This window comes from Cannabis sativa, chromosome 1, assembly GCF_029168945.1.
Source record: "Cannabis sativa cultivar Pink pepper isolate KNU-18-1 chromosome 1, ASM2916894v1, whole genome shotgun sequence".
Lineage (NCBI taxonomy): Eukaryota > Viridiplantae > Streptophyta > Magnoliopsida > Rosales > Cannabaceae > Cannabis > Cannabis sativa.
The window spans coordinates 12,051,367-12,123,455 of NC_083601.1; the positions used below are offsets into that span (position 1 = coordinate 12,051,367).

General features: G+C 34.5%; 5 protein-coding genes across 7 annotated transcripts; all 5 read right to left on the minus strand.

Annotated features, from left to right (window-relative positions):
* Positions 1-4,925: 4,925 nt before the first annotated feature.
* LOC133037167 (uncharacterized) lies at positions 4,926-5,920 on the minus strand. Its single transcript, XM_061114020.1, has 2 exons — positions 5,691-5,920; positions 4,926-5,602 (listed from the first exon to the last, which is right to left on the minus strand). The coding sequence occupies exons 1-2, from the start codon at positions 5,914-5,916 to the stop codon at positions 4,926-4,928; spliced, it is 903 nt and encodes a 300-aa protein (XP_060970003.1). The 5' UTR covers positions 5,917-5,920.
* Positions 5,921-20,691: 14,771 nt separating this feature from the next.
* Positions 20,692-21,888, minus strand: LOC115707415 (16 kDa phloem protein 1). The gene is made up of 5 exons (XM_030635372.2): positions 21,700-21,888; positions 21,507-21,572; positions 21,290-21,428; positions 21,061-21,196; positions 20,692-20,912 (listed from the first exon to the last, which is right to left on the minus strand). The coding sequence occupies exons 1-5, from the start codon at positions 21,764-21,766 to the stop codon at positions 20,862-20,864; spliced, it is 459 nt and encodes a 152-aa protein (XP_030491232.2). The 5' UTR covers positions 21,767-21,888; the 3' UTR covers positions 20,692-20,861.
* Positions 21,889-25,973: 4,085 nt separating this feature from the next.
* On the minus strand, positions 25,974-28,096 carry LOC115708048 (16 kDa phloem protein 1). The gene is made up of 5 exons (XM_030636219.2): positions 27,877-28,096; positions 27,676-27,741; positions 27,420-27,558; positions 27,132-27,267; positions 25,974-26,198 (listed from the first exon to the last, which is right to left on the minus strand). The coding sequence occupies exons 1-5, from the start codon at positions 27,941-27,943 to the stop codon at positions 26,145-26,147; spliced, it is 462 nt and encodes a 153-aa protein (XP_030492079.2). The 5' UTR covers positions 27,944-28,096; the 3' UTR covers positions 25,974-26,144.
* Positions 28,097-33,340: 5,244 nt separating this feature from the next.
* Positions 33,341-36,883, minus strand: LOC115706268 (serine/arginine-rich SC35-like splicing factor SCL30). 3 transcript variants are annotated; one of them, XM_061104077.1, is made up of 8 exons: positions 36,733-36,883; positions 36,047-36,266; positions 35,888-35,965; positions 34,689-34,853; positions 34,540-34,586; positions 34,166-34,247; positions 33,907-34,080; positions 33,341-33,721 (listed from the first exon to the last, which is right to left on the minus strand). In XM_061104077.1, exons 2-8 carry the CDS (start codon positions 36,256-36,258, stop codon positions 33,637-33,639), a joined length of 843 nt encoding a protein of 280 aa, XP_060960060.1. In that variant the 5' UTR covers positions 36,259-36,266; positions 36,733-36,883; the 3' UTR covers positions 33,341-33,636. The 3 variants fall into 3 exon arrangements, with proteins under 3 accessions (XP_060960060.1, XP_060960066.1, XP_060960068.1); XM_061104083.1 differs by having other exon boundaries at positions 36,047-36,259; positions 36,733-36,878; XM_061104085.1 differs by having other exon boundaries at positions 36,047-36,262; positions 36,733-36,815.
* A 22,403-nt stretch (positions 36,884-59,286) lies between these two features.
* Positions 59,287-63,434, minus strand: LOC115708179 (uncharacterized). Its single transcript, XM_030636388.2, has 10 exons — positions 63,000-63,434; positions 62,844-62,919; positions 62,661-62,758; positions 62,000-62,101; positions 61,746-61,832; positions 61,433-61,549; positions 60,855-60,958; positions 60,247-60,386; positions 60,010-60,146; positions 59,287-59,857 (listed from the first exon to the last, which is right to left on the minus strand). Exons 1-10 carry the CDS (start codon positions 63,270-63,272, stop codon positions 59,681-59,683), a joined length of 1,311 nt encoding a protein of 436 aa, XP_030492248.2. The 5' UTR covers positions 63,273-63,434; the 3' UTR covers positions 59,287-59,680.
* Between the last annotated feature and the right edge of the window lie 8,655 nt (positions 63,435-72,089).

The window sequence follows — 72,089 nt, forward strand, 5'->3', positions numbered from 1 at the left end:
TAGAATTCTTCGCCATGGCCGAACCTCATAAGAGAATCGAGAACTCCCCGCGGAATTGGAAAAGGGCAAGAACAAGAGGCGATCACCCATACCGCGGTCGCGATCCCGCAGTCCGCGAGGAAAGAATTCCAGGGGCCGAAGCCCCAGAAGACGCAGTCCACGCAAACCGCGGAGCCCGAAGTTGGCTAAGTCGCCACCTAAAAAGGAGTCCTCGCCCAAAAGAAAAGGAGGACCTCGCTTCGTCAACTATACTGAACTCGCCGTCCCTCGAGACCACATCTATGCGGTTGAGGAAAGGAACGGCGTCTTCAAGAAGCCGCCCCCATCGTGGAAATCGCGACCGAAGAGACCCCAAGAAGTTCGTAAGTACCACAAGGATATCGGTCACACTACCCTTGAATGTTGGGTCTTGCAGATGAGATTGAAGAATTAATCGGACGGGGAAAATTCGATAAGTATAGACGAAACGAGGAAAGTCATCCCCGAGCGGATGACAAAGGAGAAAATCGAATGCGAGTGGCTCTAGAGCACCTCGCAATATCTTGACTATAATTGGAGGACCACACCTCGCGGGCGACTCTCGCAAATCCCAAGAACGCGTATGCCGAGAAGCCAAGGAAAAGCCGCTTACCAATGTGAACAATCTTGGTGAACGGCCGAGAAGCTCTTCAAGAGAGACCGCGAGGACATTGTCTTCATGGAGAGCGATGCGAGATGGGTCCACCACCCGCATTCGACGCACTTGTAATAATTGCCAATATAGGTGGAGATAACGTCCATCGCATATTGGTCGACAATGGAAGCTCGCAAATTTACCGAATTTCCAAGCTTTCAAACAAATGGGGCTGCAAGAAAAAGATTTGCGGCCCATGACATCGAGCATCTATGGCTTCACGGGAGATGTCATAGCCATAAGGGGGATGATCAAACTCCCAATCACTTTGGGAATCGCCCGATAACTGCCAAGTCGATGGCCGACTTCGCAGTAATTGATCAATATTCGGCATACAACGCCGTGATTGGACGGCCGATTCTAAAGGAGATGAAGATCGTAACTTCGATCTATCATCTAACAATGAAGTTCCCCACTCCTTCCGAGTAGGATCGTTGAGGGGAGTCCAATCCGACTCTCGAGAATGTTACAACGCAGCCGTAAAGCTCGCAGAAAAGGACGCGTGAACGTTATCCACCTTTTGGACGCACCACCACCTCGCCAGAGATCCTTCGGATCGAAGAGGTACCGCATATAGACAAACCGTACTTGGATCCGAGAATCCTTGATCACACCGGCCGCAGCCCAAGCCGCGAAGATACAATCGAGGTACCTATAGATCCTATAGACAATAACAAGGTTTTGAAAATTGGTTCTAGATTAAATAAACAATTGCGAGAACAATTGACGACTTTTCTAAAACAAAATCTTGATATTTTTGCTCGGAAACATTCGGATATGGTCGGGATATCTCCACAGTCATGTGTCATCGCTTGAACATTGACCCCGAAGTGCGAGGTGTCCGACAAAAGCGCCGCAAAATGGACCCCGCGAGGTACCTAGCGCTGAAAGAAGAAGTTGACCGCCTCCTTGCCTGCGGCTTTATACGGAGTCATTTTACCCCCGACCGGTTAGCCAATCCGTACTTGTACCAAAGCCCAATGGCTCATGGCGTACCCGCGTTGACTTTACAGATTTGAACAAAGCCCGTCCCAAAGACAAGCTTTCCTCTTCCTAGCATTGACCGGCTTGTCGATGCCACCGCAGTCACGCACTTTTAAGCTTCATGGATGCATATTCGGGATATAATCAAATCCCGATGTACGAACTCTCGACCAAGAACATACCTCGTTCATTACTGATCGAGGACTATACTGTTATAAGGTAATGCCCTTTGGTTTAATAAACGCAGGTGCGACTTATCAAAGGCTAGTGAATATGATGTTCGCAGACCTCATTGGAAAGACAATGGAGGTATATGTTGACGATATGCTCGTAAAGTCGCAACATGCGAAGGACCATATCACGCACCTACAAGCCATGTGCGGCATATTGCGAAGATATAAGATGCGTCTGAACCCCTTAAAATGCGTCTTTGGGGTAGGTTCCGGAAAGTTTCTCGGTTTTATGGTAAATCAACGAGGAATAGAAGCCAATCCTGCGAAGATTAAAGCGTTGGTAGAAATGCCATCACCGACTAAGCCAAAGGAGGTTCAGAGCCTCACAGGCAAAGTTGCAGCTTTAAACCGCTTCATATCCGCATCCTCCGACAAGTGTAAAGAGTTTTTCGCATCTTGAAGGGTAACAAGAGGTTCCAATGGGATGAGAAGTGCGAGCAGGCTTTTCAGGCGTTAAAGACGCATCTGGGGCAACCTCCAATTCTATCAAAACCGTTGCCCGGCGAGGTTTTGTCAATTTATTTAGCCGTCTCCGAGTATGCGGTCAGTTCGGTACTTGTCCGCGAGGACCAAGGACATCAACACCCTGTATACTATGTCAGTAAGCGATTACTAGACGCCGAGACACGTTACCCTCAGATGGAGAAACTAGCCTTTGCCTTAATAATATCGTCAAGAAAATTGCGACCTTATTTCCAGGCTCACAGCATCGAAGTTCTGACAAACTTCCCCTTAAGGCAAGTTTTAGCGAAGCCAGAGGCATCGGGGAGAATATTGAAGTGGGCCATGGAATTGAGTCAGTTCGATATCGTATAAACCAAGAATCGCGATCAAGGGGCAAGCCCTCGCAGATTTTATACTTGAGCTACCAAGAACAGAGATAGCGGTTATAGACGGTGGAAATGACGTCGTCATGACAGGCAAAGACGTATGGACATTGTATGTCGATGGAGCCTCAAATAATGAAGGTTCTGGTAGTGGGATATTGTTAATCAGTCCCAACAATTTCAAGGTAAACGCTGCTCTGCGTTTCGAATTCTCTCGCATCTAACAATGAGGCCGAGTATGAGGCTTTAATCGCAGTTCGAAATTGGCCCTCGAGATGAAAGTCGAATACCTACAAGCATTTAGCCGACTCTCAAATCGTGGTATGTCAAGTAAGTGGAGACTACTTAGCGAGAGGCGGAAGATTGGTTAAATACTTAGCCCTCGTCCGTGAAATCATGCAAATTCAAACATGTAGTTATATCTCGAGTACCGCGTACTCAAAATGCCCATGCGTACGCCCGGCCCGACCGGCCTCCACCGCAGAAGCCGAGTTACTCGACGTAATTCCGGTAGACGTATTGTCACATCCAACCATAGATCGAGAAGCAATCATGGAGATCGATGACGCTCGAAATTACCCGGATGAGTCCTATTGTCGCATACCTCGACAAGGGGGTCTTACCTAATGATAAAATAGAAGCAAGGAAATTGCGACAACGAGCAGCCCGCTATGTGATATATGACCGCAGCTTGTATCGCGAAGTTTTAGTCAACCGCTTCTCAAGTGTATCAGGTGAAGAATGCGGTTATATACCGCGAGAAGTACATGAGGGAATTTGTGGCAATCATACCTGAGGTAATTCCCTTGCCTTAAAGATCATGCGGCAAGGATATTACTGGCCAACACTGCGACAAGATGCCCTCACATTTGCAAAAAGGTGTGATAGATGTCAGCGAATAGCCACCTACACGCACAAGCCTCCGAGTAACCTCCATTCTATCACGAGTCCCTGGCCCTTTGCGATATGGGGAATTGATTTAATTGGCGAGTTACCCAAGGGAAAAGGCGGAGTCAAATACGCTGTAGTCGCAGTTGACTACTTCACAAAGTGGGCTGAAGCAAAAGCACTCGCGACTATCACCGCAGTGAAGTTGCGCGAGTTCGTCTACACTTCCATCATCTGCCGTTTCGGCATCCCGCATACGCTCATTTCAGATAATGGAAAACAGTTCGACTGTAAAGAAATGCGGCAGCTATGCGATGATTTGGGGATTAAAAAAGCCTTTTCCGCAGTCGCTTACCCGCAGAGTAATGGACAGACTGAAGCAGTCAACAAAATAATTAAGCACACCCTAAAGGGAAAACTACAAGATCGCAAAGGGGCATGGCCGGATGAATTACCGCAAGTCTTATGGTCCTACAACACAACCCCTCGATCTACAACTGGCGAAACACCCTTCTCACTTTCTTATGGGTGCGAGGCCATGTTGCCAGTAGAGGTTGGGGCCGGATCCTTGCGCAGACGCTTTGGATATCTCGCAGAACAACGAGAATCAGCTTGCTTTACCTTGATTTTTTAGAAGAAAAGCGTGATAAAGCACAACTACAAAACGCGGCTTATCAACAACGAACTGCAAGGTACTTTAACTCGAAGGTTAAGATAAAACCTCTGCGAGTAGGGGACCTGGTCCTAAGAAAAGTAATGCCAAACACCAAAGTCCAATCCCACGGAGTCTTCGGAGACAATTGGGAAGGACCGTACATGATCGCAGATCAAATTGGTGATGCCACTTATCGACTCGCAACACTCGATGGGACCGCGATCCCACGAGCATGGAATAGCGAGAGCTTGAAATTCTATTATCAGTAATATTCGCGTCCTTTGATTCGAGTACTTATACTTAGACATTTATTATTCAATATAATTCCTAAGTATAGGGGCATGTATACCCGCATGTATTACTGATTGTTTGAATAAAAGTGCCTGTTAAGTTTTTTCTACTTTGTTACACCAATTTGTAATTAAAGTCGCATATATATATATATATAATCGCGGTCACACCAAGTTGTGATCAAAGTTGAAAATAAAATCGCAAGTACCCATGTACTGCGTAAATATTAAAATGCATACTATCCCCGCGTGGATAGAAATTTGTCCAAAAAGTAAGAGGAAATTCTTTAAGTACAAAGTGCGAGTACCCGCGTACCGCATATATAAAAAAAAAACAAAACAGCGAAACAAAAGTAAAACTAAGATAGAAAATAATCAAGCAGCGGGAGTAGTCTCATCAGGAGCAGTTTCCTTCGAAGGCGTGGCCACGGCTTTCATAAACAAAGCCACAGATTGTGCGGCCAGTTCAGTTGATCGAGAAACAAGTTCCTCATAAGGAATCTCGGCCAGTAATTTTTCCTGCATAGCCAGGAAGTCGCGAGGGCGAACCGGAGAATCAATGACAACCTTCTTCCCCTTATCCTGAGTGGTCTTGGCCAACTTCTTGGAGGAATCTGCAGCGAGCGAAGTCATCACATCGCTCTTCCTCTTCTGTGCGACGACTGGTGAAGAAGCCGGTGTCCCACCCTTTTGCTTGATCTTCGGGACATGTGCGTACTTCGTGAAAGTCATGTCTGCGAGCATAAAAGACAGATAAGTAAAAAAAAAAATCACGACGCTACTCATCACGTTATGGCGAAAGGACGAGTTACCTGAAGTTTCTCGAGGAGTTTGCTTGGAAAGCCGTTTATCTATCCGCTCCTGCTGTCTCTCAGATGGTTCTTTATATACTGGCTCCCGTTGAAGACTCGCGTTCTCAGGGATCAGTTTGTGTTCTCGCAATTTGGCAGTCGTACACAGCAATCGCCAGTCGCGATCTTGTACCGGAAGACTCCCAAGAATTTCAGCTACCCCCTTTTTATGAGCGTTAAGCGTTGGTCGAGCTGGTCTATCTGCGATGACAACAAAAGAACGAGTTAGCAAAAGATCTCGAAAAACAGAGTAACAAACCTTATCTAAGTCAACAAATATGCGACATACTGGGTCTGCGATTAAAGTCGGTTCTGATCCCAGGAACCTTAAAAACGTAGAACCATTTTGACTTCCAATCACCCATGTTCGAAACCATCCCCTCAACCCCGTTGATTTCAGAAGTCGCCCATTTACTAAAGCAAAAGAAGCCGTTATGAAGGCCCACGCTCTTTATGTCATAAAAATAACTAAATTCCTCTACTGACGGAGCTCTATGGGCGTACTCCATGTACATCGCATAGAAGGCTAGAACGGGCGATAACTGTTGGGTGTTAGCTGAAAAGGCGATACGTCATAGCGTCTAAGAATGGCTGCGACGAAAGGATGAAATGGGACTGTTACACCACATCGAAGAATGGGTATTGAGATGACCACGTCCTCCGTAGGGATGATCGCAGGGTTGGTGAACGGAAGATGCGCTCTCTGAGAGGGTTTGGGACTTTGAAACGCAAGCCGCAACAGCATTTAACCTCACGAAAGTGGTGAAGTCAGACTTGACGACTCGCGAGACTAGGTCTTCGCATGAGAAAGGCTCGTTCAGTTGGGAGTCGTCAACCGAGTCCGTCCCGCTCCCTTCCGCTTCCTCTTCTTCCCCACCTGACTCGCGGGCCGGAGTAGTCCATCCCTCCTCCACCTCCTCGACCTCGATGTCAGGAGCCTGCCTCGTACGGATGAGGTAGTCGCGAGCTGACACTGTGGATTCACTATCTCGGATATCGATTGCCCCAGGTTCGGTAAGCTCCCGTACCATCTTCTCGATCTCCACAGAAGACATAGGACCTAACTCTATCTCCGCGGCCTCCATTTCGGAGATGTCCGTAGGGAGAAAACTGTCCCTCTCCTGGTCCGATTCCCCGTCAAAGGCGCGACCTCCTGATCCGAGCTGCTGGCTATCCGATAGATCGCTCATCTGAAAGATACAAGATCTTTTCAGCGTGATGAATGTGTGAAAAGATAAAGATAAGTGATCTCACCCGCAAGAACTATAAAAGTCGCATTCAACAAGAAAGTCGACTCGTGCGAAACTGACCCTTCTATCGATATGCGAGAAGAAACGTAACTATCTTTGGGCGAGTAATTCACGCATCCTTGGTTGTGCGGTGTACCTCCAGAAACGGCTGGGAGTTTCCCAGTGACTCAAGAAGTATGCATTTTCGAGCATAACCCTGAAGTTACTGGGAGACACCCACCGTTTCGAGACAACCTACCAACCAAAAAGTACGATCATTCGAGTATTAACGCACGTCAACAAATGGCTGGGCGTATCACAGTATCTCAAGGGACATATAATCGCGTATATGGCCATTAGAATACTGTGACACACCCACCATTTGAAAAGGCAGTTAATACTCTTACCACTCAGCCCGCGACACGAAAAGATCCTAAAAAGTCTAATCAACAGTTAAACAGAAATAAGTTTGGAAACATGCGATTATTCAAGTTGTTCGACCGAGCCCTCGCGAGTATTCAAATTGTTCATCCGAATATCCGCGAGCATTCGAAGACGTGAATCAAGAAGTGATCGTTTTGCGATTATGTCAATTTACAGGCCCTACACTATGAGTATTACCCAGTATCATTTACCAAAACACATAAATACCCACTAGCATACCTTCCTAAAAAGAGTTTTCCATGAGCACCCAAAACCAGAAACACATTTTCTTCAAAATGCAGAAAACGAAAATGCAGGGTTTAGAAGCTAACCTTTAGTTTCGATTCCTGCGGTTGTTCTCGATCACTTCTGAGAATGAAAATGCGGTGGGAAATGACAGAAAAGTTGGAATGAATTTCTTTTTTCTGGGCTGTATATACTGGGGAGAAGTTAAGAGAAAGGAGGGAAAAACGGGATATTTGATTCGTATCAAAGCGTTTAAATACCCCTATCCCTTATTTATTGGGATTGTGACACGTGGCAACCAGAATGCCTAAGGTCGCCCAATCCAACGGCCAGCTATGGCCACGCCTACACGAAAACCGAAGAGTTTCGTGACGTGGCATCCTAGAGATAATGAAAATTAATCATTACAGCCGTCATTTTTCGAAACCCTCGATGGGACAACCAAAAGGTCACCTCCTCGTGACAACCTTTCACCTGTCTCTCGAGCAGTAGTTTCCCTCAGTGACCGCTCAAGTCACATCGCGAAACTAGGGGCATGTGTTATAGTGAGATTTCTCTCACTTAGAAACTCGAGACCAGACCCCTCTTTGAAGGACACGTGTATCCAGACTTCCAGTGAAGGCTGAAATGTCCAGGGGAGACTTCTCGAAGTTTAGACCTCGCCCAGGATAAAACCAGCGAGGTATCGTGGATGCGACTTAATTCATACCGCATAACCGTAATCCTCATCATACAGTAGACCTACCGCATATGTCAGAACATGTGCGAGTACCTCCCTCTATACCTCCGCGGCAAGTATAGAGGCCAATGCCCTATGATGCAGTTTTGGTCCCAATGACCCAATAGCCCTAACGGACCAGTGTAAGTTCGCATGTCCAGATGCTACCAACTTCAGCATGCGACGTCCGTATCGAGCGATCACCTAAGGACGCAGACGTTCCAAACGTACGTGCGACCCTACGAACTCAACAGACGGAACACGAACGGTCAACTCGCAGATGCGAAGGACGCATACGTTGATGAGTTCAGTAACTGTCATATATTTATTAATGTTAACGTTGTCTGAGTTTAATCATGGCAATTCAATGTGTAAATAATGGATTAACAATAAATGTGATCCTCATGTAACCGATTGGGCACCTGCTTTGTATATAAAGGGGTGATCCACCATGAAAATGCACCTACGAATCCCTTGCTACAGTGGACTAAGCAGAACAAAATCTGACTGAACCACTATATTTCATTGTCTTCTGTATTTTTTCCAGCTTTATTGTCTGTTATCGCATTCCTATTGGAGTACTCGCCGTTTTAGGTTGAATACTCGCATTTATCATCTCCCAAACAATTCTATCTTTTACCAGCTAAATTACACTTCTTGGTGTTGTGAAATTCTAGTAACAACAATAATTAAATAAATATAATATAATAATATATATATATGTATATTAAAAAAAAAAGAATTTATTTTATATACAGTAGTTGCAGCCCCCTTCGTCCTCTCTCTCTCTTTACCTATCTCTCTTTCTCTCTCTTCAATACACAAGAAATAAAACCCATAAACCTCCATAACCACCACACTCCGGCGACCTATCTCCGGCCACCGCCCGACCTCATGCGTCGGACCACTCAAACCTCCTAGTGCCGGCTACCTCACCCGCCAAGCGGCGCCGCTTCTCTCGCCGCCGTTAGCTTAGGATCGCAAGCCAAAGTTTGGGGTTTCGAACTTTGAACGAATTTTCCGGTCACCTCCGGCGTCCGTTTGACGAATCGTCTTCACCACTAAACTCAGCTCTTCGAGGAGAACAACCTACACTAAACCATTTTTCCCGGTTCGCTACTTTTTCCGGTGACATTTTTGTAGGTCCGCCCCTTTTCCGGCGACTTTTCGGTGACATCGTGTACCGTTTTGACAAACAGTTGGCATGGGTGTGATCTACTCGTCGAGGTGGTCGTTTTGATATATGCTACTCCTATTTTCGGCGACATTTCCGGTACACTAACTTTTACCGCCACTGATTGTTAATGTGCGCACCGCTTAGGTGAGGCTTCGAAACTCCAAATTTTAAATATAGTCATATTATATGTCGTTGGACTCGGTTTTGAATGTAGAATGCGATAATGATAATTATTTAACCATTTGGTGGTATAGGTGAGAGTAATATGTAAGTTTGGACTAAACAATTGGAGCTCGGGACTTTAGAGCTTACGATCGTCTTTTGGAAAAAAATTAACGACTCGGGAGAGGTAGAGACTCAACTTGATTATTGGACTTGATTTTTAAATGCGTTGTATAACATTAGACATATTCCAATTTTTATGATTTACAAAATTGTTTGAAAAATTGAAAACTTAATCTGCATATTTTCTGGACTGTTCTGGGGCACTGAGTGCCAAATATATTTTTGTGTGCAAATATTTATGCAGGTTATGATTTTTGGGTTTATTCAAAATACAGCTGTTATGCTGCCGAATTTTTTAGAAAATAAAAAGGAATATGTTCTTTTGTTATGCTTATTATTTGCCTGCTTTGGTTATACTGATGAGAGCCATGTTGATCATGTTCGGTGCATATTGTTGTTTCACGACCTAGTCTCTGTGTCATCATAGGTAGATCAGGTGTGCACTCACCTGTAGGTGAAAGACCTAGAATCTGTACAGGGAGTGAATTAAATCTGAGCCCCGGTATTATGGTGGATATCAGATGCGACTACCCAGTTTTGGATGTCGTTTTCTATGATTGGTATTGAGAGCTAGGGGTCTAGTGGACGGTGTGATACGCATTTGATGGTTGATTTGTGATTATTTGTGGTCTCTCTACTTTATATGTACATATTGATACTGTTGATGAGATATTTTATTTTTACAAAGCTAATAATGCAGGAATTTTATTAAACCAAGGGTCCTTTGATATTAGTTGTTTTCTTACTGGACTTTATAAGCTCACCCCCTATTTTTTCCCATTTCAGGAACTCAGTTTGATGCTAGTGGATGAGGATGGTACCGTTTGGGAAAGGAATGTCGTTATTAGTTTAGTCATATTTTACTTTTTCACCTTCTAATGAGACTGATTTTGTATTTAAGCTGAATTGGATGGTCTGGATGACTTAAATTAGCTATGTACTAGTTAGAAATGAAAAATGATGGATGCTAGGTATTATTTTGGTATTTTATTGACTTATTAAATCTATCTATTTGGTGATTACATAACTGTGGGGATATTTTTGTTCTTTTATACTGATGAGTGGTCCTGATTTTGTTACTAATATTTTTTTTATTAATATAGAAGTTAAACCATTACTTTTAAATCAGTATTTTGTAATATAAATAAAAGGATCATTTATAAGCTTTATCTTCCTACGAGGGTCAAAGTGTAACCTTTGACCACCCAAGTTATGGATATTACATATCTGCCACAGCCTAGGGCTCGGGCCGTGACAGAAGAATGGTATCAGAGCACCGGGTTTAATTACCTCGGAGTGTGTCACCAAATAGTTTAGATTAATTTTAAATAACAAAATAAGTATCTTGGTATTTATATGTATAAGACATATTTATATTATTAGCATCCAATACTCACTAACTGATTAGCTTTTGGTTCTCAAACCTAAGAAAATGCCTCCAAAAGGAAAGAAGACAAGGAGAACGGTTGGAGAAAACGCCCCTCAAGCTAATGTCCAACCTCCACAAGCTGAATTCCCTATGAATGCCCTTCTCGAAGCCTTAAGAGCTATTCTCGCTCAACAGATGGATCCTGCCGCTCGACAGAATCATCATTTTCAAGTCTTTCATCGGATCCAAGTGCCTGAGTTTGAGGGTGGACAAGATCCCATTGTAACTGGAAGGTGGTTGAGGCAGATAAAAAAAAATTCAACACAATAGGAACACCTGAGGAATATCAAGTTACTTTTGTTGTGTCCAAGTTAGAGGGTGGTGCAGCAGATTGGTGGGAGACCTTGTCCAGGACAATGTAAATTGATGGGATGACTTGGCGAGATTTTGAGGAAGTTTTCAGGGAACAATATTTTAGTCCATCTCACAGGAGGGCTCTGATTGGAGTATTTGATGGTCTAAGACAAGGGGATATGACTATGAATGAATTTTACATGAAGTTTGTAGAGCTATCCTCTTATGCATATCCTGGTGTTGTTGACCAACCCTTGGTGATTGAACAGTTCATGCGTCATTTGAGGCCTGCGATACGTGGTCCTATAGCCCCTTTGACCTTTAACAACCTGACTGAGTGTGTGACACCCGCCTTGCGAACTGAGGCTCATGTAGAAGGGAATGAGAAGAAGAACACAAGCAGAGGAAGAGGAAATGACCAAAAGAGGACCAAGAAGAATCAAGGTCAGTGGTCCCAAGGACAACAATTTAGTGGGGGTAGCACTAGTAGTGGTTCATCTGGAAAGACTCGTAGTGGACCATACGGGTGTTTTAGTTGTGGTCAACAAGGTCATAAGAAGAAAAATTGCCCGCAACGACAACAAAGATTTCAAGCATCTCATGGAGGACCCATAGGGAGCTATGTAGAGTCTACTCCTTTTCATGGACAGCCCAGGACCAACCAGTCCCAGTCTTCATCCTATGGTTTCACACCCCAATCAAAGCAAGAAGCCTCGCATCAACATCAGCCTGTGCCACAAGGTTCAGGGTTCAACATGGGGTACTCACAAGGTTTCCAAACTCCTGCTCCTAGTGGGAGTCAAAGAGGGTACAATCAAGGTGGAGGGTCTGGTACAAGTACAAGCTATCCTAGTCAGGGAAGGAGAAAGGCAAAAGCAAAGTCACCCGCTCAAGCCTACGCTCTTGGGGTTGATGATGTACATGGCGGTGCTGACCAAAGAGTTGTTGATGGTATGGCTCTTATCTCACACTCTTGGGCTCATGTGTTATTTGATACTGGTGCATCGCATTCCTTTATATCTTTGATGTTTGCTAGTATGTTGGGTTTGAATTGGGAAACTTTTAGTCCTGCATTGCATTTGAGTGTACCTATGGGGGGACACGGTGAGGTATCCACCATATGTAGGTCAGTTTGTATTGTGTTCGAGGGACACAAGTTATCTGGAAACTTATTAGTGTTGCCTATGGGGCGATTTGATGTAATTCTTGGTATGGATTGGTTGTCTACATACCAAGCTATTGTGGATTTTTCACGTAAAAGAGTGACTCTTTTAACCCCTAGTGGTGATTTCATTGTTTATCGAGCCAACATGAGTGCAGTGAGAAAAAATCCTATCTTTAGGGCATGCTTAGGTGGAAAGAGAAACTTGGAGTGTTATGGGAATCTGTTTGCGATTGATGATGAGTCTAGGGATTTAGACCAGTTCCCTTGGATATCAGTGGTTAGTGGTTTTCCGGATGTGTTTCCAGAGGATTTACCAAGGTTACCACCTGATAGGGAGATCGAGTTTTGCATTGATTTGATTCCCGGAGCTCAACCAATTTCTATTGCGCCTTATCGCATGGCACCTGCAGAGTTGGCTGAATTGAAAAAACAATTAGGGGAGTTAATGGATAAGGGTTACATCAGACATAGTACTTCTCCATGGGGAGCTCCAGTCTTGTTTGCCAAGAAAGCTGATGGGACTTTGCGACTTTGTGTCGACTATAGAAAGCTGAATCAAATGACAATTAAAAACAAATATCCTCTACCGAGGATTGATGAACTATTTGATCAATTTGGTGGTTCAAAGTTCTTTTCAAAGATTGATTTGAGGTCAGGCTACCATCAATTGAGGATTAGGGAAGAGGATATCCCTAAGACTGCTTTTAGGACACGGTATGGACACTTTGAGTTTTTGGTAATGCCATTTGGGCTAACGAATGCACCTGCTGCATTTATGGATCTTATGAATAGAGTCTTTAGACCTTTCTTGGATAAGTTTGTGATGATATCTTGGTGTATTGTAAGACACGTGAGGATCATGCTGAACACTTGACAATAGTATTACAGACATTGAGAGATCATCAATTATACGCTAAGAAAGAGAAGTGTGAATTTTGGATGACTGAAGTCAAATTCTTGGGCCATGTAATTTCTCAAGATGGTATCACCGTTGATCCTGCAAAGATGGACTCTATTCTACAGTGGGAAAGACCAAAGAATGTCACTGAAGTTCGAAGTTTTCTTGGGTTAGCAGGCTACTACCGTCGCTTTGTAGAGAATTTCTCACGAATTGCTATGCCTTTGACAAAGTTAACAAGAAAATAAGTAAAGTTTATGTGGGATGATAGTTGCGAAGAAGCTTTTAGAGAATTGAAGGAAAGATTAACTTCGGCGCCTGTTCTCACTGTTCCTAATAGTGAGGAACCATATGTGGTATTCACTGATGCTTCAGGTACTGGATTAGGAGGTGTCCTCATGCAAAATGGCAAGGTGGTTGTCTATGCTTCTCGACAATTGAAACCACATGAGAAGAATTACCCTACACATGACCTAGAACTTGCTGCGGCAATCTTTGTCTTGAAAATTTGGAGATGTTATTTATATGGCGTAAAGTTTGAGTTATACTCAGATGATATGAGCTTGAAGTATCTTTTTACTCAAAGGGACTTGAACTTGAGGCAAAGAAGATGGGTTGAGTATATGGAAGACTATGATTTCACTTTGCAGTATCACCCCGGGAAAGCTAATATAGTAGCTGATGCACTAAGTAGAAAGCCTCATGGTATTTTGGCATGTTTGGCTCTTGAGGACTGGAAAATGACAATCACAATGGGTGATTATAACTTGCAATACTATGAAGGGGAAGAAGTAGCTTGTATCTCTAACATAGTGGCTAAACCAGTGCTACTTCAGCAAGTTAAGCAACGTCAGTGGCAAGATGAAAAGCTACGATTTATTTAGAACCGAATCCAGGATGGTGAGCAACTAGACGGGTGGACAGTTAATGGTGAAGGGTATCTATACCATATGGGAAGACTAGTTGTTGCGGATATCCCTGAACTTAGGGAGACCATTTTGATTGAGGCCCATAGATCCAAATTCGCTGTACATCCTGGAAGTACAAAGATGTACCAAGATTTGAAGAGACAATATTGGTGGGAAGGAATGAAAAGAGATGTGGCCAGCTTTGTAGCTAAGTGTATAGTGTGTCAGCAAGTGAAGGCTGAGCATCAGAGACCCTCAGGTTTACTTCAACCTTTGCCTATACCAGAATGGAAGTGGGACAAGATTACCATGGACTTTGTTACTGGGTTGCCATTGACACCTTTGAAGCATGACGCTGTTTGGGTTATTGTTGATCGTTTGACTAAGTCTGCTCATTTTATTCCAATCAGGAAGGATTACAAGCTTACCAAGCTAGCTCGACTTTATGTAGACAATATAATTCGACTACATGGAGTGCCTTCAAGCATTGTTTCTGATAGAGATCCTCGATTTACATCAAGGTTTTGGAAGGCCTTGCAACAAGCCTTAGGGACTGAACTTCACTTGAGTACTGCCCATCATCCGCAGACAGATGGACAGTCTGAGAGGACCATACAGACTTTGGAAGACATGCTTCGCTCTTGTGTTTTGGATTTTGGAGGCAGTTGGGGAGAACATTTGTCACTAGTGGAATTCACATACTGTTGGAAATTATTTTACCAGGATCTAGATTTACTAACAAGTATGTTGGATTAACAACCTAATATGAATTCTAAAACAATGAAAACAAACACATATAAAGTTGGAAAACCTTACAGTGGGTGCAGCGGAATAATATGACTCCTTCCGTTCAGATCTCCAGCCCTTGATTCCTTTCTGTAGCAGAGCATCACCAAGATCTGAACCTGGATCTTTTTTTCTCCTTCTTTGATGCAGAAATTTCATAGTCTTCCATACTATGATTGAGATACCACTTGATGTGTGTGGGCACTACTCATCACTCAAGGATTTTCGAAAATACAAAGAAGAAAAGAGAGAGAGAAGGTGGCGTGTGAGGCTTTTTCTGAGAGAAACAAAGTGATCAAAGATGTGTGTGTTAGTTTCCTCAAGCCAACACTTTCTAGGTTTAGGTTAGAATTGTATGGCATTAAAATAATGGAAACTACAAATGGAATTTCCTATGCATAGGTCCGGTCATACAAAGGGTATTGGGCCTCACTTTGCAACTTTCCCATTTTGTTATTTTCCATTCCCATTTTCTCAAAAATGTCGATTTTCCAATTTAACCATTTAAATGTCAATTCTAATTATTTAATAACTTGGAAATAATTATCAAATAATATTGCCATTTAATATATTTATTAATTTAGACATATAAAGTCTCTTAATCAATAAATAAACCTAAAATCTCTTTTCTTTACAATTTCGCCCTTGCTTAGTGAAAATTCATAAAGTAGACATAGTCTAACTTCTAGAATTTTAATTGATTAATTAAAATCAATTAACTGAGTCTTACAAGCAGTATGGTCTCAACTAGTATGGGGACCATGGGTCTATATAACCGAGCTTCCAATAAGTCGAACCAAATTTACCAAGTAAATTCCCTAACTTATTAATTCCTCATTGAATCCACACTTAGAACTTGGAATTGCACTCTCAGTCATATAGAAACGCTCTATATGTTCCACGATATAGACACGTCATTAGTTATCCATTGTTATAACCCTAATGTGATCAATGATCCTTTATATAGATGATTTACATTGTACAGGGATTAAATTACCGTAACACCCTACAATGTATTTTATCCTTAAAACACTTAACCCTGTATAAATGATATTTCACCTAAGTGAAATGAGATCTCCACCATTTATCTTCGTTTGGTTAAGCTCGAAGGAAATCATCCTTTACTTCTATTTGCCAGATAGAAGCTATAGATTCCATATTTATGTTAGCGCTCCCACTCAATTGCACTACCGTGTTCCCAAAATGTACGTATCACCCTGATACAAAACTAGGCTTAACTAACAAATCATAGAACACGAGTAACACTCTTGAAATTGAGCCTAACCATATCAGGATTGAGATCATTTGATCTAGGATCAACAGGTGATATTGAATTGAATAGATATTACGGTAAGTTTTAACATATCTAATCAAAGTTCAATATCGGTCCCTTCCGATGTATACTCCATACATCCGATACTGGTAAACTTTGCCAATGTCCTGGAAAGGACATAACACTTTTCCAAGGTGTAAGAATACCTATCGCTGATTATACCATGTCAATCTAAATCCAGTGTTCTGACAAATCAGGGAATCAACTTTTGAACATATAATTTAAGATTATATTCCACTGTGCTGACAACACTATAATCTTTAACCAACTCATATGTTCTGGACTTAAAAAGAATTCATACATTATATACATATAATCATGAAATAAATCATGTGAACCATGCAACATAAAATGTTATTTCTGATCTTTATTAATAAGTAAATCTGATTATATGAAATGAGTTTTATTTAGGGCATAAAACCCAACACATACAACAATAGCTACCAAGCCAGTATAGGTATGGCTCCTTATGAGGCCTTATATGGGAGACCATGCAGATCGCCATTGTGTTGGGCAGAACCAGATGAGCATGTTACTATTGGGCCCCAAATTATCAATAGTATCACTGAAAAGATTAAGGGAATCCAAGAAAGACTTAAGGTTGTTCAAAGTCGTCAGAAAAGCTATGCCGATCTCCATCGACGAGAACTTGAGCTTGATGTTGGTGATTATGTCTTCTTGAAAGTTACTCCTATGCGTGGTGTAACGAGATTTGGAGTGAAGGGTAAGCTAGCCCCGAGGTATATTGGACCTTTTGAGGTTATCGAGAAGATTGGGGAGGTTGCTTACCGATTAAACTTACCAGGACAGTTGGGACATGTTCATAATGTGTCCCATGTGTCTATGTTGAGGAAGTATACTCCAGATCCGTCACATGTTATTGAGTATGAGGCTATCCCTCTTCAGGAAGATGTGACTTATGAAGAACAACCTATCAAAATCTTGGCGAGAGAGTTAAAAGTGTTAAGGAACAGAGAGATTCCAGTAGTCAAGGTCTTATGAAAGAACCATAGAGAAGACGAGGCTAATTGGGAGTTAGAGTCCGAGATGTATATAAAGTATCCTCACTTGTTTAATTTTCAACTTGAGGTTGTACTTTAAAATTTCGGGACGAAATTTCTCTAAGAGGGGAAGAATGTGAAGACTCGGTTTGACTAGTCAAACCGAGTATATATATAATAATTAAATAAATATATATATGTATATTAAAAAAAAAAAAGAGGATTTATTTTATATACAGTAGCAGCAGCCCTCTTCCTTCCTCTCTCTCTCTCTCTTTACCTATCTCTCTTTCTCTCTCTTCAATACACAAGAAATAAAACCCATAAACCTCCATAACCACCACACTCCGGCGACCTATCTCCGGCCACCGCCCGACCTCACGCGCCGGACCACTCAAACCTCCTAGTGCCGGCTACCTCACCCCCCAAGCGGCGCCGCTTCTCTCGCTGCCGTTAGCTTAGGATCGAAAGCCAAAGTTTGGAGTTTCAAACTTTGAACGGATTTTTCGGTCATCTCCGGCATCCGTTTGACGAATCTTCTTCACCACTAAACTCAGCTCTTCGAGGAGAATAACCTACACTAAACCATTTTTCCCGGTTCGCTACTTTTTTCGGTGACATTTTTGTAGGTCCGCCCCTTTCCGGCGATTTTCCGGTGACATCCTGTACTGTTTTGATAAACGGTTGGCATGGGTGTGATCTACTCGTCGAGGTGGTCGTTTTGATATATGCTACTCCTATTTTCGGCGATATTTCCGGTACACCAATTTTTACCGCCACCGATTGTTAATGTGCGCACCGCTTAGGTGAGGCTTCAGAATCCCAAATTCTAAATATAGTCATATTATATGTCGTTGGACTCGGTTTTGAATGTAGAATGCGATAATGATAATTATTTAACCATTTGGTGGTATATGTGAGAGTAATATGTAAGTTTGGACTAAACAATTGGAGCTCGGGACTTAAGAGCTTACGATCGTCTTTTGGAAAAAAATTAACGACTCGGGAGAGGTAGGGACTCGACTTGATTATTGGACTTGATTTTTAAATGCGTTGTATAACATTAGACATATTCCAATTTTTATGATTTACAAAATTGTTTGAAAAATTGAAAACTTAATCTGCATATTTTCTGGACTGTTCTGGGGCACTGAGTGCCAAATATATTTTTGTGTGCAAATTTTTATGCAAGTTATGATTTTTGGGTATATTCAAAATACAGCTGTTATGCTGCCGAATTTTTTAGAAAATAAAAAGGAATATGTTCTTTTGTTATGCTTATTATTTGCCTGCTTTGGTTATACTGATGAGAGCCATGTTGATCATGTTCGGTGCATATTGTTGTTTCACGACCTAGTCTCTGTGTCAATATAGGTAGATCAGGTGTGCACTCACCTGTAGGTGAAAGACCTAGAATCTGTACAGGGAGTGAATTAAATCTGAGCCCCGGTATTATGGTGGATATCAGATGCGACTACCCAGTTTTGGATGTCGTTTTCTATGATTGGTATTGAGAGCTAGGGGTCTAGTGGACGGTGTGATATGCATTTGATGGTTGATTTGTGATTATTTGTGGTCTCTCTACTTTATATGTACATATTGATACTGTTGATGAGATATTTTATTTTTACAAAGCTAACCATGCAGGAATTTTATTAAACCAAGGGTCCTTTGATATTAGTTGTTTTCCTACTTAGCTTTATAAGCTCACCCCTTATTTTCTCCCATTCCAGGAACTCAGTTTGATGCTAGTGGATGAGGATGGTGCCGTTGGGAAAGGAATGTCGTTATTAGTTTAGTCATATTTTACTCTTTCACCTTCTACTGAGACTGATTTTGTATTTCAGCTGAAATGGATGGTCTGGATGACTTAAATTAGCTATGTACTAGTTAGAAATGAGAAATGATGGATGCTAGGTATTATTTTGGTATTTTATTGACTTATTAAATCTATCTATTTGGTGATTACATAACTGTGGGGATATTATTGTTCTTTTATACTGATGAGTGGTCCTAATTTTGTTACTAATATTTTATTATTAATATAGGAGTTAATCCATTACTTTTAAATCAGTATTTTGTAATATAAATAAAAGGATCATTTATAAGCTTTATCTTCCTACGAGGGTCAAAGTGTGACCTTTGACCACCCAAGTTATGGATATTACATATCTGCCACAGCCTAGGGCTCGGGTCGTGACAGTTATCCTTCGTCGGTGGTGGATGCCGCTCCAAATGGGGTTTCTTGGTGGTTGTCCTTCGGTGGTGGATATGGATTTCGTCTTCGAGGCTTTAAAGGGAGATTAAGAGAGAGACGAGAGAGGGAGATCATGGGTGGGTTTTGTGGGGGTATCGGCGCTGCTGGTGAGAAAGAGAAGAGACTGAAGATGTAGCTAGGGTTTGATTTTATATTAATTAGTCAGTTATACACGATGGTTTAAAATAGTATAGGCGACGGTTTAAAACCGCATAGTATACATGACGGCTTAAAATCGTCGCCTATAGTATACCCGATGGTTTTAAATCGCCAGGTATAACTGACTATTAAAAATCTCAATAAACCCATAAAACCGTCGCGAATTTCCCTCCCAAGTGTTCTAAACCGTCTGTAATACTTAATTTTTTCTAGCGTTTTAAAACAGTCACTTAATATTGTTAGCGACGGTCCTCGAAAAAATTTGTTTTTGGGATTGTCGCGAATTTTGACTTTCGTACTAGTGAATCTTCTTCATTCAAATACGGGTATGAAAAAGTTTGAGTTCTTATCCTATATTGGTTGTTTATTTCATGAAGTATGTTCTCAAAGGAATTCGGTGAGAGTCAAGGGAGCTACCCCTCAGGTTGTTCTGCTGATTAGAAGTAACCAGCAGCCTGAAGAAGTCAATCAGTGTGTAGCAGAGGAACAGGTTTTGGTTAGTGCTCAGGCCAATCTAATTGTGTTCATTGATGCTTCTTGGCATGATGGGGAGGTTGAGTTAGCTATTGTGGCTATCAACATTGTAGATAATTCGTGGCTGTATAACATCTCCTCTGTTCGTGCTCATTCAGCTATGGAAGCAGAGGCTCATGCTATTTGTTTGGCACTGGATTGAGCCATTCAGAATTCTTGGGACAATTTTCATCTTTTGTCGGATTGCAAAAAAGTAGTTAAAGCTTTGGATCGGAAGGGCTGCCCTCCTGATAGGAGTTTTTTGCATTTATCTTTGTTAGTTTTAGATTTAGTTAAGCAAATTTCGGATTGTAAGTTTTTTTTTTTTTTTTATAAATCCTCGTTTTAATTCTGTTACAGATGGACTAGCAAAAAGAGCTAGATTTTCTTGTCAAATGGCTGGTGTTTATCAAGGGGAGGGAATCCATGTGGTTCCTCTCCATCCTTCTTCTTAATGAACTTGTTGTTCTTTCAAAAATAAAAATAAATAAATAACATTTTGTTAAATTCATTACAGCAATTACTCACTATATACAAAGATATTTCAAACATAAATATATTAATAAAATGAAAAATAAATCAATAAAAGAACTTCGAGTCTTTCTAGCTATTTGGGACTTTGGAATAGCATAAGAAAATCTAGAAATTGCTCTCTTTCCATCCTCCAAATTTCTCCCATTTTTGTTCCACCTGCAAAATATATACAACAACAAAACATTGTCAGAAAGTTATCAGATACACCAAACATTATTTACTTGATCATTCTTATAGCAAATTTTTTTGGTCATATGAAGAAGAAATAAGTGTTCTATCTTCTCAAAAAAAAAAAAAATTGTACCTTGCGAGTGAAAGTTACACCAACTTGAATCTCTCCTCGATATTTTTGGTCAGCGCCAACTACACGGTATTTACTCGTTTGTAGTTGAGCACTTCCTTTCTCAACTCCTATAGCCAATAAATCCTTCACATAGATCCTGCATTATTATTCATTCAAATCATATTTAATTACATAATAATAATCAAATTAAATTAGGTACTAATAATAAATTACAGTCTCCTATACGTACGTAGCATGACCGATGAAATCATCAGTAGAAAAAGTGTCCTTGTCTAGAATTTTGAAGGTGATCTTGTAGTTATCTCCAGAACCTGGATAATCTGCTCTAAAGCTCAATTTTTGGTTCCATGATGGGCTACTCCCTTGTCCTGCATTCCCACCATTTTTAGATTAATTATTTATTTCATTTTTTTTTGTAAATAAAAATAATTGACTAAACTAATTACCTCGGGCTACAAGACTCTTGCGCTCTTGATCTTTGTATTGAATCAGTACATAGGGATCCATATCACCTACAAAATATAATTAAGTACTCTTATAAATTGACACATTGATCATCATCTATACAATAATTTCAAAATATAAATTAAGGTCAATAGATTAAGAGATATAATTAGTCATATATATAAAAGTATGTACCAAAAAAATCAGTGTCTCCAAGACCCTTAGCATTCACCAAAAAGACCTCCATAATTCCAGTTGCCATGTTGTATATAATCTCTCCCTAATTAAGAAAGAAACGTCTAATATAATGAGATTAGATGATTTTTGATTTTGATGTAAGACTAATATGTAATGAAAAATGATAATGGAAAGTGATCTTGACATGATTTGTATCAAAGTATTTATAAGGTTAAGTTTCACAAATGCACTAAATTAATTAGTCAGGTACGGTCTTCTACGTCATAGCTAGTCAAACCAGCCGCCAGTTTGGTTTGCCTCCAATAATGAATATATTTGGCTTTACCCCAATTGACTCTTTCATTTTGAACATCTTACTTGAATGTTTAAACAACAAGACATAAGATCTCATCTCCAATAGTACTCATTTTTTAGCTTTAAAATAAAGAATTATTTTTATTATTGTTGCTTCAATCGCTCTCTTCTATAACTAGTATTTAATTATTTTAATAATATTTTATAATTTAAATTAATTATCACATATAAATTAATATCATAAGACAACAAAAAATAGTAATAATAATTTTGATTAAATATTATTAAAAAACTAGAGAGTTACTTGTTCTGTTATTTATTTTTCATTATAGAGAGTAATTTTTTATATGGTTAATTAGAATTTATTTTTTTAAGTCTCACTTTCTATTTCAACTAAAAAATGCATTTAGAGAGCATAGTTATTAAAAATGCTTATTACTAATGTAATTTTGTATCCCATCTCACTTATTTTATTTTAATAATAATTATATAAAATCACTAACTATTTACAAGGTTTTATTTTACAATAGCGGTGGTCTGGTGGGCACTATAATGCGCAAGCAATGCTGTTATATTATTATTACTTATTAAAGGATGGTTTTGAGAAGATACTATTCTAAACTTTTATGTTTGTCGAGTTTGTTAATTAGAACTTTTATTTTTTTAAATAATATAAAATAATAATATCTTAAGCTAATTACTTGTCATAAGAAATCGTAATAATAATATAATCATTATATATTTGTATATATTTGTGTTAGAAAAATTAAAATATAAATTTACTAAAATTACGAGATACTATTTTATACCATTATAAAAAATATAATAATTTAATTTATTGTTTAATAAAATAAAAAGTATGATCAATAATTACATATAGAACTCTTTTTTTTTTTTGAAAAAGAATTACATATAGAACTTTTGTAATAAAAATATACAACTTCTTCCTAATTAACCTCCAATAAAAAAATAAAAATAAAAACTTGGCTTATTTCGGCATCGGAAGCACGTGTGATCTAAAGAACTTTTGCTAGTTCATATAATAAAATACTTTTGGGGTCAAAAAGGGTAAGATCTGACGGCTTAATATAAACAAATTTAATTGATTGTTTGTTTGTTTATTTATTATTATTATTTTTAAAAAAATGATTAGGACATTTTCAAAAGCAGCAACCACACTGTTGCAATATTTTAATATTCAACTTGGTATAAAACAAACTCTCTATCTACATTAATTATAAATGTACTAGTTAATTAGTCAAAATTAGATGAACTTTGATCTTTTCTTATAGAGTAATGCTAAAAGGCACCAGTTGTGTCTAGCATCCTCCTACGTGTTAATATCGCTATTGGTTCAACTAAGTATCGGGTCCCATATAATTTAATATAATAGTTTTTAGGGAGTGTCGCTAACCAATCGCAACGCAACATGTCGAGAATGTGCTAGGCACCACTGGTGCCTAATAGCAATGCTCTTTCTGAGAAATGCTAAAGGGTACCAGTAGTGTTTAGTACCCTCCTACGTGTTAATATCGCTATTGGTCCAACTAAGTATCGGGTCCCATCAGTGGCGGACACAGACTTTGATTGTAGGGGGGCATAAAAAAAATTCTAATAAAAAATATCACAATGCCAAAAAAAAATTGTGTATTGAAAAAATATAAATATTAAACACCAACTCATTCAATTTGATATTTAAAAAATAAAATATACTCAATATCCCAAAATATTTAACAAAATAAATCAAACTCATATATTTAAAGTTCGAGTTTTCATATTTTGAAAGCGATGAATGATAGATTCATTGGTAATAGTATTGAATACATCTTTTTCGAGATACACAGTCAAGCTATCATTTAGCCATTAATCTTCCATTTTGTTGCGCATTTGATTTTTCACAATGTTCATAGCTGAAAATGCCCTTTCAACTGAAGTTGTTGCAACTGGCAATGTTAATGCCAATTTAATAAGTAAATATACCAATGAATATACCTCATGCTTTCTTGTCTCCACTAATCTTATTGAAAGATTAACAGTTCCTTTCAATTTTGAAAATTCAGCATGGGAACGCAAATCATCAACATAAGTTTGAAGTTGAAATTCTAGTACCCTCAAATACACTATAGAAAAATCATGTGGATAGAGTTGAGCAAGACGGAGTAGCTTTTCCTTGTCAAAAGCATAGAAAGAATTATTGGGAGACAAACACGCCAAACAAAGTAACAACTCAATGTTAGCCTCATTAAAACGATTATTTAGCTCTTGTAGTTGTAAATCTATCACACTGTTGAAAAAATCAATACGAAAATAGTAAAAATTTGTAAGCTTTGGAGCTCTACATCGTGATTTCCCTTGAGCACAATACATACCATCCATATTTATCACATTAATATTGAACTCAACACAAAAATTAGAAACTTCTTCTACTAAAGTCTATGAAGTAGTAACTGACTTAACAACTTAGTTGTTGCAACCACCGACTTTAAGATTCATTTCCTAAATCTATAAATACCACCATCCTCATCATTAGAAAGAAAAACACAGTAGATGATTTTGAGAGCAGAGATCGAGAGTGAAATTGAGAGGTACAGAGAAAAGAGAGATTAAGTTTAGGGATTTGTACGAAGAAGCATCTGTAGATGAAGGAGCTTCTTGGGTAAGAGTGTGAGAGATAAAATTTTTGAGAGAATTCTAATAGAGGATCGATCTTTACTGTAATGTACATTTGTTCTTGCTCAATCAATAAAGATATTTTGGCGATGTGTCAAAACTGGAGTAGAGTCATAGATCACATCGATCTATAAGACTTGAACCAGTATATATCTTTGTGTTGTTTTTACTATTTTCTTGCTTTAATCTTTTCTGGTTTTAATTACTCTATTCTAAGCTATTTTATCTCTAATTCTTAGTTATAAATTTTGTGACCTTGTCATTACTAATTATTTGTTATTTGTTTTAAACTTTTTAATTTTCCAACATAAATGCTAGAGCGAGATATATCTCATAAACAAAAAAGATAATTACATAAGGCACCATTTTTTGTAAAAAAAAATTACATTTTTACGTTTAAATTTTTTATATATATTTTTACGGTTTTTCATAGAAACAACAAGAAATTACATCAAAATAACGTGCAGATAACAAAAAATTAATAATAAATTAACAAGAGTACAACATAAAAAGACCGTATTTTTTGTAAATAAAATCAGAAAAATTGTAAAAATATTTAAAATTCCGTGAAACCGTAATTTTGTAATTTTTTTTTGTTGTTTTTGTGTATTTATGAAATTATCCTTAAATAAAAATAATACTCATGAGATATCACACTTTGAGTACACTTACAATAAAAAATAACCACCAATATTATGTCACCACTCATAAAAATCATATTATTTTTTACATTCACACATTTCACTAAATTTTGTCCTCTATTGCATACCTAAACTAAATCACTTGAAAGTTTCACAAACTACTTCCAACATATTTAGATAACTTATCAATTTAAAATTATATTAATAAAAAAATGTGGAACACAAAATTTCAAATATTTCCATACATATTTTTGTAAAACTTTACACTTTTTATTGTTATTGTTTTACACTTATTTGAGTGAGTAAGATAATTTATTCTTTATATTTAATTTATAATTATAACACAAATTTCTTAACGGAACTATTTTCTCTTTCAATAGACAAAGGAGAAGATAAAACACATTACTTTAATGCAAATAAAATCATATAACAGAAATAGAGTTTGAGCATTGCTATTAACACCGTATAAATGTGATAATGGTTAGCAATTTTTTATATTATTTATTAAATAAAAAAGTGTAAAACCTAATTTTAAATTGTATCAATAACCATTTGTCAACTCTTGTAGTGGCTAGCACTTTAAAGTTCCCTTAAGATCATTGAAGCACAATTATTTTTTACAACATTAGTTAATTATTAACTATACCTTTTCAAATTATAGTTGAATGATAACGAAATCTATGTCATTACAATTAGAAGGATCATTTCTTGAAACTAATTACAAAGAGAACCTAATAAGACAAATTCACAAATAAATAAAAGAATAATACAGAAGAAAATAAACTCAAATTAATGAAGTTTTGAATATATATCTATAAGGTAATAATTTAAGGGAATCTAAAAATTGCTTTCTTTCCATCCTCCGTACCTCTCTCCATTGTCACGTTCTTCCTGCAAAATTCATAACAATTAAAATTACAAAACTTGTACATTATTTTTGTGTAAACAAAATGTGAACTCATATATATATTATATAATATATATAACGTGCCAAGCCACGTAGTGTTAGTTTTATTTAATATTTTAGTTTTTTATTTGAATTAATAATTAAAATAGTACAATTATTTGAACGATTTATTTTATAAAAATAAAATATGTGTCAGTATATTTAGTAAGTAAAATATAGTTGTGTTATAATAATGTATGTTATCAATAGTAAAATGTACATTAATCTTCTAATTGAAAAAAGTTTTATTATCTCATTTCATATCTAATAATAGCTACACAACTATATATTTATAGACTTTCACATTCTTTGCAAATTACTAATAAGCACCAATAATATTTTCATATTCTAATATTTTTCAACCTTCTACTCTTGGTGGTAAAATTAAAAATAAAACTAAAAATAAGCACAAACATATAAGGTAAATACTAATTACAGTCCATTTTATCTTTTTTTTATTATTATTTTTTTAAGCTCAAGCCCAAAAATGTCTAAGCCAACACAATCAATATTCTTTTATATTATCTTTTCTAAATATTTTATCTATATTTTTCTTTTTTAAAAAATAAATAAAAAAATTATTAATATTCTCCCAACATAGGTTTGTTAGAGAGATATGTGGCTAAGATGATTTTTTTAATTTAAAAAGAGATTATTAATATTTAAAAGATTGTTTATTTAAAAGATTGTTTAATTTTTTGGGTTTAATTATTGGGTTTATTTTTTAACGGGAGATCAAACCTAATCGTTAAATTTAACAGAATATTCTTTTATTTTTAAGTATATTCTGTTAAACCAAGAATGTTAAACCAATAAATGTCGTTAGATAAGCACTTTTAATATATAAAGATATAATATAATGTAGTTGATAATAGTACCTTGAGAGTAAAAGTTACACCAACTTGAATCTCTCCACGATATTTTTGGTTAGCGTCGACCACTCGGTATTTGCTAGCATGTAGTTGAGCAGTTCCTTTCTCAGCTCCAAATGCTAATAAATCCTTAACATAGATCCTGCAATAATATTCATTCATTCATTCAAATACATATACATAAGTACATAATCATTTAATTTAACAAATTGTGACCAAAATTAATCGAACATATATTTATGAACTGAAAAAACTAAAAGCAAAGCAGGTATATATAGGACAGTTATATCTTACGTAGTTTGGCCTATGAAATCATCAGTGGAAAATGTGTCCTTGTCTAGGATTTTGAAGGTGATCTTGAAGTTATCTCCAGAACCTGGATAATCTGCTCTGAAGCTGAATTTTTCATTCCATGATGGGCTGCTACCTTGTCCTGCATCCCCACATTTTAGAGTTTTTAATTAATTAATTACTGTATTATTTCATTACAAAACCAATATAAACATACATGTATTAATTGACTTGGTCATAGATGACATGAAAAACTAACCTCGGGCTACGGTGCTCTTTCGTTCTTGGCCTTTGTATTGAATCAGCACATAAGGATCCATGTCACCTATCAAACATAACAAAGACACACAATTATAACACCGATCAAACTAATAATCCTTTAAAAGTAAAATGAAATGATAATTAAGATGTGATCTTCATGATGAGATATATATATTTATTTATATATATATATTTATACCAATAAAATCGGTGTCTCCAAGACCCTTTGCGTTCACTAGCATGACCTCCATAATTCCAGTAGCCATATCAAGTCTTGTCCTCTGAGAATTTAACGTTTTGAAAATGAGATTTTGATGTTTAGTGTTAAGGTGAATAGATGAAACTATATTCTATGACAATATATATGAAAGTATTTATAGGATTAAGAAATAAGATTCTGAAATGAAGTGCATAGAACTAATACAATACAATCAAGTCCCAGTCAAGTAAGATATGCAGCAGCCGCCATGGATTTAAATATTTAATGATGTAATTGATCTAGGATTAAGATTGTACAAGTCAAGTCCTATACCCTATTCTATTCCTTTGACCATTTCCAAACAGCCTAATTGACTTATTATAAAGACAAGTGACAATTGAGATGACATTACATAAATTAAAGGAGACATGTTTTAAAGGTCAAGGGTAGGGGTAATGTAAAATCCGACGGCTTCCAAATAATTATAATTTTCCAGTTTTTTTTCCATATATTAGAAAGAATATTCACTTGATTTTCAGATTCACAATAGCCATCATTTATTTTATTTTTTATTTTTTACAAAAGCCATCGTAGATTTACTTACTTAAAAGTAGTGTTTTATAAGTTTAAATAAAGTAAATCCCCACTCTGTATGTAGCAACACTAGAAAAAACTGCTACTTTTAGTGACAACTGCAAGTCTCGATTACAAGGCCACAAGTTTAATATCACCTGTTACTTTTGTCTTTGTTGCCGCCTTCATCATGCGCTGGATAAAGTTCTTCAAGCTCTCTCCCGCCTGTTGCTTAAAATTAGTGATGGAGCTCATTTTCATGTCATAATCACGAGCAGTAATAAATTATTTTCTTAAGGTAGACTGCAACTCCTTCCAGGAATGGATTGATCCAGTAGCCAGTCTCTTCCATTAATCTTTAGCATATTCGGTACGGGTCAGTGAGAAGTACAGACATTCAGCATCCTCGCTGACTCTTGCCACCTGCATCATCTTGTTGTATTTGGCTAGATGAGTCTTAGGATTAGTGCACCCATCACTAATATCTATTCAATTCAATATCACATGTTGATCCTAGATCAAATGATCTTAATCCTGATATGGTTAGGTTCGATCTCAAGAATATTATACATATTCTTTGATTTGTTAGTTAAGCCTACTTTTGGGTCAGGGTGATACGTACATTTTGGGTACATGATAGTATAATTGAGTGGGAGCGCTAACATAAATATGGAGTCTATAACTTCTATAGGAATTTAGAAGTGAAACGATGATATCCTTCGAGCTTGGCTAAACAGAGATAAATGGTTGAGATCTCATTTCACTTCGCTGAAATATCATTTATACGGAGCTAAGTGTTTTAAGGATAAAATATATTGAAGGTGTAACGGTAATTTAGTTCCTATTCAATGTAGATCATCTATTAGAGGGTCATTGATCAAATTAGGATTATAACAATGGATAACTAATAGCGTATCTATATCGTGGAACATATAGAGCGTTCTATATGACTGAGAGTGCAATTCCAAGTTCTATGTGTGGATTCAATAAGGAATTAATAAGTTAGGGAATTTACTTGGTGAATTCGGTTCGACTTATTGGAAGCTCGGTTATATAGGCCCATGGTCCCCATACTAGTTGAGACCATATTGCTTGTAAGACTCAGTTAATTGATTTTAATTAATCAATTATAATTCTAAAGTTAGACTATGTCTACTTTGTGAATTTTCACTAAGCAAGGGCGAAATTGTAAAGAAAAGAGATTCTAGGTTTATTTGTTAATTAAGAGACTTTATATGTCTAATTAATAAATATATTAAATGACAATATTATTTAATAATTAATTTTTAGTTATTAAATAATAGGAATTGGCATTTAAGGGGTTAAATTGAAAAATTGGTATTTTTGAGAAATTGGGATGGAAAAATGACAAAATGGTAAAATTACAAAGTGGGCCCAATCCAACATCCTATGGCCGGCCACACTAAGTATTTACCATTTATTTTTCTATTATTTTAATGCTAAATAAATCTAACCTAAACCTAGGTGGTTACCTATAAATAGATAGTGATGGCTCTCATTCACACTTAACTTTGTTAACTTTGTCAGATGAAATTTGAGCCTCCTATTCTTTCTCTATAGCCGCCACTTCCCTTCTCTTTTCCTCTTCAATTTCGAACCTTGAGTGAATGAGTGAGTGCACACACACATCAAGTGGTATCTCAATCATAGTGTGTAGGAGATTCCAAACAACAAGAAGGAGAATCAGCTTCAAGGAAGGAGAGAAAGAGATCCAAGTTCAGATCTTGGTGATGCTCTGCTACAGAAAGGAATCAAGGGCTAGAGATCTGAATGGAAGGAGTCATTATATTCTGCTGCACCCAATGTAAGGTTTTCTAAACTTTATATGTGTTTATTTTCATTGTTTTAGAATTCATATTAGGATGTTAATGAAACATACATGGTAGTAAATCTAGATCCTGGTAAAATATTTCCAACAATACTCTCCATTGTCCTCCTCTTCCTCATCATTCTCAACATCTCCTTCATTATCGATGTGGTCATGCTAGTTGTGTAGATCATCCTCTTGATTTTTAATGTTGGATGTATCCCCCCTTATCGCATCGCTCGACTGGGCGTGCTCTAGCGAGAAGGGGTTTACTTCCTCCATAACAGTCTCGAGGCTGCCTAGAAGAGTCTTCTAAGGAACCGTCTTTCGTGTGAAAACTATGGTAGCAATAACACTACAGGTTTTTCATCTTTTTTACTCTCAATGAAAGCACAAAAATATTTACCGAGATTTTTGAAAACTAAATATTTGAGAACTAAAGAAATAACAAAATGCAAAAATGAAGAGATGGAGATTATTTACGTGGTTTGGCTGAACCTTAGTCCACGAGTCAGTCTATTAGTCTCAAAGGGCGTATTTAATGTGTTTATAATATTTTTGCAGGAAATTCTAACTTTGTACTCTTAGTTTCTCTTGAAGAAGAAGAAGACGAAGAGTAATATTGGCAGAGTTTTAACTATGTAGGTCATGATCCTCCCTTTGTATGAAAATAGAAGGGTATTTATAGACAAGGTGGCGAGTATGGACATGCCCATGACCCGCCTAGGGTTTCTGCTAAAACCCCACTAATGGGGTAAATTACATGCAATATGAGAGTTGACTATTGGGTCCTTTGAAAACAATTGCGCCTGTGCCTGTTACAGCTGGACAATTAGGGACCATTTGTACTATGTGGATACGTGTCGCTCAAAGGTTTATCCTTTAAAAGTAAAGTCCACGTGTCGCCCAAAGCTTTTACCTTTAAAAGCAGGGGTCTATAATATCTGTCTGGAAAAAAAAGGTGGTGGAAGTGTACACACTACCAGCCTGGACACAGGAGACAAAATCTGATCCTTTGTCAGAATAGCATAACTGTCACTTAGTGACCTGGCTTCTACCAAAGGTAGACATCTACGACACTCTTAAGAGGTTGACATCCGCACTTTTGAGTACCTGTCCAGGTATCATCTAGGCTGGCTTCCATATTTGGACCTCTCCGTGTCTGGGAGAGATAATAAGTCTTTTGCGTTCGGGAAGCTAGGATAGAGCAAATTATACTTCCATGTATCTTCTCAGTCTTTACTTGCTCTTGGATATGCGAGGCTTCCCCGTGACAGGATTGTAATGGAGGACTTTAATTAAGAAATTATGAGGCTAATCTCTTCCTTTAAATATCACGTGTCACATGCTTAAAAACATGGATAATATATATATATTATAATTTGTATACAATTATATATGTGAGGGAGAGAGGAGAAGATAGAGATTATATGTATCTTTTTTTTTATGATGAAAGTAAGTGAGGATTGAAGAGTGAGGAGATTAGATTTAGGTTTAATTTTTTTTTCAGGTGTAACGAGTGGAACACACCAAACCCGTTTCAAACCCGGACTAGAAACCCTCTAAACTCAATGTTACAATGGGCGGGTTTGGTATGCAATTTCCTACACCCAAACTTGAAAAATCCAACCCAGCCAAATCCACCCGATGTGCACCCTTACGAGATGTAATGTAAAAGTGTGAGGTAAAATAAATAAAATGAAATTTTAGTGAAATATTTTAAAGAATAGAGAAGAAAGTTGTTGTGAGTGCTCTAAGAAATTTATCTAGCACTATTCATTCTTCAAATGTAGCTACACACTATTCATAATTCAAACTTATTTTAACTTTTTCTTCTTCTTTTCTCTTTCTTTCTCTCTCATATTTTTCATTTAAATAAATAAATAGTATCTAAATATATAATATTTAAATGATATAATATAAATATAAAGAAATTTATGTTTGGTGTGATGTAAAAATTTCAAGTAAAATAGAAAAAGTAAGTTTTCGGTATAGTATTCTGAAGGATATAGTAGAGAAGTTGATGGGAGTGCTACTAATTCTCTATTTTAAAGAATCAATATGAATCATCTGATGGATTTCTTTTTTAGCACATTTCTTTAAATATTACAGCTTTGTATATTATAGAGAAGTTGTTGGGAGTGAAACCTAGAGTTTTGATTTGTAACCATCATAAACTCAATGATTTTTTTAGGGGCTTAAGCATTCAATACTAGAAAATCTATAATTTTCGTCGAATTTCTTTAAATATGTGTATGTCTTAGATTTCAAATCATTAGATTTTGAGATAAATGTGTAGTATCGATTACTTTCAAATCTACTTTCAAGTTTCAACAATTCAAAAACTAAATCTGCTTACAAATTTAAGACACTAACAAAGTCCGCACTGATAGAACTAGACAAAAAATTATAGTTTTACTAATATTATATACTTATGCTGTTAAAAAAAATATTAATTTTATGCCGCTTACAAACTTAAAACTTTAGTACTTACGCCATAAACATCTCTCTTTGTAAATAGGGGTTTCGGTAAAAAAAAAAAAAAGTTGTAAATATGACTACCGATTTTGTCCAATGTAGTCTCAAATTTCACTGGTTGTTAGACATAGGACAGCTTCATGCAGGTCGGGTTTAGGCCAAGTATTGGCTTTGTATTTGTACTCTTTCATTTTCAAAAATTTTCTATTTTATTTTGTTTAAATAAAAAGTTAAAAACTTGTTAATTTGGATTCAAATTTTACCGTCCTTTATGTTATAATATTTACCGATTCGATAATTTATATAGCTAGGAACATAACTTAAGATTGAATAATAGTTTATTATTGGGTTGACTTTCAGATCTAAAAGTTACAAGTACTCACGTCACAAACTTCATTAGTTCACACCATCTACTCTAGTCTTGCCACGTCTTTCGCTTGTGAACTGCAGCAATTGTAATATTTTAGCTTTCAAACATAGGAATTTTCAGCTTCAATTCTATGTCAAGATCAAAGTTTGAATTTCAAACTGTATTTTATCTCGTTCAACAAATTTCCTACCACTATTTTTGTGGGTACCTTGACATAACGAAGTTGGAAGTTTAATTAACTGAAAAACCATTCAAGTAAATAGTTGATGTTTCAACATTCATTACAACAAACAAAGCCACTACTACCACTAACAACTATAGTTTCTCACAACCGCAGAGCAGAGCATACTATATATATTTATATGATATAGTTGTCTTCATCCAGAATCACAATTAGCAAATCTCACCAGAGGTTACTTTTCCAACATGCATCTCACGAAAGAACATGTTTTAACCTATAGAATGATCATCTGGCCAACATTAACAACCAAATGGACTCTCTGCGACCCAATTATCGACTACGCCTCGATCCAGGTGGTGATATGGATGTTCTAACCCACTCACCTTGAGGTTCCTCAGCTTCATATGCAGATTTCCTATATAACAAGAACATGAAATTATAAACCTATGATAATAAGCACAAATCGTATGGATTAAATTAAAACACAAACCAACTGCTCTTCAACATCTATGAAGTATAATACGGTAGAGAGTGAGAATCATATTGCTTCACTATAAAGGTCTAAGTGCCAGCGAGATACTCTTATAGTCCTATCCTTACCCATCGTTAGTTGGATTTTTCTCAGCACCACTGTCATAACCAGGAGAATATGACCTGCGATTGTTATCACCATCTCGCTCCCGGGGTGGACCTCTTGGTGATCGTGGGGGCTCAGCATCTCTCCCCGGGGAAACAGAGTAGTCAGCCCTGCGCTTTGGAGCAGGAGAGCGAGACCTGCCAGGGTTTAAATAAAAACCAGTTGAGTTGACACTTCACTACTAACAAAAGTAAGGTGACACATGCAACAAAGACTACTTACCTTGAACGGTATCGACCTCTAGAACCTGACGGATAACGAGGAGGAGAGCGCGAATGGGATACAGAACGAGATCGCGAACGCCCTGAGGTTGCATTAAAAAAGAGAACAGACTTTTACTTAGCTTATTCAAAAGGCAATAAAAATATATTTATCAAATACAAAGTTGTAATGATTTATAGATAGCCATGTAACTATTGAGAAGTAAAAATAGTTATTAGTCCAGCATTTTGTCTTTGCGACCAATAATTTTAGCAGTGAATTGGACGTCCCCAATGATTTGGGTAATGGATTAAAATTAAGAAAACATTAAAACTAAATAAAAAAAAATCAACACTACATGAAGGATGATACAAGAATATTAAGTAGACACTCACCATAATAAGAGGAACGCCTTTCGCCATAACTTGATGGAGGCCCTCGGCTGAAAGAGACAAAATGTTTAGAATTTCAAAACATATATACAAGGAAAAAAGTATGATTTTTTTTTCTTTTTATCTTCTTATGAGAGAAGAGAACAAATTACCTAACCCTGGTTCTTTGACGCATCTCCTCTGGCCTTTTCCTGGTCTCTGCAGCAACAACAACTGATATCTCCCTTCCAGCAAAAATTTTCCCATTCATGTGGTACTGAGCCTCTGAAGCCTCATAAGAATCTACAAACTGGACAAATGCAAATCCTCGAGGTTCCCTGCAGACAAAAAGGAACAAACTTCATTCAAAGTAAAGCACAATATTAGTAGATACTGACACAGAATGGCCAAATTTCAGCATACAATTTTACCCACATTATCATTATGGATTATAACTTACAGTCGTACACATCTCACATTAGCCTTGGAGCACTTCCACATAAGTGGATACTGTATTTATACAAAGCAGGTATATTGAGGCTTAGTAGCTGACCTTTTCTTTACAGTCAAGTATGAAAGGTAACTTCAAAAGATCCAAATGACTTGGAAAGTCTTCAAAATCTTGTAATTATAAGAAGCACTTGAAACCAACGTGTCTCGAAACTAAAAAATCTTCAAATGTAGGCTTCAAAATGCCAAGTATCAACCTTCTTCCTCATCAAACTTCTAATGATAGTGTACTTAAAAAATATCTCTTCATAAATGGAACATGCTTCATTTGAGCATTACTCTAACAAGCTTCATATACCACTATGTTAGGCAAAGATAAACAGAAGGCCTTCATCAAATGTAGGGCTTGGGCTTGTTTTAACTTCAAAGTTCAAACCAACACACCCCTGACAAACCAGTTCAGAAATCCACTATAAAAGAAGAAAATAAAGCCTTTATGAGTAGTTTAGAAAATTTAAAAGGAAATGCCCTACTGTCGCAATCCCTAGGTAGTAGGCGAATGTGATATGGCATCTGCAACGACTAACAATTCAATATATTTGTCTTATCAATCCCAAGAACTTCAGTCCTAAGGCTACGCAAAAATGGATAAAACAAAACCAAAAAAAGGGTTTAAACTGCTAATTGCAGTTAACTTCAAGGAAGTCGGCATCCTTATGTAACTTATCTACAAGCCCAGATAAGAATAAGTCATAGCATGAAATCTGGTTAAGAGGCCTTCCACATGCACTAGCGCAGAATCTCAACTCTATTGCTACAATTTTAATATCAATACTGTACAATCAAGGAAGCACAAAAAATGTAAAGCAAATCTAGCCACAGCATTCACAATGTTTTTGGCAATTTATGCAAAGAGACTCACCCTGTGTAATAGTCCTTTGGGATATAGACATCCCTAACAACTCCAAATCTCTCAAATGGTGCCCGTAACTCTTCTGGTCTGCAGAAAGGTATTAAAAGTTGTCATGAAACATTTTAGCTACACAATTAAATTAAACAATGGCATAGTATAGACAAAAACCTGCAATCAAGAGGAATATTGCGGACTAAAAGGCTTCCATTCTGATCTTTGCGCCTTCCATAACCGCCACCGCCACCGCCACCACCTCCGCCGCCTCCACCACCACCACCACCACCACCATAACCCCTTCTAGGGGGGCTTCTTCCTCGACCACCATAGTCTCTCGAGTCTCTCCTTGGAGGACTATAGTACTGTGGACTGTATCTCCTCATCCTACTGCCTAAAAAGTTAGTATGATTAACAATCCCTATAAATTCTCTTAAAAGAACTTAAGCAACCAAGTCCAGAACAGATATCAGAACACTATATGCATTTTAAGCCTTTATCAAAATTGTACTTGAAACAAGTATCAAAAATTTTTCATTCAAGCTACTACATGATTTTGTACTAGATAAAAGACCGTTTATTTCATCTTTAATCGTTTTCTCGCCAAAAAGATACAGGTGTATCGTTAAAACTCCATAAAATCTCAGCTCAAAAGAGGGGAAAAAACTGTAAAATTAAAAGGAGAATAAAAATGTAATTTTTGGGATCAAAAGCCAATGTTGGAATGAAGAGTGGCAGTCGGTGAAAATTCCAAGGACTAGATCTTTTGTTTCGATTTGTTCTTCTCATGCGATTTTCTCAGTAACCAAACGTGAAATTTCGTCGGATCAAAATATATACATAAAAACAGAAAATATTACCTGTGCGACGACGTACGTCAACGGGAGAGTGAGTTGTTTTGAGGTAAGCGATCTTTCCCTTAGATCTGAACTGAAGAATTATCAAGCTGACGTCGCTCTCTTTTTCCTTCTTGATATATCTAACCCTAAAACTCGTTATTGGGCTTACTTGCCTTGTTCTCAATGGGCTCAACTAGGCCCAACTAATTGCATTACAAATAGAAATATGGGGGTTTTACAAAAATACTGAGTTTCGTACAAATATTTACAATTTTACTGTCACACGGCTTACTTTTATACAATATCAAGAACAATATCTCCATCTTCTACACCCACGCATAGAACAACTACAGCAACACAAACACACCCGAAAAATAACCATTAATTCTAACGAGATAGAGCAAAACCAGTAAATTCGACATCAAATAAATAATTATGGCAAAACAACATTGAAACAACTCAACAAAAAATAAAAGAAAAGAAGGATTAAAAATAACTAACCATCTTCTAAACATTCTCAACACCATATGCAATAGCGGCTATATTTGCAAGTCCAGTCCTAAAAAATTAGAATAAAAAAACTACTAAAACAAACCTAACCCAAAACAAAAACAAATGTAAAATTATAAAACAGAATAACCACTTAGAAAAATATAAAAGAACCACACACCTCAAAATCTTTTTGTCAATGAGCTCATCAAATGTATTTATAGGAGAATCGAAGTAAAAAAACTACAAAAACAGACATAGAAAAGGAAGAAAAATGTATTTATAGTCTTGATCTTCTACACCCACGAACAGAACCACCACAGTAACACAAGCACCCGAAAAGCAACCATTAATTCTGACGAGATATAGCAAGAACAATGAAACTGACATCAAATAAATAAATCATGACAAAACCGTAAAACAATACTAAAACAAATAGAAAAAAAGATTAAAAAAACTAACTATCTTCTACACAGTCTCAACACCATATGCAATAAAGACTATATTTGCAAGCCCAGATCTAAAAAATCGTAATAAAAAAATCACATTCTTATTTTTCCCAAAAACGTGAGTGAAAATTTCAAAAATTAAAGAAAAAACCGAAAAGAAGATGAAGAAGAAGAATTGAACAAGAAATTTAAAAAAAAAAAAAAAAAAAAAAACATATACTGGAGAGAAAAAAGAGTGAAAAAAAAAATAACTTAAAGATTTTGAAACAAAAATTTTTTATTTAAAAAATGTAACAGATATTAAAGAGGGTCCTATTAAATATGAGACAAGTATCGAAATTAGATATTACAAGTTTTATACTAATAGCCCTTTCAAAAAAAAAAAGTTTTATACTAACAGTATATAAAATAACAGTAAAAATGTTGAAAAACGCATGTCATAGTACAAAAGTAAAATGGTGGTAAAATTACTTGAACTCCCACAAACTGAATGGTTTAACTCTCTAAACCTTTTTTTTTATTAGTTATTTACCCATTCCGTTTAAAAAGCTCTATTAAATGTCAACATGTACTGCCGTTGCATACACAAATGTACATGTGGCAAAATTTAAATGGTCCACATTATTTTAAAATACTTTTAAAATATAAAATAATTTAAAATAAAAATAAATAATAAAATTACAAAAACTTAATTTTTTTCTTTTCCCTTCTTAAAATAAAAATAAATTAATTTTTTTTCTTTTTCTTTTCTTTTTTCTTTTTCTTTTTTTTTTCTTTTGGAACCTTCAGACCCCCCATCCCCTGTTCCTCCTCCTCCTCCTTCTTCAATTCTTCTTCTTCTTCCTTCATCTGCTCAGACCCCATGTTGTTTCTTCTTCTTCTTCTTCTCTGCCTCTGTTTTTGGCTGGTCTTGAAAAAGACAAAAAGAGCAATTTGAGTCGGTGAGAAGAGACACTGAAATCGACTCGCTGAGTAACTGCCTAGGGCTAGCCAATCATCCTCCAGCGACCCTGAATCTGAAACCCCTATTCTTAGAAACCCTAGAATCAATTTCTCTCTCTCTCTCTCTCTCTCTCTCTCTCTCTCTCTCTCTCTCTCTCTCTCTCTCTCTCTCTCTCTCTCTCTCTCTCTCTCTCTCTCTCTCTCTCTCTCTCTCTCTCTCTCTCTCTCTCTAGGTGGATGGATTTTGAAGCTCCTTTCGCCAACGATGGAGAGTTAATTCAGAGGAAAAGTGGGGTTCGGAGCTCTCAATATTTGGTAACATTTGGTATATGAAGCTCCATTTTTTCTTTTTCTTTTTTGCCTGATGTTGCCCCTGATTTTGCCCAATATACGTGGACCAACCAGACAGGGACACGTGGATCAAGCAACTTATAATCCAAACTATTTGCTAAGTCTTTATGCAATGAAGCAGCATCCGGGACATATCTCCCAGAGAAGGCATATGGAACCCCATATGCTCTTGGAAGCCTAAGTAACGTTAAGGCATCTCCGCGGGGTGTCAGGCTTTCCCTGAGCAATCAAGTCGCATTTAATGTCGCATGGGAGGAAACGTGTTGGGACTGCTACACGCAATAAAGTCTGACGGCACAACCTCCAACCAGCAGCTACAAAGTAATGATCATTTAAGTCTATCGACAGCTACACTGTGAAGAGTCACATCAGTCAAAAGACAATAAGGACATTCCACATAAAAGCCCTACAGCACCTAGGGATTTGACCATGCATTACTCATGGTATATTCATTGGGAATGCCCAACTTTATGGACACTTACAGGTACACTTGTACAATAGTTCTGGGGATCACCCCACCAAAAACACTATAAATACCCCCTCAAAGCTCATTAAATGGGATCGAGAATCTTGGGTTGCATAAGAGCAAGAAGAGTAAATACTCACCAAGAACATTCTCTGTATTTATAAGGGTGAAGCATTCACCAAATACATTCTCTGTATTAAATACATCCATAAATACGATAGACTCGTGGACTAAGGCTCATTAACGCCCCAACCACGTAAAAATCCTTCTCTAATTTTCTTACAGCTCTATAAACTTATAATATTTTATTAGTTGCCGAAAACCTCGGTCAACACCTGAAATTTTAATTTTTAATAAATGAGATCTAAACGAGAAAATAAGAGATTGGGATCTGGGTGGAGTCGCAGTAATGATGATGGTGGTTGGTGCGACGGTGGTGGTATGGTAGTAATACCTAAGTTATAATTTTGGAACTTCTCTAGGTACCTGACTGTTAAGTGTTAAGCAATTTGCCACGTGGCAATCCTTAATTGGTCAATGTCATTAAATTTTTATTTTTTCAAAAAAAATTAGTTTTAATACACCAATAAGAAAATGACATGTGGATAATAACTTAACATTTAACGATCAGCTACCTACGGAGTTTCAAAATTATAACTTAAGTATTATTACCGTCAAAAATTAAACTTGGGTATTTATTTACAACCAAAAGTTAAAGTTACGTATTTATACCACTGTTTACTGATATTTTAAAAAACTAAAATATTTAAGAGCTAAAGAAATAGTAAACTACAGAAGCTAAGAGAGGAAGATTTTTTACGTTTTTTCAGGTAATGAACCTTAGTCCACGAGTCAGACTATTAGCCTCTAAGGGCAATATTGAAGAATTTACAATATTTTTGCAGGAAACCCTAATTCTCTACCCTTAGTATCTTTTCAAAGAAGAAAAAGATCAAGGATAATTTTAGCAGAGTCTTGGCTATGTGTTTTTAGCTTGACCCCATTGCATGAAAGTGAAGGGGTATTTATAGCCTAAGCGGTGGGTATGGATCGTCTCATGACTTGCCTAGGATTTTTGCTTAAATTTCACTGTTAGGGTAAACTACTAGCAATGTAGAGCTGACTGGTTGGTCCCGTGGAAAGCATTATACCCGTACATACTGCAGTTGGATAATCGGGACCATTTTGTATCACTTAGAATGTATCACGCAAAGGTTGAACCTTTGAAAGTAATGGACACATGTCACTCAAAGCTTATTCCTTTCCAAGCAAAATTCTGTAATGTCCGTCTGGTAATAGGATGGTGGTAGTGTGCGCACTATCACGCTTAGATGTAGGAGACAAGATCATATTATATCAGGAAAAGCATAACCGTCACTTTTGGTGACTTGGCATATGAGAATAGTCAACATCCACGAACACCTATGAAGCTCGATATCTGCCTTAAGTTATTCTAGTGCATATTTGAGGTTCCATTTGAAACAAACCTCCATGCCAGACCCTTTCGGGTTTGAGAGGGACATTTCTTACCCCGCACTCAAGAAGCAAATGTTGCCGCAAGTATGCTTTCGTATTTTTCTGCCCTAGATGATTTTCGACTCGTGGAGACCTTTTAACAACTCGGCATCTTTGAAGGACTCTAATTCATGGAGCGTTAATTGAGCCTTTTCCATTAAATGACATGTGTCATATCTTGCATAAAATACAGATAACATTTACCTCCAAGCTTTTGGGACGCAACGTAGTCCTAGAGCTTGCAGCCCTTCTTAGCTTTTTCGTGATAAACTCCTGGCACGTGGGGCAGTCTGAGATCACTTCATATTCTAAGAGTTTTCGTCAGTTAATGGGTCACTAACCGTAGGCATTATTTACATAGCATGTGGGCAGTATCTTAAATTCAATTGTTAGCATTACGCACGCGTGGGGGCGCATTTCTTGAGAGGAGTTATAATGACAGCTGGTTGATTGAGATGACTCTTCTTTTAATGAGTGCATTACTTGAGCTATAAAATGTTGAACATTAAGTGTTTGGGTTGAACATTAAATGCTACCTCTTCAACTCCCCAACTGTTGGATTAGAGTAGGAGTGTGCATAAATCGATCTAATCCAATGGGAACCGACTGATCCAATTACAATCGACCGCCAAACATTGGATATCCAATTGTGATCGAATCGGATTGGATGTTAATTTTAAATATCCAATTGGATCGGATTGGATGGTGGATGGGGTGTCTAAAAATCTAATACATCCAACATCCAATCGAACTAATCAGTATTTTCATTCAGTTTAGATGAGTAATTAAATTTTATATTGTTATACGTCAAATCTATATGTATATATGAAAATTAACATTAAAGTTTTACTTTTTTTTTCTTGGATTGGATGGATCCAGTCCAATCCAATACATACTGGATCTAAAATATTGGATGGATCCAATCCGGTCCAAAAAATACTAGGTCTAAAATATTAGATAAACTCAAATTAAACAAATAAATATATATGAAATACATTCAATGGATAAAACCGATCCAATTCAACATCCAATGGATGTTGGATCGATTGGATGACAAAATTAATTGGATCGGATCGGATGGTAAAATCTAACATCCAATATATGATTGGATCGGATCTGGATACGCCTAAAAATATTGGATGTGATCCAATGAACACCCCTAGATTAGAGGATACTTCTTGATTGAAATAATTAGAGTCGTTCATTTCAAACGACAGGGACTTCAAACGGTGTATAAGTAGGTTTCAAGAGTTAATTCATCTTCTTTTCAACATTTTCAACCTTTGAAAGTCTTCCTGCTTTCTTTGAACCAAGGCTCGGAAGCCTCGACTTACTCTACCCCATGTTCGCCGAAGACTTCAGCTACCGAACCTGCCACAACTACGCGATAGTGGGAGCATTGTATGCTTGGGCCCATTAGCACGACATTCTTCTCCAACCCATGCCATTATCTAGTAAGTATCTCAATGCTCTGTAGAGTTTTATGCAATTTCATGCCTAAGCTAGAAATGTTGAGTTCAAGCTGGGTTTGGTACATACTGCATGTTGGATTTATAGAACACTTGTGTTGGGTTTTATGCCCTAAATAAAACTCATTTCAATATAATCAGATTTACTTATTAATATAGATCAGAAATAACATTTAATGTTGCATGGTTCACATGATTTATTTCATGATTATATGTACATAATGTATAAATTCATCTGAAACCCTTTTCACATACTTGATCCTGTTTATTGTGCCGTCAACACATTGGAAAGTAAACATGACTATGTGAATAAAGTTTCCTAGATTTATCAGACACAGGGTTTTACTGATATGATAATCTACAACAAGAGTTTACTTGCATTTGGAGAAGTGCTATGTTCTTTCCAGAGCATTGGTTAAAGTAAAGCTCAGGTTGGATGCATGGAGTATGCATCGGAAGGGACCGATATTGAACTTTGACTTAGATTTAATTAAACTTACCGTAAAATCTATTCAAGTCAATATCGCCTAGTTGATCCTAGATCAAATGATCTTAATCCTGTTATGATTAGGCTCAATCTTGAAAGGCTATTCGTGTTCCTTGAATTGTTAGTTAATCCTACTTTTAGGTCAGGGTGATACGTACTTTTTGGGAACACGGTAGTGCAATTGAGTGGGAGCGCTATCATAAACATGGAATCTATAGCTTCTATCTGGCGAATAGTAAGCAAAGGATGATCTCCTTCGAGCTTGACCAAACGAACATAAATGGTGGAGTACTCATTTCACATAAGCTGAAATATCATTTATACGGGGTCAAGTGTTTTAAGGATAAAATACATTGTAGGGTGTAACGGTAATCTAATCCCTTTACAGTGTAGATCATTCATATAGAGGATCATTGATCACATTAGGATTATAACAATGGATAACTAATGATGTGTCTATATGGTGGAACATATAGAGCATTCTATATACTGAGAGTGCAATCCTAAGTTCTATGCGTGGATTCAACGAAGAATTAATAAGTTAGTGAATTTTAGTGCTAAATTCTTGATCTACTTATTGGAAGCTCGGTTATATAGACCCATGGTCCCCCCACTAGTTGAGATAATATTGCTTGTAAGACTCATGTAATTGGTTTTGATTAATCAATTATAATTCTCAAATTAGACTATGTCTATTTGTGAATTTTTCACTAAGTAAGGGCGAAATTGTAAAGAAAGAGTTTATAGGGGCATATTTGTTAATTATGATACTTTGTATGGTTCAATTAATAAATATGATAAATGACAATATTATTTAATAATTATTTATAGTTATTAAATAGTTAGAATTGGCATTTAAATGATTGAATTAGGAAATTGGCATTTTTGAGAAAATCAGATACAAAAGGTGTTAAAATTGCAAAATTGCAAAAAGCAAGGCCCAATCCATTAGTGTATGGCCGGCCACCTATTGTATTATTTTAAGTTGATTTTTTCATTATTTTAATGCCATATAATTCAAATCTAACCCTAGTGGAATGCTATAAATAGATAGTGAAGGCTTCAGGAAAAACACTTCTTTTGAATCAGAAAAACTGAGCCTCTCTCTCTCCCTATCTTTAGCTGCCACTTCTTCTTTCTTCTTCCTTTGAATTTCGAAATCCTTAGTGATTAGAGTAGTGCCCACACACATCAAGTGATACCTCAATCATAGTGAGGAAGATCGTGAAGAAAGATCATCAGCAAAGGAGTTTCAGCATCAAAGATTCAGAGAAAGAGATCCAAGTTCAGATATTGATAATGCTCTGCTACAGAAAGGAATCAAGGGCTAGATATCTGAACGGAAGGAGTCATATTATTCCGCTGCACCCAATGTAAGGTTTCTTAAACTTTATATATGTTTAATTTATCGTTTTAGAAAGTTCTTATTTAGGATGTTAATAAACATACTTGTGAGTAGATCTAAGATCCTGGTAAAATAATTTCCAACAACTGGCCTCAGAGCCATGGTAATTGATTTACTTACAAGAAATTTAGACTTTAAAACGATTGTTTGTTTGTTTTTGGATGGTATCATGTTGTATTGAGTGTTATTTGATGATTGATTGATGTTTGTAAATTTTCGTAAAAAATAATTGCGATTCTGTTTCTGGAATTATTTTTATTGGATAGTATGGAAAAAATTAAGCAAGTTACTTTTTTTACAGAACTCAATTTCGATTTAATTTGAATTAGTTATGATTTTTTGAAGATTTGAAAAAATCGGAGCTGTGCTGAAATTTTCCTGCGATCGCGAAAACTGTCCGTACAGCTTACAATTTTTTCGTTTTTCTTCGTTTTTTCATGCTTTTTCATGAAATTAACTTCCGATTTTTTGTGTAGTTCTATATTTATACTATTACTATTCCTAATTCAATTCTAATTATCATTTTGAATTAATTTAATATTTTTTAAATTTAATTCAACATATTAGTGTAATTTGAATTTGAATAGAAATAGTATCTATCTTCTTGCTTAAAAATCTATCTTATTTTTAAATTTGATTATATCTTTTTTTTTTTTTAAATTTAAGGTCAAATTTTATAAGATATTTATAAAATCTTTTAAGATATTTTTTAAAATATCTTATCTTTTAAGATATTTTTAATTATATCTTATCTTTTAAGATATTTTTTTTTTAAATTAAATCTTTTTAGATATTTTGACCTTATTTAAATTTAAAATAAGATAATTATAATCATGTTATTTTAAATAGATGTAAGATATTTTGCTAACTTTTAAATTTTGTTATTTTATTTATTTAAATTAAATTTAAAATCTGAAAAAGATATTTATTTATCTTTTCTAATTTTTTATTTAATTTTTATTTATAAAATAACATTTAAAATTTAAAAGTAGTTAGCAAATTTTTGAAATAATATTTAGGTTGGTTGAAACCTAATTTTTCAAAAATTGTAGGTTTAATTTTAAATTTAAATTTCGAATTTTTTCAATTTTTTTTTAAATTTTCGAATTTTTTTTATTTAATTAATTATTTTCGAAATTAAATATTTAATTTAAAATTAAATAAATCCTACATCCAACTATCCAACTAACCTTGTTGCAGGAGTATGTGTTTTAGCTTATTTGTAAGTTTTCAAAACCTATTATTACTTGATTGCAAATAGCCATGGTTACATTTTGCCAGATCTAATGATCTGATGGCTCCCTTGGTCAAGTTAATAATTTGTAACAGGTATATTTACAATCTTCTTTCATCTGTGTATGACCTAGCAACATGATAGGACCCATCCAAAGTGTGCCTGTGTGTGCCTATGTGTTTAATTTCATTATATAGATGCATATAGGTTGTTGCTAAAATAAATTATCATAGTTCTTGATATAATTTATTTAGGCCCATTTAGTTTTTGGGCCTATTCAATTAATAACAGTTGTTCTTATTAAGGTTAAATTCCTCTCTTTTGGGCCTTGTGTGAGAGTTGGGAGCCATAGAAGTGGGTACGACATACTGAACCCAGCACCCCCTCACACAAACCACCCCAATTGTGAAGGCCCATTTGCCTGATTTGAATGACTGTACTAGGTTAATTACACTAGTTTAACTTAATAAAATTGATTAGCAACATAATTAATTTCATTTATTTTGAAATTAATTTAAGAAAATTATAGTTTAAACAATTTTTTATTCTAAGCTAAACTATATGTATTTTCTTGTATTTAATTAAATATAGAATTATAACCATCTAGATTCTTTCTGGAACTTAATTTAAATTTTTCATTAAATATTCTTATTTAAGTTGATATTTAGTTATCTACAACTAACCAACTTAAATCTGAATATCTTTTGAATTTCAAATTTCAAAATTAAGTTGAGGAATTTTAGGCATTGGTTATTAAGATTCTTTAGATATTTTTTTTAAGTTAATATCTTTTCAAATATTAACTTAAAATAGAATATTTTCAAATTAAGTGGTTACAACTTAATTTTTTATATTTAATTAAATTTAAATTTGAAAATATTTAAGTTCTAGATTTTTTCTAATACAACTTAAATTAGATATTTTTTTCAAATTTTGTGGAAAAGATACTTAGTCAAATAAGATATTTTCTAGATAGTTATTTCTAGACTACTTATTATTTCTAATATTAAATAGAAAATATTATACATTGTGAAATTAATTATTTATTAATTAATTTTGGTACAATTTATTTTAAGTATATTTTTCCTAGTATTAAACTAGAGATTAATAATTAAGCCTTCTCTACACTTAATTATTTATTTCTTGAATTTAATACATTTAATTAATTTGAAAAATTAAATATCTAAGTTGATTTTATCATCATACTTAAATATTTCTTTTTCATGACATTTAATTAAATAGAAAATTATTTTTAGTTGAAATTTATTTTTTCAACTAAATTTAAATAATTTTCAAAATATATTTTTTCTTTATTTATTAATCAATTTTCGAAATTGCATTTCTTAAATGCTAGAATTTCGAATTTTATCTTGAAAAATAGATTAAGTTGTAAATTAATTATTTATTTTAATTAATTCTTGGATCAACTTAAATCAATAATTTTTTCATTTATTGATTAATTTAAAATAAATTGAATTAAAGTATATTATTAGAAATTGAATTAATTAGTCAAAGGAAAATCTAGATAGATGATATTTTTGCTTGAAGTATTTTTCTAGTGTATTTAATTAAATAGAAAATTAATATTTAAGTTGATTTTCATCATCATACTTAAATATTTGAAATTTTTCTTATATATTTAATTAAATAGGAAAATTATATATTTTGTTGTAAATTAATTTTATTAATTAATTTTGGGCCAACATTAAATTAGAAAAATTTTTCCAGGATTTATTTTTTATTTTAATATGCATTTTTCGAAAATTGTATTCTTATATACTTTAATTTTTCGAAATGCAATATATATTTATAGAAAATTAAATTTGAGTTGTAAATTAATTTAAATTAATTTTGTAACAACTTAAATTGAATATTTTTCTAAATATTTATTGGAAATTATTACTAAGATGGAAATAATTCATGTTATTTTCATATCCATCTAAGTAAAATTTATATTTGGAATTTTTCATTCTAAATTGGAAATTTTAATTAAATAAATATATATTTAAAATAAATAGAATAAATAAAGAGAATCAAAGAAAATACAACTCACTTTAAATAATGAGCTTGATTATTATTAAGACATTCGATCTCCATTGTGGGTTTTACACCGCGTTTGTTTTAGTGAGTAATCCTCCCTAATGGAGGAACGTTCATTAGCAATTTCGCACCGTTTAATCTCGAATGATAAGTAGTTTGTAAGTGTTTTGTATGGTATAGATCACCCTAATGGTGGCGACCATACTTGACTTGCAAATTATGAAACAATGGTGGAAGCTCATAAGATAGAATTGCCTTGACTCTCGCCTAAACGGGACAACGCTGAATTCCAATCTTGATCGAATAAAAGGTTGCTAGAATGGTTATCATTTTACATGAGCTGACAACTCTATTCAATGGATGATGCTTTGACTCTCGCCTAAACGGGACACTGTATCAGTTTGTTGAAAAACCTTGGAAATTATTTAGGATTGTATGTTTTAGTATTTTCACTTGTCATTCCTACTTGCTATATGCTTATAATTTCTGAATTCTGTATGAATTTATATTGAACCATGTTAATTTCTGTTATTAAATTGTAGTTTAATTTCGAATCTTCATTGTTGGTCTAACATGTTTGTTTATCTAATGAGATAAATCCCTAATGGATTTTCACCATTAGACATACATAATAGTGTAAGATCTCGAAAGATAAATATTGTATATGCAACATCTAAATTTGTTCATCAATTGATGACACCTTAGACTAGTATTTTTACAATATGAAACAAGAAGATTACATAAATAAGATTACTTTGTCTTTCGCTAATCGAAGCATCGTTGGATTCTTATTTATAAACGAAATTATCCTAATTCCTCTTACCTTATTCATTTCGAATTAGCTCCATAATATATCATTTGATGAATGGTCTATAAATCATTTCATGTCATTATATTTTCTCTTAAGAAATTAAATGACGCTTATGATTATAATCCCGAAATTCTATTCCCAATTGATATAAATCCTCAATCTTAGAAATCTCCTACTTGTATGGGCAAATCTGACTTAGAGTTTGTATTAGTAGTGGTGGTCCAAGAAAGAATTACTCATTATATTTGGTTGAATTTAAGTCTTTGACTTTAATTTTAGAATCCAAACAGAAATTTTCTTATATTTCTAATTCCAGATACAATACAGTTACACTTTCTCAAGTGTTTAATATCCATCTTTTATTAATGGATTCAAACTGTATGGAATATGAGTTAGGTATTCTGTAACCAGGATCCACTTGCACTATTCTAAGAATTCTTTGATGTAACTAAACCTAAATCATCAAAAGACTCAACCACATTTTTTTTTAATCTATGGCATTTGTATCTTGTTCATAGTGGATTTGACAAGATCAATCTCTGCAAAGAGTTAATATGCCTATATCCACTGAAAGTAGTTCATCTCATTCGCAGATGGATGTACATTCAGGGGTGGATATGAGTTTTTCGTTGTATTCTTAAAACGATCACTCTAGATTATACCTTATGCAAAGAAATTTGAAATGTTTGAAAAATTTCATTAATTTCTAGCAATGGTTAAAACCATTAAGGTAAGTGGTTAAAGATCTTGCGAACTGATAGGGGTTGAGAAATAGTTAGTAGATATGCAGTTCAAAGATCATTAAATTGATTTTTGAATTATATCCAAACTTACCTCCCCAGAAATTTCGAGTTGCAAGTTGATGATTAGTTACTAGTCGTTGCCTAAATCCTTCTATGGTAATACAATTTCAGAATGATGTAATGGTTGTATACTTAATGTAAATCATTACTAGATTCATGGATGACCTAATCAAAATCTTAAGAAAAGCTAGAACTGTTAACCATGGTTTGTTAGCTGTTCTAAGTGATTAGGGGTGGACCATCCCATTGTCAATAGATAAGAAAGTGTTTGTTCAAACAAATACTACTTTTCTAAGAAAATGACTAAGTCTGAAAAACAAGTAGCAAATAAAGGAGATATTTAATTCTTGATTCCAAAAGTGTTCTATCATCTTATATAACATATGATGATCCCACTGCCTCTGTTGTCTTGTCACAACCGAAGAGATCAATACCATTTAGTTTTCTTAGACATAATTCACGGTGCCTTGTCGTAGTGGGAGAGTTTCTAGGAACTCACCTTCTTATGACTTGGGAGACACTAGTGATTAAAATCCATTGTGAGTTTAAACAAGTAATGGATTGTCAAGATAAGAAACTAAGAAGAAAGCCAATAGAACTATGGTTTAATCCATTCACATGGAGTAACCTAAAGTTTTCTATTACAAGGACATAAAAGGAAATTTTAGTTAATAAGTCTATTCTATGGACTTAACAAACTTCCTGTTCCTAGTATTATAGGTTTGAGTTTATCTAAACCTATGGCTTGTGGTATACCTGGTAATTACTTACTCTGATGCAAGCAACTTACTTAGTAAGATGCTGAAGCATTTTCTTTCTAATGGCAATCTATAGAAGCTTCACAACTTCTTAGGTATAGATTTTATTTATCTAAGGAAAAGTCTTAACTATTCCAGAAAAGATAAAGCCATGAAAGAATTTCTTATATCAACAGTGAGAGGTCTTAGATATGCTTTTGCATTTGAGTGGGAGTAATGAGTAGGTATCAGATTAATCCAGGAGAAGAACATTGGAAGACAATCAAGTAAATCTTAAGATAAAGAAGAGGAACTATATGTTAGTCTATAAGGGTGTGTTTAAAACTCTTAGACTACACCATATCAGATTTCGAAATTTGCCTTTGTGCTAGTAAATCTTTCTGATAAGATGGTGGTTACTACGGGGGGTGGAATAGTGATTTTGGAGAAGTGTAAAAACCTATCCTGAAGTCTCTAGGTCTACCGAGAGGCGAATGTTAAAGCTGCAGGAAAGGTACTTATTCAGTCTAAGGAAAGTTCTATACATTTTTGGCATCATTCCAAATTGCCTTAAACTACTAGTGTTAATTTCTTGATTAACCAAAAGTAGTTGCCAAAGATATAGAATCCAGTATCCCAAGAGAGTAGACATATAGAGAGGAATTTCACATTATCAATGATTTTGTGATTAAGGAAGAGTAATGGTGGAGAAAAGGTTGTGGTTAATTCAACCTTTCAGATCCTATTACGAGGAGTTTACTACTACTACACTTGATTTGTATATCAAGGTGTTGAGATTATTTGAAACGCACTTTTTGTTTTATATTAGTGCAAGTGGGAGTTTGTTGGGTTTTATGCCCTAAATAAAACTCATTTCAATATAATCAGATTTACTTATTAATATAGATCAGAAATAACATTTAATGTTGCATGGTTCACATGATTTATTTCATGATTATATGTACTGTAATATCCCGATAAGTTAAATGGTAAATAATTAGGGTTTATATTGATATTATGAATTAATCAGGTAATAAGTGGGATTATGATCCTACTAATTTATTTCAGCATAAAATTTAAATTTTGCTATAAGTGAGTAAATAATCGTAATTTGTTAATTACGGAGATTTATATAGCATGTGTGAATGTAATATGAGCTATATGTGGAATAAAAATATTTCAGGTTCGGCGACCCCGGAGACTCAATAAGTGGATATATAAGCGTAATTTGTTAATTACGGGGATTTATTTGAAATACGTGGATATAATATGAGTTATTTGTGAAATAAAAATATTTTCAAGTTTGGCGACCCTGGAGACCCGATTGGAGGCCAAAAATGTCACAACAGTTTTATATAGAAATATTGATGAGATTATTGGGATAAGTTGATTTTAGAAATATCGGGGTATTTTAGAGTACTCGAAGTTGACCAAATACCCTAAAAATAGAGATTTCTTAGTGGCTAAGAAATAATAAGATAATTATTAATAATAAAGTTTTTATTAATATTATTATATTATTATTATTAATATATTATATTATATTATTATTATTATTATTATTATATTATTATAATATTATTTATATATAAGTTAACGTAAGTTAACTTTTATATATATATATATATTAAGTTATCAGTGAAACAGAACAGAACGAACGACGAACGAAACCCTCGTTCTCCCTCCTTCGATAAAACCTTCTCCCCTTATATCTATTTTCTTCAATTTTCAATCCAAAACTTAGCGATCTAAGCTCTGGTAGTAGCAGGATAGCAAATCTTTGAAGAGGGAAAGCTTAAGGTATGGTTTAATTTCGTTTTAAGTTTAAAAACAATTGGTTTCGTATAGGGGTTTTGTGAATTAGAATAGTTATGAAGGTTCTGACCTTATAGAATTGTTCTCGGGTAGTCATGGGACTAGTTTCGATATTTTCTTGTTGAATTAGAAGTGATTTTTGAGTTAGAAATCGCGTTTGGAACTTTTTAAAGCTTAGTCCGAACGTTAATGGCGTTTTTCATTTAAGGGGTCGATTTTTATTTCTGTTACGTAAGGATGGTAGTATTTATGGCATACATGCACCCTGTAAAGTTTGGAGTCATTTGGATAAGTTTTGGTAGTGTTTCGGTGAGTGCGAAAATTGAAATTTTCGTATTTCACAGTTTATAGAAATTCCTAAGAGATTAGAAATCGTATTTTTGTCATAACTTTTGACTCGGGTGTCCGTTTTGGATATTCTATGTACCGTTTCGAAGCTTGAGACGAGCTCTACAATATGGTGTATGTTTTAGAGCTTAAATATAAGTTTTATTTTAGTGTATTTATACCGCGGGGTTTGGTAGAAAACCCTAGATTGTCTTATGTGAATATAAGCAGTGTTTTAGGATAAACACTTATTAGTTTATCGTTGTTGTGACATAGGGCCGGGATCATCGAGGATAGTTCTCCACTTGGATTGATTGAAATGTATGAACCTGGATTAAAGGTAAGAAAAGTATATTGTACTGCATAGTACTTTGTATGTAATACCGTTAGTATTGTTATGAATTGATCAATATTGAGATATAGTTAATATTGTTATATATAGAAAAGTATATTGTACTGCATAGTACTTTGTATGTAATACCGTTAGTATTGTTATGAATTGATCAATATTGAGATATAGTTAATATTGTTATATATAGAAAAGTATATTGTACTGCATAGTACTTTGTATGTAATACCGTTAGTATTGTTATGAATTGATCAATATTGAGATATAGTTAATATTGTTATATATAGAAAAGTATATTGTACTGCATAGTACGCTGTATGTAATACCGTTAGTATTGTTATGAATTGATCAATATTGAGATATAGTTAATATTGTTATATATTGAAAAGTATATTGTACTGCATAGTACATTGTATGTAATACAATTAGTATTGTTATGAATTGATTAATATTGAGATATAGTTAATATTGTTATATATTGAAAAGATTGATTGGTTGAGTATTGATAATGTGATAATATTATGCATGTGATATGTTGGCTCACCTGATTAGGTGATGCAATTTTCCTGGTAACGTACTGGGCGTAAGTACGGGCGTTAGTGATATATGATGAGTACCGAGTGTAGGTACGGGCTCACCTGATTAGGTGATGCAATTTTCCTGGCGACGTACTGGGCGTAAGTACAGGCGTCAGTGACATGATAAGTACCGGGCGTAGGTACGAGCTCGTCTAGTTAGACGATGCGATATATTGGTGCCAGATTGTGGCACGGGCTCACCTGATTAGGTGATGCAATTGTATGATATATGGGTGCAGGTTTTTGGGCATAGGCTCACCTGATTAGGTGATGCAGTTATGCGACATATGGGTGCTAGGCTATGGCATGGGCTTGCCTGATTAGGCGATACAATACAAGATCATCAGATTAAAGCATCGACTTGCCTAATTAGGCAACATGATGTCATGAAGATGGTTGCTTTATGAGGTAACATATATATTATTTATATGATTAAATGAATATGAATTCCATTATTGGTATAATGGTTTTGTATTACCAAATATCTGTATACTAATGTTTATTCGTGGCAGATGCCAGTAGTGATTTGGATTTCATCTTATGAACAAAGTGTGATGGTTTGATTTTTATTGTGTATAAATGACAATATTCGAATAATAAGCTATATGATTGTTATTATTACTTTTCTTGCTGAGTCCTTGTGACTCACGGGTGCTATGTGGTGCAGGTAAAGGCAAAGAAAAGCTAGATCAACCATGAGGTGGCAGTCTTCTCCAGCAATGTACATATTGACCTCGCCGGCCTGCGTGCCGAGTTGCCAGGAGTTGTTTTAGATCGTCTGTATTTGTGTATTTTGATTTTATGTTTAAATGGTTGTCGTACATATTTCTTTAGCAAAACTTTTTACAACAGGGATTCCCGGAACACACTTTTTATGCCGTTATAATGTCCATTTTTAGTGTTTTATTTTAGTCAAGTTTTTAATATTATCACGGTTTTTAATAATTAATTATTCTATTAGTATTAAACTAGTTTATAAAATCACACACGTGGCGTCCCTATAGATTAGGGCGTTACATGTACATAATGTATAAATTCATCTGAAACCCTTTTCACATACTTGATCCTGTTTATTGTGCCGTCAACACATTGGAAAGTAAACATGACTATGTGAATAAAGTTTCCTAGATTTATCAGACACAGGGTTTTACTGATATGATAATCTACAACAAGAGTTTACTTGCATTTGGAGAAGTGCTATGTTCTTTCCAGAGCATTGGTTAAAGTAAAGCTCAGGTTGGATGCATGGAGTATGCATCGGAAGGGACCGATATTGAACTTTGACTTAGATTTAATTAAACTTACCGTAAAATCTATTCAAGTCAATATCGCCTAGTTGATCCTAGATCAAATGATCTTAATCCTGTTATGATTAGGCTCAATCTTGAAAGGCTATTCGTGTTCCTTGAATTGTTAGTTAATCCTACTTTTAGGTCAGGGTGATACGTACTTTTTGGGAACACGGTAGTGCAATTGAGTGGGAGCGCTATCATAAACATGGAATCTATAGCTTCTATCTGGCGAATAGTAAGCAAAGGATGATCTCCTTTGAGCTTGACCAAACGAACATAAATGGTGGAGTACTCATTTCACATAAGCTGAAATATCATTTATACGGGGTCAAGTGTTTTAAGGATAAAATACATTGTAGGGTGTAACGGTAATCTAATCCCTTTACAGTGTAGATCATTCATATAGAGGATCATTGATCACATTAGGATTATAACAATGGATAACTAATGATGTGTCTATATGGTGGAACATATAGAGCATTCTATATACTGAGAGTGCAATCCTAAGTTCTATGCGTGGATTCAACGAAGAATTAATAAGTTAGTGAATTTTAGTGCTAAATTCTTGATCTACTTATTGGAAGCTCGGTTATATAGACCCATGGTCCCCCCACTAGTTGAGATAATATTGCTTGTAAGACTCATGTAATTGGTTTTGATTAATCAATTATAATTCTCAAATTAGACTATGTCTATTTGTGAATTTTTCACTAAGTAAGGGTGAAATTGTAAAGAAAGAGTTTATAGGGGCATATTTGTTAATTATGATACTTTGTATGGTTCAATTAATAAATATGATAAATGACAATATTATTTAATAATTATTTATAGTTATTAAATAGTTAGAATTGGCATTTAAATGATTGAATTAGGAAATTGGCATTTTTGAGAAAATCAGATACAAAAGGTGTTAAAATTACAAAATTGCAAAAAGCAAGGCCCAATCCATTAGTGTATGGCCGGCCACCTATTGTATTATTTTAAGTTGATTTTTTCATTATTTTAATGCCATATAATTCAAATCTAACCCTAGTGGAATGCTATAAACAGATAGTGAAGGCTTCAGGAAAAACACTTCTTCTGAATCAGAAAAACTGAGCCTCTCTCTCTCCCTATCTTTAGCTGCCACTTCTTCTTTCTTCTTCCTTTGAATTTCGAAATCCTTAGTGATTAGAGTAGTGCCCACACACATCAAGTGATACCTCAATCATAGTGAGGAAGATCGTGAAGAAAGATCATCAGCAAAGGAGTTTCAGCATCAAAGATTCAGAGAAAGAGATCCAAGTTCAGATATTGATAATGCTCTGCTACAGAAAGGAATCAAGGGCTAGATATCTGAACGGAAGGAGTCATATTATTCCGCTGCACCCAATGTAAGGTTTCTTAAACTTTATATGTGTTTAATTTATCGTTTTAGAAAGTTCTTATTTAGGATGTTAATAAACATACTTGTGAGTAGATCTAAGATCCTGGTAAAATAATTTCCAACAACTTGTTCATAAGAACAGATTATTAGGATTAAACTGCGTGCATATTTCTGTGCCTTGAGTATGTTTACCTCATTCAAAAGGGTTGAGTACGGTCATTTGGCGTTTCTGAACTTGCTTGCATGGCTCCAAGATTGGGGTTGGATAACCATTATACTGGCCTATTCCCTTCATTCTCGGACAAGGGTGCATCAAAGGTGGAACCTTTTGGGAGGGATACCTGACCCTTTCACGTGTAGCCGTTTAAAATTTTGTTGTTGCATGTCAAATAATCTTCCCATCCTTACAACTTTGAATCGATTCATTTGTCCTGTGTTAATTGTGCTTACATGTACCTCTCAAAGTCAGAATGCTAGGCCCTACGAAAAAGACGGATTTGATAAGTTTCTAGAATGGAGGAGATTCTACGAGAAAGAGGAAGAGGCAGGACATCGATCCTCAACGAGCCAACAATCCTACCCCATTTAATCTGTCACCCTCTACCCCACAACTATACCAGCAATACCAATGGCAGCACCAACAGCCGCAACAGCTTTAGCATCAATCGTTCCAACCGCGGTTTTAGCAGTCTTCCCTGCTCAAGATTCCCTTTGTAGGCTTTAAATTCCCCATGAAGGTTATTCCTTTGGATTTTTCCACCATGCAGAGGGCAAAGGAGGGCAAACATGCCCTGAGGAGGTGGCACAAGGAAGAAAGAAGGATTTGCAAGTGAGAGCGAATAGGCTTTCTACTATGAAAAGGGTCGAAACCTCTAAAGGCCTTTTTGCCACTATTCCTCTTGGGCCAATGGTGGACACTGAGGCTCTAGAAAAGCGGATGGCACCTAAGGTGGGGAGGGAAGCTACACCCTCCGCTATCAAACTTTTTGCCCAGGTGGCTAGCAGTGTGCCCGGGTTGCCCCTGGAGAATGAGCGATTTGCAGCAGCACTGATGCATTCACCCTTGCCCACACTGCCAGACAACAAGCACTGGTACTGTTTTTGTTTTCTCACATTTTGTTCATGTTCTAGGCAGCTTTGATGGTGGGGAGGGTCGTTAAAGAAGTAGGCACCCTTGTCACAGATTTAAGCAGGAAAAATCCAAAAATCAACAGTTGCATGCTGCCAACAAGGGTTTGCTGGATGAAAACAAAATTCTAAAGAGAGACCTCGAAGATCTAAAGAAGGAAAAAGAGTTGTTGGAGGTCAACTATGGCTAGCAAGCTAAGGTGTTGGCGTAATCAGTGATCACTGAAAGGAGACCATAGAGAGATTGCGCAGGGGAACCTCCCATCGGCCATCCAGTAGCATTCGGAGGTTCGGGGGTTGAGCGGTATTTTGAGGCAATGAATTCCTTTTGACCTTTTTTCACCTTTTTTTTTTCATTTTTGCTTTAGTTTTGATTTTGCGGAAATAATTTTAGTTATGCCCTATCCGCGAGGCCATTTGTAATAGCCTTTGAGATATCTTTTTAGCTTTTATGCTTACTTTATTTACGGGTTTATTGCTTGCTTCTTTTTCCTACCTTTGCTTGCTTGCTATTCGATAGATCGACTTTTAGGATTTTGTGAAGTGTTTGGTTCGAACATCCAAAACTTCAACAACTCCCTTATTGAACCCTTTAACACATGCAATACCACATTGTGGCTTTACGCTTCTTTCAGTTCTCAATGAAAGCACCAAAATTTTTACCGAGATTTTTAGAAACGAGATTAAGTAAGAGCTTAAGAAATTAAATGAACGATTAAATAACTGAGATGGAATTTTAACATGGTTCGGGCATTAAAGATCCCTAGTCCACGAGTCAATGTATTGGCCTTTGAGGCTTTGAATGTATTACAAATGAAGTTTTTACAGCTTGAAGAACCTGAGTTCTTGCTATAGTATCTTCCTCTTTAGGTTTCTCTTAGTGAAGAAGAAAGCTTAAAGAAGTATTCTCAAAAGTGTTTTTCTATCCCCTTTACATGAAGAGTTAAAGGGGTATATATAGGCTTAGACTCGGGTCTGGGCATACCCGTGACCCGCTAGGGTTTCTGTGCAAAGATGGACCCACTATTAGAGTAAATACATTAAATACATGACATTAAGGCCCACGTCAAGACACTACCTTTTGGACAGAGGCGTCTGTACAGTGGGGAACCCATCTGATCTGAACAGGTGTCACGCATGGGTTCTGCTACAATAGACAAGAATGTGAGAAGGTCACCATTGGACAAAGAGGAGTGTATATGCCCTTGCGGTACAGACATTACCATGTTCTGGCAGAGGGGACAACATCTGACGGGATGGGCCCAGGCATCAGAGGATAGCCACGTCACTGTAAGAAGACTTCCGAATGCACCTTTAAGGCTTCCCCGTCCAGATGCGCCTCCTTAACTCTCAAGAGGGCGTAGTTCACTTCATCTCCTGGAAGGAAAAAAAGGAGTTCGGGAGCACGAGGATCTTATCTCTAGGGGTGAGACTCAAGAAGTATCGAGAGCTAGAGCCCACCTCCGTTTTGGACTCGACCTTTGCATGCCGAAAGGCTCGAGCTACTGATGACGCAGATCAATTACATCAATATGCCACTCTTCGTCCATTAAAAAACGTGGATAATAATAATAATAATAATAATAATAATAATAATAATAAATGAATGAATGAATCTTCAATCCCATTGCAAAAAATATTACCAACTGCATATTTTGGTATGATACAAACAATTTATGCAGTTTGATCAATACCCAAAATCAAAATCCATAATTGTTGTGTGGATTAGGGGTGTTCATAAAATAGCTGATCCAATTCTATCTGCACAATCCGATCCAATTCAATCTAATCTACAAAATGCGTATATCCACACTTGTATGGATTGGATGTTGATTGACATGTAAAAGTAATCGATTCAGTCCAATCCACACATATTTATATATATATATATAAAAAAGAAAAAAAGTACATATACAATTAACATTTTAATGTAAAGAAAATAGTAATTTAAACATCTAATACATATAATACAATTATATTTCAAAATATAATAGATCAAACATATATTTTATTTTTATATATAATTTTTTTCTACATACAATTTAAAACAAAATTAAATATTTCTTTATACAATTTTTTTTCTTCCTTTAAATTTGTTATTTTATTTATTTTAATTTATTATTAAAGACATAAAATAATAATAATTTATTTTATTTTATTGCTAGTTATGTGAAAGAAAAATATTTTTTTCATAAATATTAAATAATTTAATATTAAAAAGTAACCAATTCAAAATAACCGATCCAATTCGTAATTTTGCGGATTGAATTGAATTGAATTTAAGCTATCGTGCGGATTGAATTAGATCCAAAAAATAAAATCCTCACTTAGTGCGAATCGAATGCACTATAAACAAAATAGTACGAATTAGATTAGATAAACACCCCTTGTCGATATTGTTTTTCACACAGTAGCAAATTAAACCCCTGATCTTAGGGGTTCAAGTGTTTAATTTGCTCAATTAATAAAATTTTAAGATCTCTGGTCAAAAAAATGTTTTTAAAATACGTAACAAAAAGCTATGAAAAAAGTAGTCAAAAAATGATTATTGTAAAAGTCTAGCAAAATAAATGAGGGGAAAACCCCTAAGATCATTATACAAATCCATTCAAGGATCAATATATTTATAGATTAATCTAAAGCAAAACGGACTAAATCCTCTCATATTTCCGCAGGCCAACAATTCCGTCTTACTTTGTATCAGCAAAAGAGCACTTTCACTTTCCAGTTCCCCCTCCAAACTACGCGTAGGAGTTGCAACTTAGATTCAAACTAGGCACATTTTTCCATGAGTAGAAGAGCAAACCATGCCGAATCTTGTCCACCATTTCCATCAAGCTTCTTTGAGACAAAGATGTGAAGACATCTGCATATATGGCAGTTCAAAGAGCAAACTTGCCGGTGAAGATTTTTTAATCAACAAGCGACTGCAACATCTGATTCAGTCTGTACTAGGTCGGAGTCAAGGACCAGAGGATCCTTTTGAAACTTGTTCCTCAGCTGCCCACATGCTGCATTTGCCTCTAGGCCCCTTGTTTGGCGTGTACTAACAGTTATCTTACGGGATTCCAAAGCAGCTGCAAATGCTGAGACCTGCAGATGTAATGGATAAATTCAAGCTCAAAAACATTAACACAATGCAAAACTTGACGAAGATGATATGCTACTCTAGTTGACACTTGACAAGGAAAAAGAAAATAAATGAAAAAATAAAAACAAAACAATGACGAATAATGATCAATTACTTGTCTCTTGCTTGGACGCTTGAATTCTGATCCTTCTATTGGATTGAAAGGTATCAGATTCACATGATAAATACGTCCCCACTCCTGGAGTAGCTCCGCTAGTTCTATTGCATGCTCTACAGCATCATTCACTCCGGCTGTACAATATGTAACAAAGAAACTTGCATCAGTATTAATAATGTCAAATTCAAGCAAGAAGATCAGTATATAGAAGGAATGAATAGAGATTTACAGTACCTAAAAGTGCATATTCAAAAGACACCCTTCGATTGGTTTCAAGGAAGTAGTTCTTGCAATCATTCATAATTGCGTTCAAAGGGTAGGATTTTGCACTAGGCACAATTGTTTCCCTAAGTTTCTGATTAGGAGCATGCAGGCTGATCCACAAAATGATCAAGTTTAACAAGAAAGGTACACGTACAATGAATGAAACATGGCTGAGGAATTTTTTATTGTTACTAGGTGTGTACTCCTTTGGCAGCTGCCTTTTATCTAAATACAGATTTGGTATGCGTGTTTTCAATATTCTTATACATTGTATTTTGAAGTTATATATTTAGCATCCTGAACTCAAATTTGATAATATAAATTTATCAATATGATCAAAATGTCTCAATTATATAAGTTCCAAATTTAAATTTAATTATTTAATTACATATACTTTGGCCAAATTAATTAAATTTAACTTTAGGGTACTAAATATGTACAATATCAAAATACAATATATTGGATGAGTATTATTGAAAACACAGAAGTATATACCCTTATTATTATTTGGTCGTTTAATCATGTAAATATTCTCTCTTTTTACTTTATTTTTACTAACAAGTAATAAGATAACATACCTGACTGCCAGTGTGGACTGAAGTTTGTGAGAAGCCAGCCTTTTAATAGTGTTCGGTACACCCACAGTCGAAATTGTAATCATTCTTTGACCAATTTGTATATCCTAAAGAAACAAAGTCCCATTAAAAAAACTTACTACTTATGATCCGTTATGATGTTAATTAAAACATTTAAAAAAGGCAACCTGAGCAGAAAATAGGATTAAACTAAACCGCTGTCTTAATATGAAACTCTATTGTTTTTGGTTGATGTTAAATGACAAATATCCATTAGGCCTTTTTTTTTTCCTATGACCTAATAGTTGCGTTTAACATTTGGAGTGGGATGTTATAAGGGTACAGTCAACTAATTTTATCTAAGTGCATGGATGTATACTAAAATCACTGAACATAGTGTTGTTACAGAAAATGAGATAACAGAATGAGTCTATCTACAACAGAGAAGGGAGAATACTATCTTGTTAGGCTGTTACGACATCTAAAGTAATGGTAAGGAAATCCAAAAAAGAGGAGTGAAAGGAGAAAAAAAAAAGCAAAAAAGGCTATGCTGCGAAATGGCTGGAAAATTTGATAGGAACCTTATTCAGGCAACGGTGTGCTTCAAGTACAGATTTCAGATTCATCATTGGCTCACCCATTCCCATGAACACTACATTTGTGACCCTATGCTTGAAAATTTCCTCAACAGCCAACACCTGAGTGGATGTCAGATATTACAGTCAATGCGTATACATTTAGAGAATACAATTCATTTTAAGACAAATTATTAAACAATTTCCAACCAACTGTTTCCATCTTGTTCAAAGAGATTGTGCAAAGGGAGAAAATTCTAAGAAACCTCAATCACCTTGGTGTTTGAACAAATGGGCATAAAAATTACTAAGCTCAAACCTGTTCAACAATTTCATGTGGCTGAAGATTCCTTGAAAAACCCCCTTTTCCAGTTGCACAAAATGAGCAGCGCAAAGGGCAGCCAACCTAATTAATCAAAGGAAAGGTAGTTGCAATAAGTACTGAAAAATAAAAAAGTAAATTTGATATTTATAAATATTAAATAGACACTTGCTAACAAATACCAATTTGACAAAAACTAACATTACAAATTAAAATCTAAAACTTGCTAAAAATCATTTCAGAAAATTAACCTGTGATGAGACACAAGCAGTAAGCCTCATTGGACCTTTTTCATCTACGACTGGTATACCAACAGTCTCAATCAACCTGTTATCCTCCAACTTTATTAATAACTGCATAATCAGTGGGAAGCATAATAAGAGGCTGGAAATACCAATAAGCAGTAGAAACAGTAGGGGAGAGAGAGAGAGAGAGACACACACACACACACAAAATTCCCGGAAAAAAAAAGTGGTAAAATAGAAACCAATACATAAGGCAAACAAAACTATTATCAAGCACCTCAGTACAATTACAACATTTTAACAAAGACAAAATTTAGGCCTATGCAAAGAAGCTAATTCGCCAGCCAATAGCATAAGAAACAAAATCTCACAAAAACTTACATTATATTCTTGATAACATTTCATCCATGTATATGTATACCGTTTAAAAATAAAAAGAACTAATTCCCACCTCCCAGATAGTGAAACAGGGAAATTTTCCTTTTGTCCTTCATTCATGTGTTTATTTACACGCTTAGATAAACAAGTTTGGGTGAGCCCCATCACAAAAGTAGAGTTGAAAACTGAAGAGGTAAACCACTATCTTTGATTACTTATTCTATTCTTTGTTATTCATTTCAATTCAAACAATATTGCCCATTACAATAGTCTTGGATAAATAAACTACCTTGATAGTTCCATCAGCTGCAGTGACAGAACTGTGTATGGGAGACCGACCAACTCTCCATCCAGCTTCCTGAAGCCCTTTCCTAAATGCTTGAGGCACTTTTATATGAAAAAGGAACCAAATTTCACACACAGGCCCAAAATTAAACAAAATAAATAACTAAATAAAATAAAACCCACTTACACTGACTAAAATCTTCAACTTGTCTGATTTTTCTCTGGTAAATTAGATGATGCAGTTGTTTCCCTCTGTAACCTTGCTATACAATAACAAAAATAAAAATAAAAACAAATTTAAGCTAAAAAAGTGATTGAATTAGTTCATTTTTTTTTTTGTTACCTGACCAAAATCAAGGGCGACTTGTTGAAGGTCGGCTTCGGACAAGCCCAAGAGAACTTTGGAGTCGTTGTTTTGGATACGAGAGGAGGAGGAAGAAGAAGATGATGGTTTGAGTGTGAGAGTGGGTGTGGGTGTGGTAGCAGCGGTGGTGAGGTTGTTGTGCTTTTGTGAAGATATAATGGTAGTGGCTACTAAAGTGCGTGTACGAAAGGCATGAGTGAAGGAAGCGGAGCAGACGTTGTGAATGAACGCCATTGATGATGAGGTGGTCATCGTCGCAGTTGCAGGGTCGACAAAGCTAAGCTAGTACGAGAGAAGAGAAGAGTATCTCAAAGCCTAAAACCTCAGCTTTTTTGTGAAAAAGACTATGTTAGCCCTGGACTGGCCTCTCCTATCCATTGTAAATATAATTGCATCTTTGGCATGTTTGGTTTGTGGACATCAATATTATTGTAATGGTTCATTTTTACAATAATAATACTTATTTTTATTTTTAGAACTTCTTTAGGTAAGTGTCTAAGTCATTATTTATGTATATTTTTTATTAGTTTATTTAAATTAATTTTTAAATAACGTGCTTATTAACTTGAAACTTAACAGTGAGGTACTTACGAAAGTTTCGAAAATATGGTTTAAATATTAATATCGTCAAAAATATAATTGAGATATTTATTTATAATTAGGAGTTAAATTTATGTATTTATAACGTAAATTACTCAAAAGAATATTATTGTAGTATGGAATTTATAGATAGATCAAATTAGATCTCATAGTCATTACAAATAATATTCGTTGGTATAGAAAAAATTTCAACCATACCAAAAATATTGTGAGCAAAACTCCACTTAACCATATTGTGAGCAACAAAATTACAGTCTAGAAATATTAAAACAATAACAACTCAAAAACAGTTTAGATAACTTAAGACAATGATAAACATAACTATCAATACTCCAACAAGGCCATGTACCCTTTAAAATGTTGATAACTATCTCCGAATCGCTTTCCACCATCATGAATCGATAATGTCTCGGTGTTGCCATTTCAAGTTCCAACAAGCAAGTCGCTACTTCTACAATGAGAGGATCATAAAATTAGAGTTTCCTCGAAGTCGTCCACAAAACTTCCCCAAGATGGTTTCTAACTAAGGCTACAATACAAATAGACTCCACCCCACCCTAACATTACAATTTATCTTTATTTAGTCTTTGAGGGATGGGGACCAGCCCTCCACCAAAACAACAGAGGGGATAAGAAGGATAACAGAATCATAATCTGCATAACAATGAGTAATAGAATCAATATAATGTTATAAATATTAATAATTATGTGGATGTCCAAATCTTTTATTTATTACCATGAATTGTAATCAACATTCCTCTTTTCCTTAGTTTCCCTTTTTCTTAGTTTCTTAATATCTCACTCTTGTATTTGTATAAATAGGGGTTCACCCCATTGGAATAAACAACTCAGAAATTCTCATTCACTTTCTTTTTCTCTCTTCATCTTCTTCTTCTTTCTTCTCATCTATTTTATATTATTTTATATTATTTCATAACACGTTATCAGCACGAGTCTCTGCCCAAGCTTCAAGCATGAGTCTATGCTATGTCCCAATGTAAGTATTTTGTTAAAGTTCTTGAATTGTTTCAAAGTCATGATACACTAAATATATATTTATATATATACTTATCTGACTGAAACAATTTCAAGAATCCTTTGTTTTCTTTTTTCTTTTTATCTATATATCTATATATTATATATGTATGTATATGTTTTTATATATTTATTATTAATTTCATATATATATTATGTTCTTATCATTCATAATATATACAATATATGTGTGCCTATGATATGATAGAGAAAATCTATATAAATTATACATATATCCAAAAGATTATGTATTATCGATAAAATATTGCATATATCCTAAAGATTATGCATCATCGATAAAATATTGCATATATCCTCAAGATTATGCATCATCGATAAAATATTGCATATATCCTGAAGATTATGGATCATCGATAAAATATTGCATATATCCTGAAGATTATGCATCATCGATAAAATATTGCATATATCCTGAAGATTATGCATCCTCGATAAAAAATTGTATATATCCCGAAGATTATGCGTCCTCAATAAAATCTTGCATATATCCTGAAGATTATGCAAACGTAATATTCATTATATAGTTGATGGATATATAATGAAAGAGATGAATACATATTTATATATATGTTCTTGTATTCTTTGAGGACAATGAAAAGTAATCTAATATCGATATAGATTTTGACAAACATTTCCTGAAGTAAATGTTTTATATTTGTCAAAAAAAAATGATTGTATTTATGTGAATACAACTAAAGAATCATTAAAAATGATTATTATTGATGCAATTTTATAGTGGGTTTTGAATATCCAAAAAGAATATTAAGAAAATTGCATTGAAACATCAAAGTATAAGAATAACAATGAGCATGACTAATGTTATTTAAATACATGAGGCATGTATTTATTGTTCATCATTCCCTGCAGAGAATGATACGAATTGAAGTCAATTACTTTTAAAGATTCCTCGTATTAGTCATGTTATTATACATTGTTATTACTTGCAATGTTGGAAATTATTGAATCTGACATATATTAAAGATTAAATTTTGCATACATCTTGGAGACTATGCAAAAATTGCATTCATATACTCTTTGAAATATCGTAAAAGAAATTGCTGAATAATTTCTTATATTTTTATGGATGAACAAGTAATAAATTTTTAAGAAATTTATAATAATGTTCTACTTGTTCAATGTCATTCCCTGAAGTGAATACAATAATGTTTACTACTCATATATTTCCAGAAGAAAGTGGAAACAACCAAAAGATGAGATATATACCACACAAAGTGCATGAAATCTATATATCATGTGTGGAATTGAATAATAGTAGTCGCGTACCTGTAGTACGGACACACTTATAATCAAGATAAAAGTATATTTGATTACTGAATAGAATGTGAATTGTACAAATTTATTGTACATTTAAAATATTTAAATATCATTCCCTAAAGAGAATGAATAGACATGAAATTCTATTTCAAAGAATATAGATTTCACATATATTGGCAATGCCAGAAGCAAATTAATATATACATATTTTATTATTTCTTGAAATCAATAGTTTCAAACTATTGTTGGTACATGATATGTAAATATATAGTTACCATATAATTCAGTTTGCATATTCCCAAAAGTGGATATATAATTTACTAATATTTGTTAGTGATCCAATATAATCAAAGTGATAAAGAATCACAAAATGATTAGTTGAAAAACTTCCTGAAGAAGTCTTACATACAATTGCTACTTTGAGTAGTAAAATGTCTTTGTATGTACCTAGATGTGTAACTTTTATCTAGTTATGAAAGTGATAATAAATAACTTATTATATGTACTTGTTGTACATTTAAATATATAATATATCAAGTCATGATAATTAGACTGATGAATAGTCTATTAATAAATTAGACGACTTGTTAAAAAGATATCAGGAAAAATGAATGATATGTTATGGTTATATCTATTTGACCATTACAATAACATGATGAAGTTGTCATGTATCTTTTAAATTATACACATCATTGAATTGATGATAGTGATTCCTGAAGAGTGTATATGTTTTGGAGAATAATATAATTATATTATTCGTGTATATAAAAATGAAACTTGTAATGATTATGTTGTAATGAATTTACATTACATTTTGAAAGTTTCATTGAAATACAAATTATAGTGAACCTGAAGTTCATGAATTGAATTATTTTGACATGATCAATCATATGCAATAAATTGTCAAAGAATTTGACTAAATTTTGTTGAAGAACCAGAAGATTCTTCTCATTGTTATTTATAAGGCTCAAAAGAAGAATGTGCATATATTTGCACATAGAAAATATTTAAATTATATTTTCTTAACAATCTTGAGCCATTGTTAGATTTTTATTGCATAGTTTCTTATCGATGTGATAAGATTATATAATCATGCATTTACAAAATGTGTAAATTTATGTATTTTTAATTATACACGTATGACTCATTCTTAGAAATGAATTAAGTTCATAAGGATTGAACTTGAAATCAAGTTTATTGAACACGAAGTTCAATGTCATATAGTATATATGAGTTTAAACAAATATTGATTCATTGTGATATACTGAAATCCCTACAGGTATATTAATATTATTAGATATCACAATTTTTAAAAATTCTCTCGATCAGGGGGAGAGAAGCAGTTGGGATCGATGATAATTTTTGAAAAATGATCCTTGCACAAAGTATATAAGAACAATACAGTTCAAAATGATATATACCAACTGCAAATCAATATTATTTAAAGTTGAGATAGAATGAGTTGAAAACGCCTGAAGCGTAAATGAACAATGTAGAAATTATTAATAAATGTTCATTTGATTTGCCCTGAAGTTGTTAAATCTAGAGGTACTCATGGAGATACCTTAATGTTATAAAGTATTAAAATGATAACCGTGATGAAAACGGTACTCGAAAAGACTCCCAAGAGAAGTTAGACATAACACATTTGATCATAATTGAATCCCTGAAGTGATTCTATATAGGTACCTATAAATGATAAACATATTTGAAAAATATGTAATTTAAAGAGATTTCTATAAGTTATGTCAATATGGGAGGAAATTATCATTTATTGAAACTTTTGTCGACAATAAATATTGAATGTTTGCATATGCAATAAACTAACATGAGATAGCAAGGATCATGGTATTAGATTTGTCGAGAATCATCGACTTACATTTTGATTTTTGGCCAAAATATTATGACGCAATCCAGGAAAATTTACTCACATAAAGTGAAGTAAGACCTGTAGGGTGTGCAAATAAATATTTCTAATGAGAAATTTGCATATATGTATTTGTACATAATGAATTATTGTACAAAGTTTGCATAGACATGAGATTGATTGAAGTAAGGCTTAAATATTGAGAAAATATAATCATGATTTGATTATAGCCTGGAATATATTTTATGAGGATTTATAAGCGTCACATAAATATTGCAACAAAAGGTTATTTATTTGGAGCTCCTAATATAGTGAGAATTTGAAATAAGCCTTATCTAAAAATTCTAAAAGAATTTAATACATGTCTTAAGTGATATAAATTCAAAGTCGCGCGCACTATATGACAAAGATCTTTGTATGAAATAAAGACTTGTAAGTAAATTATTATTTGAAAAATACCTATGGTTGTCTATGCAATATAAATACGTAAATTATACGTTGTGATAGACTCTTGAAGAGTTTTTGATTAATTGAAGAGCAACTTTAATCTCTTTTGTATTTCGAGAAATATTAATGTATAAAGTTTGTTCATTAGTATTGAAGTCCTAAAGTACTTCATATGTATCAAGAATTATAGATATATGATCATTTGATATGGAAATTAAGATCATAAAACAAGATGGAATAAATATATGGTCTTGGAGTACCATCATTGTCACAAATGAAAATTTGTAGTACCATTAATGTGTTATGTTCATATCTACTTGAAATTTTAAATTTTAGTATGAACAAGATTGTATATACACATGAATGATACAATTAGTTGGATAAATATTAATGTTCCACGAACCCCTCATCTATAATTTAGAAGTCCATACATACTCTGGAAGAGTTATAGAAAATATATGATCAAAGATTGTATATGGTGATATTTTAAAAGTGATAACAATAATCTTATGAGATATATTATCACCAAAAGAATAATGGATCATATGTGCATGAGGGGGAGACATATTCATGTTGCACTCTTTTTCCCTTAGTTCAGGTTTTGTCCCAATGGGTTTTCCTGGCAAGGTTTTTAACGAGGCAACTTGCAAATAATTATGAATATGAAATATATATTGTACTCTTTTCCCTAGCTCAGATTTTGTCCCACTGGGTTTTTCTGGCAATGTTTTTAACGAGGCAACTATAAATCATGTTAACATACTTGCATTTTATGAAGCAAGTAGAGAATGTGTGTGAGTGAGATCATTGGCATAGCATATTCGGGAAACATATGGATTGCACTCAATAAAGAAGTATCAACCCAAGCAATTCTCTATGGATAATACTGCTTGCATCGTTCAACTAAAAGGAGGTACATTGAAGGAGATAGAGTTAGAACACATTTCACCAAATTCTTCTTTATACGCTTCAAGAAAATGCATATTGCTGTTCAACATATTCAATCAAGTGTCAATCTTACAAACTTATTCACAAAGTTATTACCAACATCAACATTTGAGAAGACGGCAGACAAGATCGAAATTCGCCGATTAGAAGATCTCCACAAATGCCTAAATGAGGGGGAGGGAGTTAGTTTACACTATACTCTTTTTCCTTTGACCAAGTTTTCAGCAAGATTTTTAATAAGGCAGCTATTATGGACATCCAAGGGGGAGTGTTATAAATATTAATAATTATGTGGATGTCCAAATCTTTTATTTATTACCATGAATTGTAATCAACATTCCTCTTTTCCTTAGTTTCCCTTTTTCTTAGTTTCTTAATATCTCACTCTTGTATTTGTATAAATAGGGGTTCACCCCATTGGAATAAACAACTCAGAAATTCTCATTCACTTTCTCTTTCTCTCTTCATCTTCTTCTTCTTTCTTCTCATCTATTTTATATTATTTTATATTATTTCATAACATATAATACTTTATGCTAGACATGTTATTATTATGTATCTTATCATTTTCGACCCTTCAAATAGTATCCACCACAACAGAAGTATATAGAAATATTTCGTTCGTAATGAAATCAAATTACTCCTTATAGTGTTGGTCTGTTTTTGAAAGTGATTTAAATAAATTATTATCTAATGAGTATTACATACAACATTGGTATAAGGCACAAGTGGTGTCTAGCACCACTTAGATGTGATATCTTGTAAATGGCTAGCGATATTCTATAATAGTTATTAAATTAAATTATGTAAAGCATGACACTTAATTACACCAATAGTGATATGACACATTTAAATGATGCTTAGCACCACGAGTGTAACACCCTACTAACTTAGGCATGTTACTGTGTTTTGTTAATTATTGTGCTAACCTTTGTTATTCAAAGGTTTTAGTATAAAATCATAATTAATAAAAACTTTCATAATGTATAACAACTTTACTAATATACATTATAACTACATAAATTTTGCAACTCTCAGGATTCTGAATCTATTTTTCAAACACAAACAAACTGCAACATATCCAATGTGTCGCCCAACAACTAATAAAATTGAGCTCATGTTGTCCCAAAGATCTTAACACTCCAGGTCTAACCAGCCAAATATGTACAATCTTCATTGAGCTCCAAACTCACTATTGTTCAGCTTTGATCTTGCTTTTACCTACACAAAAAAATATTTGTGAGTCGACAGTAAAAAAAGCATAAAATATAAATAGATATCCGACTTGTAATTAGGCGTCCATACACCTAATTAAATATAGCAATTTAATAAAATTTTCATCAACACCATTAAAAATAGCATACAAGAGTTTATTATTATAACTAGATAATTTATCATTCTCATTTAACCATTCAAGCCTAAATTTGACTTTTATTTTTCAGATTCTATAAGAGATATTACATCTTAATAGAATAAAATTAACATAAATTACAACTTTAGTATAAAATAACACAAGCACAAAATAAGAAATTGAATAAATCAATGTTACAATACTTATACATTATATAATATATATACATAAGCATGGTAAAAGAAGAGATTACACATATATTATATAACACATATATATAATATGAGAAGAATATGTTAAAATACTCACTCACAACTTGCATAGAAAAGTGGAGATCACCATGTTTACACTTTTGTCTAACAACTTATTTCTCATATCTCTAAACACTAAGAGAACTCTTTAGAACATAATTTTAAGAATTATCAAGCCTTGTGTTTTCTAGCAAGTGCTTGTCGAGTATTGGTAGCAATCAGATTAAAAATTTGGTCTTATAACAATTGAATCTTGTGAGTAGCAGTAGTGTAGTGTAAATTGAACTAGGGATTTCTAGTGTTTGTTTGCTTTAATTTAGTTTAGTGTTGATTTTTACTCGAGGACGAGTAACGGTAAAGTTTGGGGGGTGTTCAATAGGCTAGTTTTAGGTGTATTTTATAAAGTATTTTAGAGGTTGTTTCAATTGATTATATTTATTTTTTTACAGAATTACGCTTTTTTTCTATTTATTTCAAGTTTAAATGGTATAATTCATAATGTAAATTGAAAATAAGAAGAAACATATTAAATGAGATGAATATGATGAATTATCATAGAATTTAGAGTTCTATGATATAAGTGGTAAAAAATTTTAAGTTTTAGATGCTCAACACACTCCGTTTGTGATTGAAAATCAAGTCTAAAGTTTTAAGATGGTTTTTAACTATGATACATTCACGTTGAGAAAAAATATTTGAATAAAAGTTCTAGATCTCTCTTCTAGCTTTTCCAAAACATCTTGAATCATCCAATTCCAAGCAATATTGAAAGAGTTATGGCCAAAATATTATAAGCCATCGCACTAGGAAACTCACCGCCAAAAATCGAGCTTTAAGCGCCGACACTACAAGGTAGTATCGCGGCCCACCACTTTTAAACTGTGAAAATTAGGATTTTATCTTTTTTTAGCTATATAAAGGCCCTTTTCCAACACTTGAAGCAAAAAAATAACTCTGGAGACTTTTATCAACATTTTTTGAAGAGTTCTTTTCTTCTACTCTTTTTTTATGTTCATGGTTAATTGTTATCAGATATTTTTAATTATGATGAGTAGCTAGACTTTTCATTTAGGGTGTTAATGAAGATTGTTTGATATTATATTTTGGTTTTAATGTGATTTAATTCTTCCTCAATTAGTGGCGAGAATAGCTGCATTTTACAGCGTACATAACAGTTAGTGATTATTATTATTATTATTATTATTATTATTATTATTATTATTATTATTATTATTATTATTATTATTATCTTTATTTTAGAAGTCAACTATATC

What these genes read in the sequence shown, in the direction of transcription:
- LOC115708179 (XM_030636388.2), bottom strand. Translation starts at nt 63,272, where the DNA reads ATGACCACCTCATCATCAATGGCGTTCATTCACAACGTCTGCTCCGCT. An exon ending in CAGTCCACACTGGCAGTCAG is followed by an intron (nt 60,387 to 60,854) that starts GTATGTTATCTT and finishes TTTGTGGATCAG; the next exon opens with CCTGCATGCTCCTAATCAGA. An exon ending in AGCGTCCAAGCAAGAGACAA is followed by an intron (nt 59,858 to 60,009) that starts GTAATTGATCAT and finishes TTACATCTGCAG; the next exon opens with GTCTCAGCATTTGCAGCTGC.
- LOC115706268 (XM_061104077.1), bottom strand. Translation starts at nt 36,258, where the DNA reads ATGAGGAGATACAGTCCACAGTACTATAGTCCTCCAAGGAGAGACTCG. An exon ending in AGAGGTCGATACCGTTCAAG is followed by an intron (nt 34,081 to 34,165) that starts GTAAGTAGTCTT and finishes AAACCCTGGCAG; the next exon opens with GTCTCGCTCTCCTGCTCCAA. An exon ending in AAAAATCCAACTAACGATGG is followed by an intron (nt 33,722 to 33,906) that starts GTAAGGATAGGA and finishes CTTGTTATATAG; the next exon opens with GAAATCTGCATATGAAGCTG.
- LOC115707415 (XM_030635372.2), bottom strand. Translation starts at nt 21,766, where the DNA reads ATGGCAACTGGAATTATGGAGGTCTTTTTGGTGAATGCTAAGGGTCTT. An exon ending in GATTTCATCGGTCATGCTAC is followed by an intron (nt 21,197 to 21,289) that starts GTACGTATAGGA and finishes ATAATAATGCAG; the next exon opens with GATCTATGTGAAGGATTTAT. An exon ending in GTGTAACTTTCACTCGCAAG is followed by an intron (nt 20,913 to 21,060) that starts GTACAATTTTTT and finishes TATATTTTGCAG; the next exon opens with GTGGAACAAAAATGGGAGAA.
- LOC115708048 (XM_030636219.2), bottom strand. Translation starts at nt 27,943, where the DNA reads ATGGCTACTGGAATTATGGAGGTCATGCTAGTGAACGCAAAGGGTCTT. An exon ending in AAAGAGCACCGTAGCCCGAG is followed by an intron (nt 27,559 to 27,675) that starts GTTAGTTTTTCA and finishes GTGGGGATGCAG; the next exon opens with GACAAGGTAGCAGCCCATCA. An exon ending in GATTTCATAGGCCAAACTAC is followed by an intron (nt 27,268 to 27,419) that starts GTAAGATATAAC and finishes ATATTATTGCAG; the next exon opens with GATCTATGTTAAGGATTTAT.
- LOC133037167 (XM_061114020.1), bottom strand. Translation starts at nt 5,916, where the DNA reads ATGTACATGGAGTACGCCCATAGAGCTCCGTCAGTAGAGGAATTTAGT. An exon ending in CGACTTTAATCGCAGACCCA is followed by an intron (nt 5,603 to 5,690) that starts GTATGTCGCATA and finishes TTGTCATCGCAG; the next exon opens with ATAGACCAGCTCGACCAACG.